Source organism: Marmota monax, unplaced genomic scaffold, assembly GCF_021218885.2.
Source record: "Marmota monax isolate L192 unplaced genomic scaffold, Marmota_monax_Labrador192_F-V1.1 WCK01_AAM20220418_F8-fsc00047, whole genome shotgun sequence".
In the NCBI taxonomy this organism is placed as follows: domain Eukaryota; kingdom Metazoa; phylum Chordata; class Mammalia; order Rodentia; family Sciuridae; genus Marmota; species Marmota monax.
In genome coordinates, this window is record NW_026692072.1 from 13,329,593 (window position 1) to 13,400,565 (window position 70,973).

The 70,973-nt window shown below is 47.3% G+C and overlaps 4 protein-coding genes and 2 pseudogenes across 4 annotated transcripts; 3 read left to right on the forward strand and 3 right to left on the reverse strand.

The window, feature by feature from the left end:
* The first annotated feature begins 4,535 nt into the window (after positions 1-4,535).
* LOC124100005 (olfactory receptor 4B1-like) lies at positions 4,536-5,471 on the forward strand (annotated as a pseudogene).
* Positions 5,472-7,381: 1,910 nt separating this feature from the next.
* Positions 7,382-8,311, reverse strand: LOC124100016 (olfactory receptor 4X2-like). The gene has a single exon (XM_046455330.1). The coding sequence runs from the start codon at positions 8,309-8,311 to the stop codon at positions 7,382-7,384; it is 930 nt and encodes a 309-aa protein (XP_046311286.1).
* Positions 8,312-16,185: 7,874 nt separating this feature from the next.
* Nlrp5 (NLR family pyrin domain containing 5) lies at positions 16,186-39,405 on the reverse strand. Its single transcript, XM_046455338.1, has 11 exons — positions 39,114-39,405; positions 36,066-36,122; positions 31,961-33,533; positions 28,716-28,886; positions 26,795-26,962; positions 24,296-24,466; positions 23,159-23,329; positions 22,066-22,242; positions 20,267-20,437; positions 18,299-18,469; positions 16,186-16,318 (listed from the first exon to the last, which is right to left on the reverse strand). Exons 1-11 carry the CDS (start codon positions 39,403-39,405, stop codon positions 16,186-16,188), a joined length of 3,255 nt encoding a protein of 1,084 aa, XP_046311294.1.
* A 1,749-nt stretch (positions 39,406-41,154) lies between these two features.
* Positions 41,155-51,384, forward strand: LOC124100038 (olfactory receptor 4B1-like; annotated as a pseudogene).
* Positions 51,385-53,601: 2,217 nt separating this feature from the next.
* LOC124100044 (olfactory receptor 4X2-like) lies at positions 53,602-54,531 on the reverse strand. The gene has a single exon (XM_046455355.1). The coding sequence runs from the start codon at positions 54,529-54,531 to the stop codon at positions 53,602-53,604; it is 930 nt and encodes a 309-aa protein (XP_046311311.1).
* A 14,415-nt stretch (positions 54,532-68,946) lies between these two features.
* On the forward strand, positions 68,947-69,885 carry LOC124100052 (olfactory receptor 4B1-like). Its single transcript, XM_046455365.1, has one exon. The coding sequence runs from the start codon at positions 68,947-68,949 to the stop codon at positions 69,883-69,885; it is 939 nt and encodes a 312-aa protein (XP_046311321.1).
* The last annotated feature ends 1,088 nt before the right edge of the window (positions 69,886-70,973 follow it).

The following is a 70,973-nucleotide window of genomic DNA, read 5'->3' on the forward strand; positions in this document are numbered from 1 at the left end:
TCTTGACTTTCCTTCAAGTCTTAGTTTATTTGCAAAGTTTCACTCTAGAGGAAAAAAAAAACATGGGGAAATTGGTCCATTGATTACAGTGTTGGTGTAATAAGTAGTCCAAGGATCTTAGAATTTAGCCACAAACCTTGCACTAAGAAGTAGTGTGTAGATGTTCTCATGAAAAAGGACCTTAAAATCTCTAGTTTTGCTAATTTGTATGCCTCTTGTTTATTTCTAAAATGTTATAAATCCGAATCTTAATCTTGATACAGATCCTCTGAATATTCCTTTGTGGTTTACTTTAGACTTAATCTCCTTTGTTTTCTAACAGTTCCCATGAACATTGTTCATTTTCCTTTGTGAGAAAGGGAGATCTTTGAATTGCAGTAGCACCTACCAAGACAGCCTAATGCTGAGGAAACAGCACTGACTTCTGAGTCAGAAACTTGGCAAATAATAAGTGTATGAAATTGGCAGCCAGTGAATGTATCTGTTACTGCTTTTATGATCAGAGGGAATCAGAGTAAAAAATTTGTGAAAATTCTTTAATCACTATTCTCAGAGTGTCTCAGCTGAGTGTGATCTGGGACTTTGTCCACCGGGGGGTGTTGAATGAGAAATTTGCTGTGGTAACATAGCCCAGGGCACTTTTTTGCTTAAGGACCAGAATTTGCAGGGAACTAATACCCCTGGCTATCCTTGTCTTCTCAGACAAGAACACCTCCTTGAGTAATCTTCTATCTCAGTGGAGTGGCTAGCTTCATGGTGAATTGGAGACTCCTGAGAGGATCTGAGATCCATGTGGTCCAATTTCTTATTCCAAGGCAGAACCACACCAGCTCTTCTGACCCAAAGGTAGATGATGTGATTAGAAATAAGGCACAAAATTTCTAAGCAACCAAAGGATGTGGAGCAACTTAATTATCCTCTTAGAGTCACATGGGTTCATTTGTGCAATGAGGTGGTTAGATGTGATAAATCATGGAGGGGGCGGCTGAGGAATGAATTCAATTAATCTTTTTTTTTATGACTTTAAATACACACAGGATAAATTTTGATGGCTTTCAAAGTCATTTATAATTTTGGAATTTCTCTAAGTACCATTTGGCTATCACCAGGTGGAAACCTGTGCTGGGGTGGAGATTCTCTTAGTTCACTGCAGCATCACTCTGGCAGATCCAGCTCTCCCTTACATTTTCTGTTGCCATAGCTTGTGGTGTATTATTGTGCTCTGCTCCTAAGACTGGCCAGTTGCTTGGTGCAGAGTTGACACTCCATGATGATTTGAGCTTTATATGGTAGCCACCTTTAGTTTCTTGCTTCTAGGTGAGGCAGTACTGTTGGGGAAGGGGAGGCATTTCTCACCAGGTAAATGGAGATATGGTGATTACAAGTAGCAGAAGGGGGAATCAATAGAGAAGACAGGCAACAGAAAAGGAAAGGGTAGTTTTTAAAGAGGAACTTAACAGTAATCCTGTGTTGGCGAGAAAGCCTGGAAAAAATAGACACTACATGATTATACTCTTATCTCTGAGTGATTAGGAGATTGGTTTTTCATGATTACTTTTATTTCCCTTATGAGTTAAAACAGCTGGAGTTCAAACTCAGATAAGAGACAGGAGGTTGGCAGAGTTGAATACATTGCCTACTGCACCTCTCACACCCTGGGCCTCCTTAGACCAGTTCTGAGGAATGTGAAAGGTATTCATTTAGGTACTTCTTTTGTTTGCCTCAGTGCTTCAGAGATCTAGGAACATGGAGCTTTCTGTTCCATGAAATACAGGTCACTTACCTCTGGAAGTCATCTGCTCTGGACTCTCACATGATCCCAGGGAACCATATGATGTATTGTATTAAACCCCTCTAATGCATTAACTGAAATTCTCATCAGGTGGTCCATTATGGCAACCTAGTCTCCATGAAGACTCGGAAATGACTTGTGTGTTTGTAGGAGTTTTGGCCTTTCAAGAGAGAAGTGGAGTGGGCTGGTAAAGTACTGGAGAGGATTCCAAAAGCCAGGTGGAGGAAATTGGGTCTGAGTGCCAGGCAACAGGGAGACAGTGAGCATTGCTGAGCGATGTGAGCCAAGGGAGACTCAGGGAGACTTTCTAACTTCAGTATAAAGAGCAGATTGGGGGTGAACACCATGGACACCTGGAGACAGATGGAGCATGTGATGGTCTGCAGTCATCCTCAACGGGCTCCTGTCCTGCTGGGAGATGGCTGCAGGAAGACAGACACAGGGACTGGTGAGATCATTGGATGTGGCACTGTGTAAATATCGAGGGGGAGGTGGGCATGAGGTGGAGGTGACCTTGGGGCTTCTGGTGGGAGGGCCTGAGAGAACAAGGTGCTGCTATGAGACCCAGTGCAGGAGGGGTTCTGTCTGGTCACCTCTGCTGGGAGGAGCAACAGATTGCACGGCTTAGTCTACCAGCTGCAGCTGGGACCCCTGTCCCAGTGCTGGCCATGGGCTGGAGGAAGGAAGGCAGATCCCTGAATCTCACACTGTGTTGAAGAACCCACAGAGCTTCCTGGTCTCTGATGACCAGAGAAGGTGGAATGAAACACTACCAATGACTTGGAGGTTTTACAATGCCTGTACTAGTCCCAGGGAGGGACTCATAAGTGGATTTGGGAAAGCTTTGCATTGGCCATGGGTCTTGGTGCCATTTTCTAAGGCACTGGAGTGGCTCACCCCTGTGTCCTCTCTCTGAGGTGTGGTGGTTCCTTCCTTTTCTTCTAGATAGCCTGGGTCTGGCCTGGGATTACTCACTCACCAGGTGTGTTTCTTTGGGCAAGATGCTAAACCTGTGTGAGTCTCCCTTTCCCTACTTCTCAATTAGCTACCTCAAAGGGATAAGGAAGAATGAAGTGAGGAGGTGGTGGGGGAAGTGCTTACAGTAGAGCGCACAGTAGACCCTGGGCCCTAGTGGTCGTCTGTGGGTGATGGGATGACAATGAAAATGGTGACCATCAGGCACACAGGTGTCCTAGTTTCCTTCAGGCCACCAGACTGTATTGTAGCCTTCTGGGGCTATTCTGGTGCTTTGCTATTCCCGTCCCTCTGGTACAGTAGGCAAGCACCATCTTGCCCCGTCTCCCATGTGGTTGTTTTTCCTGGGTCCCCTCCTTTTATTCTGAGGAATCCTTGTGTCTTCTCTAGTTCTAGCCAGAAAGCATATTAAGGCTTTGCTCAGTGGTCTTTCTTTTTCTTAGGTTTAGATGGACACAATACCTTTATTTTATTTATTTTTAAATAATGTGTTTCTGAGGACCAGACCCTGTGCCTCATGAGTGCTAGGCAAGTGCTCTACCACTGAGCCACAACCACAGCCCTCTCAGGAGGCTTCCACCTTGTATTTTTCTTCAGATTTTCACTATGGGAGAAACTGAGTGGGGTGCATATGTAATATATTTTTAGGGTAGAAGCACATGTAAGAACAAAAATTCCGGGCAGTAAGATATTTCAAAGTAGCTTTTTAAAATGTTTCAAAAATTTTCAATAATGTTTATTGGTTCTTTTGAGTGTTTCATAACATTAGGATTCATTTTCATATAACTATAAATGCATTGAATACAATTTGCTGTCATTCAGTTCCCAATATTTATCCTTCCCTCCCTTCTACCTCCCCCTGTTCCCTTCCATCTGCTACTTATCTTTCTGCTATTTACTTTTTTAAAAAAAAAATTTTAGTTAATACCGGTGGATTTGCATGATGTGAGATTCACTGTGGTAAACTCACATGTACATAGGAAAGTTAGGCTCACTTTTCTTCTCTTATCCTGACCCGCCTTCTTTCACCACTGAATTCCCTGCATCTGTTCCACTGGTCTTTCTTCTATTTGGATGGATTTTCTCTTTCTTTCTCTTTTCTCCTTTATTTTGGACTAGCTGCTGCCTATCAGAGAAAACTTTCAACCTTTGACTTTCTGAGTCTGGCTTATTTCATTTATCATGATGTTCTCCAGTTCCATCCTACTAGCAAATGCCATAATTAATATCAAATATATATATAAAAATATATATATATATATATCACATTTTCTTTATATATACATATCACATTGTCATTATATCTGTAATCAAAGTAGTTTTAAGAGCAGAGAAAAACTTAAGGGTTTTCTCTGCTTCGTTGTATCAATGTGCCTTTTAATCACATAAAGTTGCTTCCCGAGGAGCCTCGTTTCCTTCTCTTTTCCTATGTCCTGAGTTGTCTAGGTACATGACAGTTACTTAACACAACCTTTGGTTCAGAGAAATTGTTCTCAAAAAAAATCCTCACCTGCTATTCATGAGAAAGTGTGCCAGGGGGTCAAACTTGGACACGGACTCAATCTAAGTAGCAAATGTTCACATATTATATTTGAACTGCTGTTTGATAGTGAGCCATATCTTATTGTCTACTTAGTGCTCAGGTGACAAAATTTTCAATTGGGCAAAACCATAGGGCTTGATAGAATTCAGAGGCTTATGTCCTTACGGCTATGTTTCCTTTGTCACAGGGCTCTTCTTTGAGATCAATCTTCTCCAAATCCAATCCATGACAATTTCAAACAATGTGACTGAATTAATCATCACTGGCCTTTTCCAGGATCTAGAGGTGCAGAGAGTGTGCTTTGTGTTGTTTCTCCCCGTGTACCTGGCCACTGTGGTGGGCAATGGCCTCATTGTTGTGACGGTCAGTGTCAGTAAGAGTCTGCGCTCTCCCATGTACTTCTTCCTTGGCTGCCTGTCCCTGGTGGAGATCTGTTACTCCTCTACTGTGGTCCCTAAATTCATCACTGACTTACTTGCCAAGGTCAAAACCATCTCCCTGAGGGGCTGTCTGGCCCAGATCTTCTTCTTCCACTTTTTTGGGGTCACTGAGACCCTCCTGCTTGTGGTGATGGCTTATGACTGACCGCTACGTGGCCATCTGCAAGCCTCTTCATTACATGAACATTATGAGTTGTCAACTGTGTCACATGCTGGTGGCTGGTTCCTGGCTGGGGGGCTTCATTCACTCCATGATGCAGGTTCTCATCACCATCCCACTGCCCTTCTGCGGTTCCAATGTGATTGACCACTACTTCTATGACCTCCATCCTTTATTCAAGCTAGCCTGCAAGGACACCTTTGTGGAGGGGGTTATTGTGTTGGCCAACAGTGGATTAATCTCCATCTTCTCCCTCACCATCTTGGTGTCCTCCTACATCGTCATCCTGTTCACCCTGAGGAACCGCTCTGCAGAGGGGAGGCGCAAAGCCCTGTCCACCTGCGCCTCTCACATCACGGTGGTCATCTTTGTTTTTGGACCTGCCATCTTCATCTACATGTGGCCCTCATCCACCTTCACTGGGGACAAACTGGTGGCTGTGTTCTCACGGTCATCACCCCCATGCTGAACCCCATCATCTACACACTCAGAAACGCAGAGGTGAAAGTCACCATGAGGAAGCTGTGGGCCAGAAGGGAGAACCCAGGGATGGGAACATGATAGAAAGAAGTATGTCTGATTATTGTGTTTTTGAAATGGACTTTTGTGAAATGGATTTTTAGTGGGGTATTTCAGAATGGCAGCCACAAATATAGGACTTAATGTTACTGCTGCCATAATTCTCCTGTGTAACCTGAATACCCTGCTGTAATGTTTGAGGGATAGAGGTGAGGAATTCTCCCTGAATCTTATGGAACATGATTGGCTTCATGATATCCAACAATATAATGGGTTTGGGTAATTGGAAGGCTCATGTCCTTATGGCTATATTTCCTTTGTCACCAAGTACAAATGCAAACTAGAGAATTTTATAAATGTTTTGTAGGTTAAAATCATTTCCTCACTTTCTTCCTCCCTCTGTAGTAATTTATATGTTTACAGGGGTACAATGTGATGTTTCAATACATGTGGGAAATGTGTAATGATCAGATCAGATCAGATATCAATCACCTAATACAGTTATCATGTGTTTGTGTTGGGAACATTCAAAATTCTCTCCACCAATAATTATAAAATATTAATTACTTCACTGATAGTTTTTTTACTATGCTATCCTAAATTCTGTTTACTTCTATCCTTTTACAGAGGAGATTTTTTAAAAATATTTTTTAAGTTGTTGAGTGTCCTTTATTTATTTATATGTGGTGCTGAGAATTGAATGAATGGTGCCTCATTCATGCCAGACAAGTGTGCTACTGCTGAGCCACAGCCCCAACCACTACAGGGGACATTTTGATAAATGTTTTGTAGATTGAAATCCCTTAACCTTCCTTACTCATTTTCTTTCTTTCTTTTTTACCTATATCATATTTTGATGTGTTGTTGAATTCAGTTTGCTATTACTTTGTTGAATTTTGTGTTTTTTTTTTTTGGCAATACTGGAGATTGAACCCAGGGCCTTCCATATGTTAAGCAAGTTCTCTGCCACTGAGCTCTATCCTCAACCCTTAATTAAATGTAGGTTATTTACCTCATCACTTATTACATTTTTTTCTTGTATGGCTCACAAATGAGTCAATCAAAAACTTACTGGGGATAAGGAAGAACAGTGGAATAAATCTGACCTAACTTTCCCATGTGCATATATATGAATTGTCACAGTGAATCTCACCATAATGTACATCCACAAGACAAAAGTGTAAGTAGCAAAAAGATCAGTAGTGTAGAGGAAAAGAAATAGGGGGAGGGGAGAGGGAAGGGAGGGGGTGTTCTGGGGACTGAATTAGAGCAAATTATATTCCATGCTTCCATAATCATGTCAAATGAATCCTAATGTTATATATAACTAAAAAAACCCCACAAAACAATAAAAGAAAAACTGTGTTGAAGTCTGTCTCTCTCTCTCTCTCCCCCCCCCCCTTTTTTTAGTAGTAAGGGCCAAAACTAAGGCCTCATGTAGGCTAGGCAAGAACTAACTCTACCTCTGAGCTATATCTGAAGACTTTTTGAAAATTTTTTGAATGTGTTTGTCAGGAATATTGGTTTCTAGTTTTACTTTTCTATTGACTCCTTGTCTGGATTTGATATAAGGGTGATGCTGGCCTAGTAGAAAGAATTCTAAAAAGTTCCCTTGTTTTCAATATTTTTGAATAGTCTGAGCAAAGTTACTCTTTTAGAGAGTAAACTCTTCGTAGGAAATGAGTCCAAAAATCAAAAGTTAGTTAAATATTTCTATTCAAGAATATTTAAAAGACTTACTTATAGTACTAAAAATTAGAAGCACATCTGAAAATGGCCAGGTATATTCAGTACATCCATAAGATGAAATATTTTACAGGTGATTAAAAGGACATTTTTTAATATAAACACCAGATAGAGTAACTCTAGGATTAACCTCCTTCTATCCATTGTGCCCCTGTGTTTGAACCCAGCATTGTTCCAAAACCAGGACCAGTACCAAGGCTCAGCCTCTATGTCCCACCTAGTTTCATTGTCCTGGTCCACAGCCTCTTCATGGCCTTCTTCACCTCAGCATTTCTCAGGGAGTAGATGACAGGGTTGAGGAGTGGTGTCACCACTGTGTAGAACACGGCTACCATCTTGTCTGCAGGCAGAGTGGTCGAAGGCCTCAGATAGATGAAGACACAGGGTACAAAGAACAACATGACCACAGTGATGTGTGATCCACAGGTGGAGAGGGCTTTGCGCCTCCCCTCAGAGCTCCGAGTCCTCAGATGAAGCAGGATGACCGCATAGGACACCAAGAGGACCACAAAGCTGATCACAGACAGGGTCCCCCCATTAGCAATAATCAGCAGACCAATGAGGAGAGTGTCTGAGCAGGCCAGTTGGAGCAAGGGGAGCACATCACAGAAATAGTGGTCAATCACATTGGGCCCACAGAAGGGCAGTTGGAAGATGAGAAGGATCTGGGAAAGGGAATGCACAAAAGCTCCCACCCATGTCATTCCCACCAGGACCATGGACACCTGCCGATTCATGATGGTGGTGTAGTTGAGGGGCTTGCAGATGGCCACATAGCGGTCATAGGCCATCACTGTGAGTAGGAAAATCTCAGTGCTTGCAAAGAAGTGCATGAAGAAAAATTGTACCAAGCAGCCCCACAGAGGTATGGTTTTCCTCTCAGCCAGCAGATCTGAGAGGAGTTTGGGGACTGTAGTAGAGGAGTAGCAGATCTCCACGAAGGACAGGTAACTGACGAAGAAGTACATGGGGGATCCCAGACTTCTGCTGGTCATGACAGTGAGCACAATGAGAGAATTCCCCAGGACAATCGCCATGTACAAAAGTAGAAATATTACAAAGCAAATCCTCTGCACCTCCGGGTTGGGAGATAGTCCCAGGAAAATGAATTCAGTCACATTGTGTGTATTGGCCATGAGGTCACCACCAAGAGGCAGCTATTTGGGTGGTGTGACCTGAAATGATAGAGAACAAAAGATTTTTTCATACTGTATCAGCTACATAGAGACACTTGCCTGAGATGCTTGGAACTAGATATTGGAAGATAAGTCTTCTTTATAGAAGAAGGGAAGAACATTCCAAGAATGGAGACAGCAACTGCAGATGTATAGTGGTTTGCTGGATTAAGGTGACTATAACAACAAATAAAGCAGTTTAGAGAGTCTAGAACCAGTGTAAGAAGGACTGTTACAGATTTTGAGTTTTGTTCTATAGAAAATGTCAAATGTAGAAAATGTCATCAAGAATATTTGCAAACTGGAAAGGGAAATAATTTTGTATGCAGAGGTTGGACTAGTGGAAACAGAGCAGAGGAGGGGCAACCTATTAAAAACAAGTCCCCTCATTGGACAATGTGGGGCAGATAGGACAGTGTTTCTCTATGTAATATGTCTCTCTTTTGCCTTTGTATATTCTGAACTATCTTTCACTGCAGCTTTCCTGTATTTCACTTACATTTGCTTGTTGTCTAAATCTGGTTTCCAAAACAGTGTTTTCACCCTGTCCACATGCCCTTCTGAGTCTTCAGAAGAGATGTCCTGTGGTGCACCTGCACTCAGCACCCCCAAGAAGACCACAAGTTTTGTCTGAGTCTTTATTTCTACTTCTCCTCCTATTTCTTGTCCTCTAAACATGGTCTCTGTGTGACCTTATTGTTTTCTAAGGATCTATTCAATTCATGCATGATTCTCCTCATGGGCACTTTTCATTTTCTCAGTGGCCACTCAACCTCTGACTCATCCCTCTCTACCTCCTAGTCTCTCAACATTGTCATCACCAAGATTCTCCACTGGCTGATATGCAGATAGTCCTGCTCCTTTCTGGTCTGTGTCTGAGCTAGCTGAGGTCAATGTACATGAGCCGTGGTGTCACAAAATGAGACTCTAGAGCACCTGATACCGGAGCCAGACGACTAACCCTCATACCACAAAGCTTCCTTTCTCCAGTGATGGAGACAGCGTGGGGTGGTTAAGCACCATCAGGACCCAGAGGAAACTCATAGAGAGAACTTAGTTATACATACAAAGAGAAGTCAAGGTTCATAGTAAGTTCTTAGATCCCTGGGCTATTCTACCAAGCCATTCATGGAAGACAGCTTATGTCTGCTAACAGTCTGGTCTCCTGGGCTCGTATGCATGTGTTTTTCAGATAGTATCTATGTGATATTGCAAATTATTTCTCTCTTTCCTGTACTAGGGATTGAACTCAGGGCTTGGCACATGCTAGCTAAGCATTCTAACACTGACCTACACACTCAGGCTTTTATTTTTTATTTTTAGACAGGATCTCCCTATATTTCCTAGCGAGACCTCCAACTTGGGATTCTTCTGATTCATATTCAGGCTAGCAGCACTGTGTCTACCTAGAGAGTAGTTTAACCTCTTCCTCACTCAGGGCCCAACTAACATGCTGATCATAGCTACCTCAGAGATAGACGCCGTGACTCCCACTCCCAGGTCTGTCCCAGGGTAAGTTCTATTCCTGTCCTCTGTGCTACCTTGGATATTTCTCAGTTAGGAAATCCATACTTTCAGGCCAGAGTCTCTCACAGCCAGTGGCCCCCTTTCCCTTGGATATTTTGGAATCACAGGGCTTCACACTGGATTATATTGTTTTATGTGGCCACCTACCTCCTGCAGCATGGGCCTCCTAAGGGAGAGACTGCATCTTCTCACCACGCCATCTCTACCACATGCTTACTTCTGTGACCACCAACTAATAGCACTCAGTTGAGTGACTGTGGGTGTATGTCTTCCCTGGCCTTCTAAGCACAATATTTGCAATATCATAGGTTTCCAGTAAATTTGAAAGAACAAAGGTCCTCAAGGACCAAGGGCATATCTTCTTCATTCCTCAATCCCAGAGCCTGGCATAGAATGCCCCCAACACCACACAAGAAAACTGTGAAACCCCACATGCCTCAGGGCCCCATTCCTGTGCTTTAAGGAGGAAATCAATCATCACCTACCAAAGAAGCCCATGTTCACAAAACAGAAGTGACACCAGTGTTTCCGTGCCTTTGCTGAGCTCACCACAGTGACCTTTTCCGTTCTGAAGTCAGAGATGCAAATTCCTCCTTGGGCACAGCTCTGGGCTCTGGGAAGCTGCCAGTTAGCCAGTGGAGAAGCATTAGGCCAATCTAGGACCAGAACACCTGCTCGCCAGGAATCTTAAGACGGGGGATCTGCTCCACTTGCAGCTTTAGACTTAGGAAAGTGGGAGACTGAGGCACAGGGTCCCATATGTACCTGAATTTAAAAACAAGAGCCAGGTAGACTCACCTCCCAGGTGCTCCACACAGAACTAAGAACCCTGGCAGCTCAGCCTTAAGTCAGCTGCTTATGGGACACCTGGGGGGAAGGCATGATCAGGTGAGAGGAGGTCTCCAGGGATCTGTACCCTTCCCCCTTCCTAATCAGGCAGAATATCTCAGGGGAAGCAGGACCTGCACAAGCCAAGTAGGAAAAAAATAATTGGGAAATGTGAACAAATTAAATTCCACGAGAATTCACAGAGCACTCACCTACATCACACTGTTCACAAGGCAATGATCCCTCTCCTGCTCATCAGGAGCTTGATCCTGGGGCTTGATATAAAATAACAATACTCAATGTGTGGGTCCAAGGCTTAGGGAAACTGACATAGCACATCTCAAAGCCTGTGGTGTGGAAGAGGAATAGATGGGTGGTTCCCAGCCAGGGGTGATTTACCCCACAGGACACTGGGTAATGTGTGGAGCCATTGGCTGAGGTCCAAGCTGGCTGGTGAGGGAGGGGCTGCTGACAGGAAGCAGGGAGAGCCCAGGGAAGCTGTGACACATCCTACTGTCCAAGACTGTCCATATAGAAGAGTACCCAGCCCAGTGTCCATAGGACTGTCCTGGAGATGCCCTGCTATAGCGGAAGCAGATTTGCTCTGAATTCATAAGCATTGAAACGAGGTGTGGAGAACATGGGGATTCCTTACAGTGCGGTGACCACACCTGTGTGTTGTAAATTTAGTGTGATGGAATGTCTTAGAGATGCCATGAGAGAATTTTGTAATATGAACAGGATTTCTTCAAGCCTCATTCACTAAAATCAACTCAGCCTGAAATCAAAGTGTCTCAAGTGTAAACTAATGACCAAGGAGAAAACTATGAAGAGACAGTTTATGATTTAGGACAATGTTTGACAAGATTGCTTTTCCACCTGTGATAACTGAGTGAACCATTGTCCTCCACAGAGAAAGAAACCTAGGAAAGAAGGTTAGCAGGTACTTACATCAAAGCCAGAAGTATTCATGCAAAACCTCTATGTATTCCACAATATATCCTCATGAAATTGAATTTCTGTCAAATCTGTGAAAGTATTGTCATATTGGAAGTTTCGGCTTTTTAATAAACCTGAGTTAGATTTATTTTAATATGAATCTTTGAGTGTTAGAGGGAAACTACATTGTTAAACTTATTTGTGTTGTTAGACTGTGCCTGCTTACTTAAAATTATACTTTTTGGCTTCAGAGGTTGATTTTATTTCTTATTCTGGTAAAGATTATTAACCCATTGAGTATGGCCTTATTTTTTTTCATTTCAATTAGATCCCAATCCTTTTCCTTTCAGAAATAGGAATATATTTATTCACAACCTTCTTTGTGAAAAGTTATTTGGTGTGTTCAATAAATGAATGGCTATCAGTTCATGCTTTTCTCTTAACAAATGGAAATGTTAAGAACCCACTGTAGCAGAGCTTGTTTACTACAGTAGTTACTGAAATCAATGCCACGTCTTCCTATAAGAGAATCTCTTTTTTTATTGTGGTGTGTTTTCCATTTATGAAATGGAAAACTACTTATTAAATACAAAGAACAACCTCTTGGAGGCCACAACACAGATGACTCTCCAAAACATTACATTGAGAGAATGGAGCCAGATAGAAGAGTGAACATGCTTCATGCTTGCATTCATAGGAGACTAGGAAGAAGCTAAAGAATTCCATGATGATAAAAATTAGATGAGCAGGTGCCGGTTGGCCAGCCAGGGTTAGAGATTACCTGGGAGGAGTCATGAGTAGTTTCTGGGGTGATAGAAATATTTCCTTTTAGTTTGGGGTGTTGGCTTCACAGTGTATAAATTTGTCAAAAATTATTGAATTTATTGGAATGTGAAAATTTATTGGACTCAAGGTCTTGACATTCCATGGAATCACAGAATTTCAGTTGTTTGTGAGGTTTCACAATGTTAGGTGGTAGATTTGGATTTTGTTCAGTCAGTGGGGCATCAGAGTCAATTGCTCACCTACCTCGCTGTGCCCAGGTGCACCTCACCAAAGCCACCTCACCAAAACCCCTGTGGTAGACTCTCCCTCTTCACATCTTATCATATCACATAATCCCATTGTCTTTTGCCAATGCTCACTCTCCCACCTTATTTGCATATAGGGGTGGACCCCTGACTTAGTTCTGGCCAATAAGAATGAAAAAAAAAAAAAGAAATCCTGCAGGAGATGTCTCATAATTATTTCTCAAAATGTGAGCTGGGACTTTACCATCCTACATATGAAGATATGATGCTTGGAGCAGCTGCTGTACTGCATCTTGCAACCCTTACAACAGCCTAGGGAGCCAAGCAGGTGCCAATCCAGTCTGCCATGTTTACAGAATTAAAAATCATCCTGGGAACATTGACCTCCAAACTTCTCCTCGAATCAGCAATACATGATTCTGTGGCTCCAACCAAGGCCAAACAGTTTTTTCCCCATAAAATAAGAGAATAAATATTGAGGGCTTTATGGACTACGCAGTCTCTGTGCCATTCTGCTCTTATAGAGTGGAAACAGACACAGAGAACACGCAAAATATGGGCCTGGCTGTCATCCAATAAAACTGTATTATGAACATAAACATTTGAATTTCATGCTAATGTGTGTCACCAAAACTTCTTTTTTGATTATTTTTTCTCAACCATTAAAAAATTTAAGAGCCTTTCTTAGGTCACAGTGCACACAGGAATAAGCAGTGAGATTGGTTTGACTGAAGCCACTCTTCACTAGGTTGAAGCAAACAGTCCTAGCTACATCACTTCTTTCCCTGAGACCCCAGATAGCCACTGTTTAGAAAGAAGAGAGTCTTTGGAAATTGTTCAGATGTAGATGATAATGGTTCATAATGGCCATCTTGTATTTTGCTGCCCCTGCTCCTGAGACATGTGCCTTCTAATAAACTCCCATCTTGGTCATTAAATAAGACTTCTACTACTGAATTTCATGCATGAGAACCTGGCTAATGGGAGGAAGGCACCCAAGGAAGGAGAGAATCTGTCCTGGGGTTTCCCAAGATCATTCTGGTAAGGAGAACTGGCCACAGCATGGACCTTTGTCTGCAAGTGCCACGATCCTTCTATCTATCACTACATGCTAACCCCAGAGGTGCAGTGAGTACAGCCAAGGTCACACTGCTGAGAGGTGACTGGGTGGGATTGCATTTCATGGGATCCGTCCTCCATTCTAAACACTGTGCAGTGCTGATTACTGCAGAAGAGGGAGAGGGTGTCCCAATGTGACCACACTGGAAACCACTGACAACTGGGACAGGACTTGAAGAACTAGCATGAGGTTAAAGTGGCCCATTTAACCTGCAGGAAAACAGAGGCAGGTGAACTCTGCTCCTTCACAGTTGACTGATCTCAGATCTCACTTTGAGTCACCTGCTCCGGGTGTTCCTGGCTCATGTTTTCACTCCATCCTCGAGTTCTCCTCTAGCCCCTGGAGCTCCTCATGGCAGTTTTCAGCCTCCCGTTTCTCCATGTGCAGATGATGGGGTTCAGCTTGGGAGTGATGACCATGAAGAGCACAGCCACCAGTTTGTCCTCAGTGACTGCAAAGGACAGCTGTCATTAGAGGAAGATGGCAGGCTCAGAAGTCTGCTGGGCATGTAGCTCAGAGGTGGCGTGCTTGCCTAGCATGAGAGAGGCACTGAGTTCATCCAATGGTCACCCCCCACCTGGTCTGCAAGCGGGGTGGTCCTGGCAGGAGCCCGTGTTGTGCAGGAGATGGAGGCATCTCTAGCTCGGAATACTACTTGGTGTCCCCCCTCCCTATTTCCCTGGTCCACCCATGTCCTGCCCCATGCTAGCCTCACTCTCGGCACCCACAGTTGGACTGACTCTCCCAGAAAGAGGCTCAAGTATTCCTGCAAAGCTGCCGGCTGGCTGAGGAAATCGCCAAGAGCAAACAGACTGGGTAGGTGTCCCTGCTGCTCAGAGGGCAGCTATTCCTCAGCCGCATGGCAGAGGGAAGCAGTTGGACCCCCTGAGCTGCTCTCTCAAGACCAACCTGGAAATAATCCAGGTGGGAGAGGTGCTTTTTTAAGCAGGTGGTTCGTGGCCTGCGGGAGAAGGGCGTCTCTGGCTTGAGTGGGCGCTGCTGCTCGCTGGCTCCGCCTTCATAGGCCCCTTGTGCCCAAGTCCTCGTCCAAGAGATGAGCTGGAGGTGGAGTTAGTGTACAGATGCTAAGAACAGAGCCGGGCCCAGAGTCAGGGCCCGGTAAACAGCTCATCTTCCACCATAGGACACCAGTAGCATAAGACGAGTCCAAGGCTACAGCTGGACCTAAAATGTCCCCAGAGTGGTGAGAGGTGGAGGGACTCTTGGGAGGTGGGCCCAGGGAGGTCCTGGTTCATGAGGGTGTCCCTGAGGGGACCCTGGTCCTTTCTCCTGTAGTCATGAGTCTCCTCAAGGGGTACCAAGGTCCCTTCCCCTCTTTCTCACCCTATTCTGAGGTGAGCAGGTCTTGCTCTGCCTGAGCTCCCCCCATGACCAGCTGCCTCACTACATTGGGTCAAGCAGCCAGCCCCAGAGAAGCTTGTCGACTCTCAAGATGCCCAAGCCCACTGGCCAACCTGCCTCATGCCTGGGCCACAGCTGGTCACACACATGCCAAGCCTTGGTAAACCCTCTGCTGCCAGGACACCATCGCCCCCCTGTGTGTGTGTGTGTGTGTGTGTGGGGGGGGTGTCCTTGATTCCTTGATGCTGCAGGCTTCTTTCTCCAGCATCTGGGCCATGCTTGGACTGAAGCCTCCAAAGCTGTGGGCCCAAGCAGCCTCTGCCCTTTGTGAGCCAGTTGCCCTGGGTGTGCTTTGGGGTGGCGAGCTGACCAATACCACTCTTTAGGACAGAAAAGCCATTCTGCAGCCTAATACCCAATAGGGGCCACTCAAGAGCTCTTGGCCTGCCCAACCCATCCAGCGACTTGCCAGGGAAAGTGCCTTCCACGAGCCACACAGTGGCTGCCCTTTGTTTCTGGGGCTCCTTGATGACACACTGCGTGCTGTGAGCCAGCCCACACTGGACCACCCAGTCCTGGAACCCCTGCCTGCAGAGACCATGGTAGATCTGCTCTCGTCACCCCAGGCAGGGGCTCCAGCTTTGGTTGGAGGTCAGAGTGGCAGGTCACTACCCAGATGACCAGCCAGAGCTTCAGAGCCAGCAACAGTGTGATGCCTGTGGGGTCACCTCTCAGGACCCAGGTCCTCCCACCCTGCCCCTACACCCTCACCCCAAGCTGGTGGAGATGCCCACTCGGGTACATTTCCAAATGCTGTGTTTATTTTACTCCCTCTGTGCTCAGTGTGGGACCGACATAGATGCCAAGGTCCTGTGACTTGAAGGTTCCCACATTCAAATGCAGCAACCAAGTTGTGTGGGAAGAGAATCACCACCACCATGGGGAGGGGACAGAGAGCCAGATCATCCTGCAGCCCTGAGGAGCCACTCCTAAAGGTCCAGATGGCTGCAGATGGAGGTCTCCAATCTTTAGCTTTTCCACCAGTACCGGTTGTCCTCGTCAAAGGAGTACCAGCTGCTGTCGATCACCACGTGGGGCCTGAGCCGCTGCACCTCCTCCAGTAGCCATCTTATCTGCACGGGATACTGCTCCTTCCACAGGCTGTGGGCAGAGAGGGCACCCGTTATGTCGAGACCTTGACTCCCCCTTCCTCCAGCCTCCTGGGATCCTGGAGAAGGATCCAGCCTTCCCCGCCACGCCTGAGGGGGACAGTACGCTCCCCACAGAACACGGGTCAGTCCCTTCAGGCAAAGGAGCCCCTGGATATGTCAGAGGCCACCCTGGGCTCCCATCCTGTTCACTGTCACCAGCCCTTCCCAAGGATGTCTGTGCTAGGCCTTATCATGAGGTCTGGAGGAACGGTGATGGACAGGGCAGTCCCCAACTTCACTCCACTCATCTGAGGAGAGAAACAGGTATTTAAGTAGATTTTGTAGAAGGGAAAATGGGCTCAGAAAAGGTCAATCAGCAGAAACCATGTCCGCTTCTCCACCACGTCCACAGTCACACGATCCCCAAAGACTGCTGGACCTAGAATGTCCCCAGAGTGGTGGGAGGTGGAAGGACCCTTGGGAGGTGGGCCCAGGGAGGTCCTGGTTCATGAGGGGGTCCTTGGGCCTGCGGTTCCAGCATTGGGTCAAGCAGCCGGCCCAGGAGAAGCTTGTCGACTCTCAAGATGCCCAAGCCCACTGGCCAACCTGCATCATGCCCGGGCCACAGCTGGTCACACACATGCCAAGCCTTGGTAAGCCCTCTGCTGCCAGGACACCACTGCCCCCCTTTGTGTGTTGGGGGGGGGGTCCTTGATTCCTTGATGCTGCAGGCTCCTTTCTCCAGCGTCAAATCATAGCCCCGCTCACCATCAGGATGAAGGCTTTAGCTTCTACTGATAGTTTCCCTGCCAGACACGGAAACCATGTCTCTGTGCTGTGGCCTTCATGGGAAAGAGATGGTGTTCTTAAAGGATGGGACCCTTGGCCCCTGGGAACTCCCTCAAGTGGCTCTATCCATGCAGCACAGCAGAGTGGGGCAGACTCTTCAGCCTGGCTCTCACTAGTGCCGCCCTCTGGGGCTGGGCCACCTCTGTTTGTCCTGTTCTGGATCTTGCCCAAGCTACTGTGTCACATGCTACCACACCTTAGATACAGAGCTGCTGGAGGCCTTCCTGGATCCTGAAGATCAGATTTTAAAAATCTGGACTGAGGCTCTCCCTGACCATGGGCTTATCGTCCACCATCCTGTCAACCCCAGCTTTTACCACTGCTCCCTCTTCTCATTACCTTCCCTCGACTCTCAGCCAGGAATGATCCCGCCTCACCGTGTGCCCCGAGGGCTCAGATCAAGTGCCTGCTGCTGGGGAGCACTGTGACCTGCGAGTGCCTCCTCAAGTCTACGGCTCTTATATCTCACTCCCTCCTTGGCATTGACCATCTGCAGTGACCCTGAACCTTATATTTTAATTTAACCTTTAATATACTTAAAAATGACTGCTTACTCTCCTCTAAGCGCAGTCCGGGACAGTAAGTACACTTGTGTTGTTGGACACTCCTGTAGAACTTGTGTGTCGTCCCCAGCTGCCCAGTCCCCAGCCACTTCCCCTCGCACCCCGAGGCCAGGCTATGTACTTCACGGGAGAGCACATCAGTGTCCTGGCCCACTCAGTGTAGTGTCCTCAAGGCTCCCCTGCAGGGCCAGGTCAGAACTGTCCTTCAAGGCACCATGTTCCACTGCCTACGTGGATGGCACTGCTCACCCATCACCTGCCTCTTGGCCACTGGGTGCTGCTGCTGCGGCAGAGGTGCCAGTGCCTCAGGTCTTGCTTTTAGCTGCTGAGTAGAGCCATTCTGTTGATTTCTGGGCTTGAATATCAGTAGATTCCCTCCACCCCCTCCCCAGCCCACCTGAAAGCAAGTTCCTGAGATGCTGAACCTCCACCTCCACGTCCCTGTGCTCCCGGCGTCCAGCATGGAGACTGCGGCACAACCAGTACCCACAGCTGGGGACAGAGCTAGCTGCTTCTCACCAGCTAGCCTGCTGCCAGAGAAGTAGGCCTGTGCCCCAGAACACTCGTCAGGGACTCACCCAATTATTCTTAGGTTGCACGTGGGCCGGGAGAAGGCGGAGCACAGCAGGGTCATCCCTGAGGGGTCGAAGTTGTTGCACAGCAGGTTCAGGCTGGTCAGGTAGTGGTTGCAGGACAGGGCGGAGGACAGCACCTCGCAGCAATCAGTGGTCAGTCTGCAGGCTTCCAGCCTGCAGCAGCGGGTGCCCAAGAAAACCCAGGATCAGTGCCGTGTCCTGCACCAACCCGTGGATTTCATCTCAATGTCAAAGAAAAAGTGGGGGTTGCACCCCATCTCTGGCTGGGCAGTTCCAGGAAAGACTCAAAGGTTCCCATTCAGACACATTCCCAAGTGATGCTACTGCCCCTGAGCTCCCTTTGAGGGCTGCTGCGTGACTCAGATCAAGTTGTGGGAAGAAGGATGAAGGCCGAGAGCTGAAGGAGAGCAGCACGGGGGCAGCAGGGACTGCAGAGGTGGCGGCAGTGTCTGCAGGACCCCACATGGCCACAGCTCAGCCACAGGCAGTAGCGAGGGCCAGGCTTTGAGGGTTTACCACACGATAGCGGAAAGCCCTAGAGTAAGGCCCAGTGAGGACGTGGAGCGGCCTAGGTGTCCAGAGGCAGAACACAGAGCCCCCCGGCTTGCTGCAACAGGGACAGACAGGGCAGTGACGCCCCAGGACTGCAGGTGGTGGTGGAGGGCTTTATGTTCATTGTGGATTTTGAGGTTCTAAACTCACATGATAGAGTGTGGGGCTGGGCACAGGGTCATGTCTTAGTTTTGGTTCTGGAGCAGTTAAAGACAGAAAACGCCCGTTAGGGAGGCCAAGGACAGGGCATGGGGGTCAGGGGACAGCAGCACTAGGCGCTGTGCAGGCAGGACCTGGGGTCTCTGCTGCTGGCGATGTTGACTCTGCATTAGGGCTCCCTGGAAGCTCATCCCATGCTTTCCTCACGCGGGTTGCGCGGTGTCTGGAGGGGTGGTGTCATTTAAGCCCCAGGAAGAACAGGTAGGCCCAGAGGTTTACGGGCATGGAGTTGGTTTGAAATAAATGTCACTGGGAAGGGAAAAAAGATTAGCTGGAAAACTGATGCTGGGAAGGTAGGAAGTGATGTCCATGATCCCCAAGTGCCCCTGTCACCAGCCCGCCTGTGCCTGTCACTTCAGAGCCTGTGGTTCCCAGGTCCTGAGGGCAGGCTGGGGTGTGGGGAGCATTTCAGGTAGAGGCCACAGCACCCACGTGACAGGACATGGAGACCCAGATGGCTCTAAAGAAGGCCACGTGGGGTGGGTGGCCCTAGAGGGGGCCATACAGAACATGATGTCGGCGCCTGGGTGGTGTCCAGTGAGTGCAGCGGAGCCCCCAGTGGACCCCCTGGCGGAGCTGGGTGGCCACACCTCCACCTAGCTCCCTAGCTCCCTCCTCACCACGGGGGCAGGTGCTGTGCCTCCCCCTCCCAGCCCCTGGCACCCCATTGATCTCGTCTATGGGGTTGACTATCCTGCTTTTCTCCCATCAATGGGATCAACACGCGTGACCTTGTGTATCTGGTCCCTTTCACATAGTGTGTTTCCAAGGTTCGCACGTGCTGTGGCAGGTACCAACATGGCTGAGCCATGTTCCAAGCATGATCCAGGGGTGTCCTAAAGAGCCCCAGTGACTGACGCCCACTGGAGTTGGGAGCCACTGGGGTGACTGCTCAAGTGCCGCCCTTCCCCTAAATGGCCACACCAGGCCCCCCACCCCCTTTCCCAGCACCTTGGGCTGCTTGGGGGTGCCCAGGGCTTTCTCCTGCAGACCCTGTGCCCATGCCCTGCTGCCCCTCATCTCATCCACAGTAGGGGGCTGGAATTGAAGCCCAGGCCAGTGTTAGCTGTGCCCGTCCAACCTGGCAGGGCTGCTGGCCTCAGTGGGCCTTCCTCCTCCACACAGGGGCCCTCAGGCTTCCTCCCAGCTCTGCCCTCCAAGGCCGTCCCAGGAGCTTACCCGAGTCTCCTCAGCGAGCTGTCAGGCTGCCGCAGTCCCTCGCACAGTGCTGTCACTCCACTGTCCCCCAGGGCATTGGCGGCAAGGTCCAAGCTCTGGAGGTGCTTGTTCCTGGTGACGACACAGGACAGGTTCTTGCAGCAGTCCGCGGTGAGCTGGCAGCTCACCAACCTGCAGAGACCAGAGGCGGCCGACTTTCAGGGACAGTGCCACAGTGGGGCAATGCAGAGACCCCTGCGGGTTTCGTTCACTCCCTGTGGCTCGGAAGGGGGCGGGCTGCTGGCACCAGAGGGCCATCTTGGGGAAAAGTGAGCAGGTCAGAGCTCGAGCCTCTCCTGGAGGGGCCCAGGTCCTTGGGGGTGGGGTGGGGGGAGCAGAACAGAAAAAGGAGAAACCGGCAGAGCCCAGAGGGGAGGGGGCAGCAGGGGCTGCCACAGGCTGGTGGGCCTGGGTCCCAAGGCCACATGGGCAGTGGGGGTGGAGCAGCTGAGGAATGGCTGCAGAGCTCATCTGAGTGACAATGACCGAGGGGGTCCATGCCCACCCAGGCTCGGCATCCCAAACCCAAAATGCTCCAAAAGTCAAACCCAGTACTGATCAGAAGCCACAAATGGCAACACCCGTCTACACCTGTCCTCGTGTGCCAGGTCAGTCAACTCGGGGGCCTGAAGACTATACAAAATCACCTTCAGGCCCCGGGGATGGTGCACGTGAGAGAAGTGATTTGTGTGTAGACTTGGGTCCTTCCCTCACGTCTCCGTCTACAAACATTCCAAACTGTGAGGTAGATCCAAAGTCCAGAACACTCCTGGCTCAAGCATTTTGGACAAGGGACATTCTACTTGCATCTTCAGCTTGGAAACCATAGGTAGAGTGACCCTGGGGTCAGAGAGTCCTCGTGAGGCATGTGGCTCAAGACAGGGAGGGACTCAGCTATGAGGGCTCACATCTGAGGGCCGGGGGCAAGATTGTCATCGTTTGCCCGCTGTCCCTAAGACAAACTGAGGATCCCCTAAGCGCCCAGCAGTTTAGTGCAATCCCAAAGGAAGGGAGTCTCCATTCGACCAAGAGTAAAGTTCTATACCACCCAGAAGTAGGGTTTGAAATTAAAACCAATGAGGAATTCATATTGAGCGGCACCCAGAGGTTTGTTAGCACAATCTCTATCTAACTCCACTTACTAGTGGGAGGGCAGAGATTTCCAAATGGCCCTACTTTCTTGTCTACCAATTCCACCTTTGTAACTGATCGACAATACTATTAAATGTTCATGACTGTTGGGGCTGGGGATGTGGCTCAAGCGGTAGCGCGCTCGCCTGGTATGCGTGCGGCCCAGGTTCAATCCTCAGCACCACATACCAACAAAGATGTTGTGTCTGCCGAAAACTAAAAAATAAGTATTGAAATTCTCTCTCTCTCTCTCTTTAAAAAAAGTGTTTATGACTGAGACACTGGACCTAAGGGAAGTGCCCACCTTTAGGGGATTTTAAAGGTCACATCCACCATTGAGTGGGGTGCTGGGTCATGCTTTAGCATACCCTATCAAGGGCGGAGTATGGGACAAAGCAGAGGTTTCCATCTTTGACACTCTAGTTCCTGCTGGCTCGGTGGCACCCTCTGAGGTTGGATAGAGGAGTGCATTAAGTACCCACCCCCAGGACCTCCAGCGCAGGGCATCTCCCCTTGCACACACTCTGTGACCCCACACTTCACCTTACCACAGGAAACATGAGCTCCTGTGGACCCCGGCACCCCAGGCCTGCAGAGTGCAGGCTGCCCCTGACCCCCGTGGTACTCACTCCAGGTCCTGGAGGTGGCAGCAGGGTTCCTGCAGGACCTCACACAGAAGCTTCAACCCTTTGTCCTTCAAAGGGTTCCTGTTGAGGCTCAGGTGCGTCAGCCCCAGATGTGGGTTGCTCGTGAAGGCCAATGCAAGGAAGCCGCAGCCCACCACGTCCAGGTCGCACTGGTTTAGTCTGTGGGACACAAGGGCAAGGAAGGGTTGGGCCCCCTCCCCTCAGGAAGGGCCACGTCTGATCAGGAGGGCTTTGGGGCTCAGGGTAGTGGCACTAGGCACACGGGGTGCCAGATCCTCCTCTTTACCTCTCCTCGGACCCTGAGGATTATCTTCCCGTGGCTGCGATTCACAAGTGGCCACGACGTAGTTGCCTAGGACTCGAACCTACCATCTTATGATGGAAGTCCATGCGGCATGGGCTTCCTGGGCCAGGGCCTAGCAGGGAATAGGGCCGTGTTCCCCACAGGCTCCAGGAGGAGCTGCTTCTGCCCTTCCCAGACTTCAGGGCCATCCTCCAATGGCTGGTTGATAGCATCACTTGGATGTCCACCTCCTGCTTCTCTGGCACCCCTCTTTTAAGGGCCCCTGTTATTACTGCTGGCCATCCCCGTAATCTACCAGGGGCCTCCCATCTCAAGATCCTCAGTCTCAGCCATGGAGTCCCTTTGCCATGTACGGCAGCACGTTCACAGGCCCCAGGGATGAGGTGTGGCAGCTGGTGGGGGGCGCCATTCCACCTCCAGGGTTTAGCATTCCCCATCCACCTGGGAGCCCTCGGGCCTGGAAGGCTCCTTGTGCTTAAGGTCGTGTTCTTCCTTGGCCTGTGTATTAGGGACTGAATCCAGGGGTGCAGACCACTGAGCCACATCCCCAGCCTTTGTTGGTTTTTTATACTTTGACACAGTGTCTCGCCAAGTTTCTGAGGCATCTATGGGGGTCCCAGGCCCCATCCTGCAGATCCCGGGGACACTTGTCTCGGGTCCCTTTGTGGCAGCACCCTCCATGTTCTGCCCCAGTTCTGTGCTTTGGGAACCACAGGGGCTACGTTAGAAGGCTGTGTGGCCACCCTCGGGCAGCGGGGCAGACAGACTCACATCAGTCTCTGGAGGGCACAGTGGGGAAGCCGGAGGGAGCGGCACAGCAGGTTCAGCCCTTCGCTCCCCAGCTGGTTGTTGGACAGGCACAGGTGCGTCAAGCTGTGGTTGTGGACGAGGATGGAGGCCAGGTCTTGGGAGCCAGCGGCTGTGAGGCCACAGGTGTCCAGCCTTTAGAAGGGAGCCCGGAAAGAAATGAGTTTTTCCCCCAGAGGCCTTCCCTTGTCCCCATGAGGTTTTCCTGTCCCCCTCCATTCCAGCACTGTGAGCCTGTGGGGAGTCCTGTTTGTGTGGCATTAGGCTCCCAGGGCCTCCTGGTTGGAGCTGTTTGAAGGAAGCTCTGCATCTGAAAACCAGAGCAATCCAGAGCCCGACAGCTGCTCTCCCAGGGCTGTGGCTACACTAACTGGGTCAGCATGCCAGGTGCCTGGCACACGGGCCCTCGGTGGACCACGAGAGCTCTTCTGGCCGACTGGCTGGCTTGGCCAGTGGAGGGGGGGCCCCTGGCTCCTATCGAGATCCTCCATCCTTCTCTGGCTTCAAGAGGGTAATTTGTGCTACCGTTCTCAACCTTGGCTGTGACTCTGGACCTAAGGTGATGTGCTCCAGTGACAGCCAGGCCACAGCCTGGAGACCGGTCAGGGGTCGAATCCCTGCTTCCCTGCCTGATAAAGTTGGTGGGCATGCAGCTCTACCTTGCCCACCAACAGGGCAGGGCAGGATGCCCCCCCCAGGCCTGCTAGACCATGCCTGGACCTGTCCCTCCCCTGCCCTTGGGCAGCAGGCAGAGGAATCTCACTGGGATTGTGGCTGATGCTCTGTGGGACCCGTCTGACCCAGTCTGTGCTGGAACCTGGGTGCTCTGTTCTGCCCTTCAGTCACTGGAGACCAATCTCCCCATCTGTGGAGGCACCGCCTCCTTCTGAAAGGCTTCAAGTGGACACGTGGTCGCTTTCTGGGGTGGATTCCTGCTGCTGCCCTCACATGGCTCAGAAGTGGAGGCAGACATTACTTACTGGGTCCTCCTGACACTGGGGCACTCCAAAACGCCATCCTCCCATGTGTCCCCACTTTAGGTTGTAGGGGGACAACCCCATTGTGCAGAGGGCCTCAGCCCTGGTGAGGGGAGCCACTTACACCAGCTCTGTCAGGGTGCACAGTGAGGTCCTCAGGGCTTCACAGAGCGGCTCCAGGCCCTTGTCTGTCACCTCGTTCCTTGCCAGGCTGAGGGATTTTAGGCTGGTGGCTGTAGTGAGCATCTGGGAGATCACTGGGTAGCAGGCTTGGGTCAACCCACAGGAGTCCAGCCTGCAGAGACGGGCGGGATGAAGGCATCGCCCCTCTGCAGGCCTGTTCCTCTGCTCACCTCCCTGGTCCTTGGATGCTGCTCCTGCTGCAGCATCTGAGCACAGGCCTGGCCCCAGGTCCTCGTGAGTTTGGCTCCTCACTCAGGTGTCCTGGGTTTCACTTCTTTGGAGTGAGCTGGACAGACTACCTTATACTGCCCACCTTTCCCACCGAGTTTCCCATAGCAGTGAACACCTGGGGGTGTCCCTGTATGTCTACCTCCTCTGTGAGGTAGAGGCTGGCTTGCCTGGCTCCCCACTGCACTCCAGCAACCATAGGACTGCCTGGCACACAGACAGCACTTGGCATCTGCCAGAAGGCCCAACCTGAGACCTCTGACTGTGTCGGAGGGCAGAATGTACATTTAGCCTGTTGCCCAGCCATCCCACTCGAAGTCCACCTGCCACTCAAGCACCTGCCTGGCAGGCAGCTTACCGTCCTTGGAACTGCCCAGTTTATCCTCTGGAAAACGGGGATGATGCCCCCACGCCAAGCACGTGAGATGTCTGACAGATGCGCAGGTTGTATCCAGCCACAGTAGATGCCAGCCATGCCCACCTGCTTGTCACCTGCTTGGAGTGGGACCACATTGCCCAGCCTGCCTTGCAGCAGGTCCTTTCACAAGACTGAGAGCCAGCTAAGGTGGCGAGGGAACCCTCTGACCCCCTCTAGCAGCCCCTCAGTGCCCATAGAGGGTTGGTATCAGCATGGCTCTGGGTACCAAATACCCCAGATGCAAAAATGGCATAATCCTTGCTTCGGACCACGCAGCCCTCCCATGGGCCCTCATCTGCTGGAGACTTAATACCCAATATGGGGCAAATGCCACAGGAAGCTGCCATGCTGTGTTCCCTGGGAACAGTGGTGGGATAAAGGTCTGCCTGTCCTCACGGACAGTTTCTTTTAACACTTCCAATACTTCCAGGTCAATGAGCCTGTGGGCACGAACCTGTTCCAGTCCTATAAATAGGATGTCAGCTAAGCAAAAGAATCTGACTTACAGGATTCCGAGCTTCACAATGTGGCCCACCTGCTATCCACGTCAGGTCCTGACCAGGGAGCCAGCCAGTCCGCCCTGCATCCTTTCACCAACACTTGGGACATGACATAGGCCACATGTCCATAGGCCTTGGGGATACAGTGGTGAGGGAAATCGAGGTACCCTGCTGTCCTGAGCCACCAGGAGCCAACCCAGTATGCCTTTGGATTGCTGTTGTCCCCACTCCAGGCTCTGAATGGCCTGTCCTGTTCCCCTCCTGTCTGGCAACGTCCCCTATTTTCCTTTTGAACCCCAGCCCTGACTGGTGGAGAAGAGGAGAGGAGGGGCCGGGAAGGAGAGTTGGCGGCTGTCTCTTATGTGTGAGCCACACACTGGGCAGCCCTTCTCGCCCTCAGGACCTCTCTGGCTGGCTGTGTGGCTGCACCATGAAGGTAAAGGGCCCAAGTCACAGGCCCAAGCCCATGTGGCAGTGGCATAGCCCCTGGTCTTCCCTGGCTGCCGGGCATCAGTGATGGAGCCTGAAGCAGGGTCCAGGTTGCCCGTCGGGGAGGCCATGAGTACGGCATTGCTAGACTAGGCTTTCCTGACTAATCTGGTCGTCATTGCTGGAAGCTGGACACACCAAGACACCTCTGGTCAGGTGAGCCTTAAGCCGACTGTGGCACCTGTTGGCACTCGGCCACAGAGGAGCCCATCTAATGGCCCATGCAGGGAAGGACCTCACAGGCTGGTGGAGGAGCCTGTCTCAGGCAATGACACCATGATTCCACCTTATGGCATCCTCAAGTGGCCGAATTAGATGGAGAACACCAGGGGCCACAGGGCTCAGTGGGGAGGCTGCAGGGGGAATGAGACCAGGGAGGGGCGGTGCCAGAAGGCATCCTGGGTACAGGGACGGGCATGGATTTGTGCTGAAAAGGTTACAGGAGGAGCACTCATGTGCCAGGGCCTCCTGCTGTTGACGCTGTGGTGAGGTCATGTAGGACGTGACCACGGGGGGGGGGGGGGGGGGGACCGCCTGGGGGTGCAGCGACCTCCAGTGACAGCTGTTTTTAACCTTTGGAAACTCTGGAGGTTGTTACTGCTGTGTCTGGAACAAAGCCCATCTTCATGATGTCTGAGACAGTTTGTTGCTTTAGCTGTTTTTAACTGTGCCATTCAATGGCACCAAGCACCTGCCTGGGTGGAGACACCCTCAGCACCACCCATCCCAGCGCCCCCATCTTCCCAACTCTGGTTTTGAAACTTTCTGTAATTACTTCAGAATAAAAATCAGACCCGAGGCTCACCTCAGGGCCTCCAGCAGGCAGCTAGGGTGCCGCAGGGCCTCACAGGCCACCTTCACGTCCTCCTCCCGCAGGGCCGTGCTGCCCAGGTCCAGCCGTCTTATGTTCCGGTTGATGATGAGTGTCATCCAGAGGTACTGCAGGCCAGGCGTGACCTCCGCATCTTTAAATCTGCAGAGCAGAGGGGACGTGAGGTGCCAGACACCGACGTGGCTTTGCCTCCTCGCCCTTCTCCTGCGCCAGCTCTTAAGTCGCCATTTGAGTTTTAATTTTAAAACATCATACAGGAACATGGAGAGAGAGCACTGGGCACAGGAAGAGGGGACACAACAGTGCTGGCTGGGGGCAGACTCGGCCTGCTGAGAACGGGGTGGAGCTGGAGACGTGCGGCCCAGTCCAGGGAAAGCCAGCGTGGGTGCACACCTCAGGGATGAGGAGGCATTGGGAAGCAGTATGGGGTTCCTTAGAAAACTGGGAATGGAACCACCATTTGACCCAGCTATCCCTCTCCTCGGTCTATACCCAAAGGACTTAAAATCAGCATACTACAAGGACGCAGCCACATCAATGTTTATAGCAGCCCAATTCACAATAGTTAAACTGTGGAACCAACTTAGATGCCCTTCAGTAGATGAATGGAAAAAGAAACTGTGGTATATATACACAATGGAATATTACTCAGCTTTAAAAGAATAAAATCATGGCATTTGCAGGTAAATGGATGGAGTTGGAGAATATAATGCTAAGTGAAGTAAGCCAGTCCCCCTAAAACCAAAGGCCGAATGGAACTCTCTGGTAAGTGGATGTGGATTCCATAATGGGAGCATGGGGGGGGGGGGCGTGGGAAGAATGGAGGGACTGTGATTGGGCAAAGTGGGGGGAGGGGAGGGGAGGGGCATGGGGGCAGGAAAGATGATGAAATGAGACAGACATCATTACCCTGGGTACATGTATAACTTCACATGTGGTGCGATGCTACATCGTGTATAACCAGAGAAATGAAAAGTTATGCTCCATTTGTGTACAATGAATCAAAATGCATTTTGCTGTCATATAGACCTAATTAGAATAAATAAGTAAAAATAATAAAAAAGGATGTCACTGCAGGAGCATTCAGGGAATGCTAAGGATGACAGCTGTGAGCTAGGGGACCAGTGAGCCGCTGCCCGAATCTCCACCACTGCTGGGTACAGTGATGCCCACAGAGATGCTGCTGGGCAGGGGTGGGGTAGGGTGGAGGAGGTTCCCAGGGAGTAGCACTTAGAGGGACAGCCAGCCCTGGGGAAGTCCAGGTTGCCATGGGGTGTGAGGAGGAGGGATTCCTCCTTATTCTGGAGCCAAACTCCTCAGTCCAGCTGGCGGAAGAAAACTGCTCACAGAGGGAGGGGCAGGGTAGAGGGGGAGGTTAGCAACCGAAAACTTGAACACCCTCATCTTGGTGTTGCATGAATGTCACTTGGTCTTGGACACAAAGTAGGCAGCAGAGCTTCTGAAGTAGACCTGGCGCTTGGTCCTGCTCCAGGAGCCTAGAACAGTGTCCCAGCTCCATGCTACACCTAGAGCTCATTGGGCCCTCCTGGTTGGTGCTATTCTCAGTCCCCATCACCGAGGACAGGCTTCACAGGGTCTGTGGACCATGTGTTTTGTACTCACTGTTGCCTCCAGCTCTACCGTCACCGGAATGAGCTCTCCTCAGGTTCTCCCCTCCTAACCAACTCCTACTCACCCTTCAAAATCCAGAGTAAGGGAACCTGCTTCAACAATCTAGTCGCACAGCACGGTTTCTAGTCACTCCCCACCACCTTCCACAGCACGTATCCCCTCAGCACATCTGTGGGGTTACGGCCGGGTCTCCTCTCAGGACAGGGAGAACTGTGACAGTCCTGGGAAGAGCCTCTCTAGTACTGGGGCTGGGCAGCCTTACATCAGATTCTGTATTTTACAGGTCGGCCATCTTAGCTTGAGGCAGAGTGTCTTCATGGCCCACTTATTCAAGATGCTGTTTCCCAGGTGGAGCTGCTGCAGATTCGGGTGGGTGCCTAGGACAGAGCAAAAGCTTTCCCACCACTCGTCCACGAGGGCCTTCTGCTGCAGCCTGTTGGAGACACAGATGTGAGAGATGCACCTGGATGCCAGCAGCCCTGGGACAACGAGGAGCGAGATGACCAGGTACAGCAAGATGGGCCCCTTTCAGGCCCCCTTCGTGCACTGCAGACTGGCTCTTACCCAGATATGTACATATGGTGCGATGCTACATCGTGTATCACCAGAGAAATGAAAATTTATGCTCCATTTGTGTACAATGAATCAAAATGCATTTTGCTGTCATATAGACCTAATTAGAATAAATAAATAAATAAAAATAATAAAAAAGGAGGTCACTGCAGGAGCATTCAGGGAATGCTAAGGACGACAGTTGTGAGCTAGGGGCATGAGGGTATGTAGGCGCCACCTGCTCTCAAGCCACATTAGTTCTAGGTCCCCCAGTAGATGCTGTGTCCACTGTGAAAACTGTGGCCATCCCACAAGAAATAAAAACAACCACGGCATGACACAGCAATCTCACTTCTGTGCAGCTCCCCCAAAGACCTGAAATCTGAAGAGGTACTGGCACCACAGCCTGGACCTGGGAGCAACCTGATGTCCCTCAGTGGATAAATGGATACAGAAGTGGTCTCTACACACAATGGAATTTTTATTTTGCCTTAAAGAAAATTTCCATTTTCAACAACAGATGAATCCAGGGGATGTTAAGCTGAGCGGAACAAGCAGGTCACAGAAGGACAACTACTGTGTGACTACTTAGGTGAGGGACCCAGGATGGGTCAGCTAGAGCAGGGCCACCAGGGCCTCTGAAGGAAGGTTATGGAGTCACAGCTCTGGGTCCGAGACTCGGTCCCCGAGGCCCGCAGCAGAACTAGCATTAGCCATACTGATTTACACGTGAAACAGCGGTCACCTGTTCATGGTGGCCACCTCACCACTGGGCTGAGGTTTCCAGGATGCTGACTGATCTCACTGGAGTGCTCAAGGAATAAATAAAAAAAGCAAATGACAAACCTGAAAGACAGCATGGGAAATGAGTAACCCAGGCACAGAGGGACGAGCAATGATCTTACGAGGAATCTGAACAAGCCAGTGATCAAGAGCTGGGTAGTGGCTGCTGAAGCCTGGTGGGGCAGGGCAGACACTGGCCAAGGGGCAACAGTTTGGTCAGGAGGAACAGGTTTCAGTGATCACTTGCACAGCATGGTGACCACAGTTACTATTTATCTTAAAATTGCCTAAAGGGTAGTTTTAAGATGTCCTCACTACAAAGAATTGTACCCAGGGGAGAGGATGGGTATGCTACTCTGCTTGATTAAATGCTTTTAGTACCTACATCACATCACATTGTACCCCTTAAACATGCAGCTCTCAACTGAAAACAGAACCGGAAGTGTGTGGAAGTGCCGAGGAGCACACTATGGCGCGATTGTGAAGACTTTGTAAACAGAGCCAGCTCAGGGCATCCTGTAACCTATTCCCAGCTTCTCAACAGGACGGTGCCCGGGCCTATGCTCCCCTGGCTGTGGAAAGGCAGAGCAAGGTGACAGGCCAGGCACCCTTGCTTCTGCCCCAGTGCAAGCTCCTCCAGCAGAGCAAGCTTCAGACCTAATCATTCCCCACCATCAGCCGCTGCCTTGCCAGGGCCTGGGTGTTTTGCAAGCACCGTGATAGCCCCCTGTGTGGGAATTTGCTGTAGTTCTAAGTCCAAGAGGTTGGAGCTACTTCCCCATGTTGTCAACGACACAAAGCTTGTTAAGGGAAGAGGTAAAATTCAAAACCAAGTTTGCCCAGTGTTCTTTGCTGAATTATGCCCGCCCTTGATTAGCTCTGATGGTATTACCACCCAATATCTGTGTGCTAACCAAGTGCCATAGTTCCCAGGTGCTTCAGCTATAATCTCATATAGCTAGATTGGTAAATGCCATTATGTCTGTTTTGCAGATGAGCAAACAGGCTCAGGCAGTTGGGGAACTTTCTTGAGGTCACACTCTGGGAAGTAATATGACCTACTATTTCCTACTACAGCTTAATTCCCTCGTAAGATCAGGAGCCATCTTGTCAAAAGTTATAAAAGGTTCATTTCTGTTTTCTGTAAAATATTAGGATTTCTATTTGGCCTGGCCATATTCTGATGTTTTAAACTTGCTTGGAATGCCTGCCCATGCCTTGAACTCACCCATGCCTGGCTTTCCCTGACCAGATAACAACCCACTCTGAAACCTGAGTGGTGCCTCATAAATTTTGGCTTTACCTGACCAGATAACAACCCTCTATGAAACCCTAATAGTGCCTCATAAATTCTGATGTTGGGATCTAAATTTACTCCGCAAGTGCTGAACCATTTACACCATTAACCTACTACCTTTGTATTTGCTTGTCAAAATTCTGTTATCTGTAAGTTCTCAAGACACGCCCCTTTTGCAACTTTTTGTGCTATAAAACTGCGTTCCTAGAGAGCTGGGATACTGTCTTCTATCCCACGGATTTTGGGAGAGAGAGTCCCAGCTAGTCAGAATTACAAGCTTGCTTTGATTTAAAATTGGAGTCGGTGGTCTTTTCTTTGTGTCATGGTTTAACAAGAGCCACCTTCTTGACTGGGTTTCTATGTGGGTCCTGGGAGGATGGGCAATTGGATAGACAGGCGCAGCACCATTGAGTACACACAGTAAACTCTCCATCCACGTGTGACCATGTAAATATAAGCAAGTTGTAATGGAATAAGATTAAGGGTCCACTTACCTCCTCGAGAAGTCTCAAGGCATTTTAAGAGCGCAATAGGCACATGTGGCTAGTGGGCGCCATATTGGATAAAGTATTGTGGAACACTTCCATCACTGCAGAAAATTCTATTAGCACAGCTCTGGACCCTACACTAGAGGGCAGTGTGTGAGTCAAAAGGATCGAATTGACAGAGAGCTTTGAAAAAATTCCACATGCCCCCGGGTTCCAGACCCAGATCCTCTCCTTCAGCAGTCTTCAGTGGGCCCAGTGTTTTTCAAGAGCTTATGCACAGTGAGCCAGATTTGGGTCCTGTCACTTAGCTTGGGGATCTAGATGATTTGTCCTACAAGGATCTGGAACCATGTCAAACCCCAGAACTGAACTGCGGGAGGCGCTCACCTTGGGGGAGCCACAGGGCACATTTCAGCAAGCTCGCTCCTCACGAAGATGTCTCTGATGTCCACCCGAATCTTCCGCAATTGCTGGCAGCGCTGGAGGCAGAAGGAGGAGGCCACGAGGTCCTCCCTCTGGTTGATGGGAAGCCGCATTTCCTGAAAGCTGCTCAACGCAGAAAGGACAAACTCTTCATCTTGAGTCTCGAAGAGGCAGTGGAAGGAGTCCAGCACATCCCGGGGGGTGGCCGTGGTGGCCTGCGGGGCCAGCAGAGACACCCAGCGCAGGAGTCTCTGCTTCACCCCCAGGGACACCTGGCAGCCCAGCAGGTTCTCTAGCGCCTTTAGTATGTCCTTGTTCATGAGCCCGAATAAGAACCGCTTCACGCCGAGCAGGTGAGAGCCCAAGGCCTGCTGAAGCTCCTTCAGCTCCGGCATGTTCTCGATTAACAGGAGGCAGTGGTCCTGCTCCCTCTCCAGCCCTTCCAGGAGGTAGTAGAGGGCGGCACAGAACTCCTGCAGGCTGGGGTGCAGGAAAATATAAGTGCTCTCCCCGCGGTCCTCCTGGAGGAGGATGTCCATGTGGAACAGGGCGGACAGTGTGTCCACCCTCAGCCCGTGTACCCGCAGGTTGTCCTTGTAGAACACGGAGCGCGTGGTCCATAAGCCCTCGGCTGCCATCCGGCATAAGCCCTTCAGGGTCACCCTCTCCCCCCGATTGAGGCAGCGCAGTGGTACATCTCGGGGCCTGAGCTGGTGGAACAGGAAGGCGGCATACAGGCCCGTGAGGGTCCGGCAGACGGGGGCCGAGCCGCTCCTCAGCCGCAGGGCCATGCTGAGCATCAGGCACACTGTGGAGACCTGGCACTGATCCAGGAGCCGGTGACTGTCCACCACTGAGCGCAAGAGCTGTGTCCGGCAAGGGTCATCTGTGATGTGCTCAAGGAGCAGCCGAGTCCTCCTCTCCACCGACATGCCCCCCACCATCAGGTAAAGGGGGCACTGGACCAGTGACTTGAGCTTCTCCACGCCCATGTCTGTGACAGTGACCAGCAGGGAGGACTCCGGCAGCAGCACCTTCCTCAGCAGACTGCGCATCAGGACTGAGGCCGGCTGCTCTTTGGCCCAGTCTCCACAGAGCTGCTCATCATCCTCCCTGAGCCTGGTGTCCAGGTCATCAAAGTTGTCCACTACAAACAAGAGCTTCTCAGGCTGGGACATAATCTCTGCCACTGGAGCCTGGGAGTCTGGCCACTCTCTGGTGATCAACTTTGCAAAACTGCTCTCCTCCACCCATCGGATCTCCCTGGCCTGGAGAAAGAAGGCGTAGGAGAAGGTGTCCTGGTGGAATGTGCCCTGCGCCCAGCTCAGCATGAGCCTTCGGGCCAAAACCGACTTCCCTGTGCCTGACTTGCCATGCAGGACCACGGTGCGTGCCCGGAAGCCCCTCTGGTCTGTGTGAAAAGCATCAACCAGTGTTTGTATTTCTGGCCAGCCGGCAGTACTCTGCAAGCGGGGGTGTCTGTCTAACTCTGCGGTGAATCTGGTTATCACATGGTCCTTGTAGTCCTGCGAGGCACCTGGGCATGAGGCAGACAGGAGAGAGTGGCAGAAAGACAAAATTGGAACAAAGTGGTTTTTAGTACAAGTGAAACACCAGCAGGGAGAATGTAATTGGCAATAGGGTTATTTTCTATCTTAAGAAAGAATCTGAATGTACTTACCATAAAGAAATGAGAGTTTACAGTGATGGCTACACTAGTTACCCCGAGTTTGTCCCCACCAATGCGTACACGGATCCAAACACACTGTACCTCCACACATATGAGCACAATAACATGCACAAAACATTCCTAGGCCAGAATCAGTGGATCCTGGTGCAGACGGCTCAAGTGCTGGGTCTTTTGCTCCTTCCTCGCAATATGCTGTTGATGGGTTCTGCCCCTTCTCCCCTGAAACTGTGGCTCCCTCAGAAGCTCCAAAAACTCTGCTTGTCCCGACATCTCTGAGACCCCAAGATATGCTGTGCTACGTTTGTTTGCTTACTATCTCTACCCATCCATTCTGCTTGTGGACTTTCCTCCTCATGGGGGTCTTCAGCATTTCTAACAGTGCCTGGGGCCCGTTGAGTAATTTCTGTAGACTCTGAAAGACAGGAGCCTGGGGGAGCTGAGGGCCTTGCACCATGGCATTAACATCTACATGTGCAAGAGAAGTGCAGCCTCAGCTACTGTGGAGACCCCTAGAGGGTCTACAGAAAAGGGGGCATGTCCCTTGGAGTTGGTGCCTGAGTGGAGTCCCAGCTCCATTGCAGTGTCTGTGTGATCCGAGATGTGGATCTCATACTCTGGGCTCCAGTTCCCCACCTCCGAAGTCCTCCTGTGGTTTGGTGAGAGATTTAAGAAGGAGTACTCAACCTTCACTAGCTCAGGCCGGCCGAGCGTGCCAGGTGGTGCCCGTGAACCATACGGTCCTTACCCTGCTGACTTTTATCTCCAAGCTCAAACTCATTCTTTCTTGCATTTTGTACACTTTACAAGAATAGTGCTTTGCCCTTCACCTGGGCCTGTCCAATGCCTTCAGCTGTCTGTTCAAGTACCCAGCAGGTACCTGATAAATACCAAATATCCGTATCTTGGGACCTTCAATTTCCTGGTCCTACCATTATGCTGCCAAAAAACAAAAACAGAAAAACAAAAAACCAAAAAACAAAACAAAAAAAACCCCTCATAGCAAGATTCTCTGCACCAACCTTACGTGATTACTAAAGTACAAAAACCTATGCAGAACTCTTAAAACTTCTACTTCACGGCAATACGAGGGAAAGCCGCTAACAGATCCACACTGCAGCTGTCGGAAGGAGACCTGGAGACTTGAGGAGCCTGGACCCAGGTCCTCCTCACAGGACTGGCTGTGCCAGTGGAGTTAGGGGTTCCAGAGGCAGGAAGACACTACAGTGGACCCAGGCTTCTTTGCTTCCTCCTCAGCCACCCCTTTTCTTCCATGGGTCTAATTGTCAAGAGTGCAAAACTTCTAAGACCTCCCTAGAGCCCAGGCCCCTGAATCCAATTCATCAGCCTCAGAAACCCAGGGACCTCAAAGCATGAAAACCCGCATCATCGTTTACCTCCAGCCCCCAACTCATTCCTTCTCTTAGTTTCCTGTAAGTCATAATCAGAATAAGGCTTATACTGCAAGGTAACTGGAAATAGATATGGATCTCCTTGTTCTGGACATGAATGTATTTTTGGCCTCTTCCATCCTCCATGACAGACTGCTCAGGGACACAGTGGGGACACCAGTACCTCCCTGTGAAGTTGGGACAAGGGTGACGTTGACGATCAAACATGGAGATCACCACCTGGCCCTGGGTGAGTGTCCTAGGCAAGTCCTCAAGGGTGCATTTGAAGTCAACAATCCCGGCAACCAGTACTTTTTCTTATATTGGTGGAACGGAAGGTTAGGAACACACAGTCGGCGCGTTATGTTGTACCCGTGGAATAAGAGCCCAGCTTGACACGATTTCAGAGTCTGGGACTATAGTCATGACTCCCTCATTACCGCCCAATGGCCTCTCCTAACAGCAAGTGTGGGCGGCTATCATTCCTGTTTTCTGAGGCGGCTAGACATCAGGTTCTGCCACCCGAATGTCATGAGCTAGGTCACCAATCACCATCACTGCCTCTGAGCACAGGTGTTCACAGCATCTTTTACCACAGCCCAAAGTGGGCACAACCCAGGTTCCCACCAGCCGGGGAACAGATGGAGACAACGTGGAAGGCCCAGCTGTCAGGCACCAAAGCCAACCAGAGGCTGACCCCTGACAACCTGGATGAACCCTGATGGCTCAAGGTCAAGGAAGCCCACCACCAAGTCCACACTTTTCATTTACATAAAGTGTGGGCATGGGGGTGGGGTGGGTGGGTGTGTTCCTGGGGATAGCCCAGGGCCTGGTGGCAGAGGCCTTGGGGAGTGAGTATCTTGGCCTGGGGCTTGAGACGGGAAGTGTAAAATCTGATGAATGAAGCCCAGTGAACTACCCAGGTGGGCTCCACAGCCCGCTCCTCCACCCAGCTGCCTTCAGCTGCCAAAGGAACTGGGGCTTCCCTCACCTGGTCTGCGTGTCTCTGCAGCTGTCCCACCATCTTGCTGTATAGTTTGCGAAGTTTCTGCAAGAGAAGTGTAAGGCCTGTTTACCAAAAGCCACAAAACAATTGAAAGAGGCCTCAAAGCAACGGTAAGACCACCCTGTGTTCATGGTTGAAGGCGCCTCGTTCGTAGATAATACTCCCAGTATTGATCTATGTAATTTCATGCCATGCATGTCAAAATCCCAGAAGATGGCTTCTTTTACCAAATTGTCAAGCTGGTCCTAAAATTCATATGGAGATCCAAGGGGCACCAAATGGCTCAGAAATCTTGAGGACAAATTGGAGAATCACACCTCCTGATGTCAAAGCTTACCAAGAATCAACAGTGGTTGGGTCTATGTGGTATTGCCACAAAAAAGACACACAGATCCATTGAATAGGACCGTCCAAAATCAAACCCCTGCCTCTGTTCAACTCATTAGAAAGAGCACTTGACAGTTGAGTTTTTAAGAACAGACTTCAACAATTGTTACTGGAATTGGAAATTCCCCAGCCAAGGGATGAAGATAGATCCCCACACCTCATACAATCAACTCAAAATACGACTTGCTCACATCAAGCTAGTGTTCTAGTGCTGAGCTACATCCCCTGCTTGAACTAATTGCTCTCTTAAGAGCTATGACTATAAAACTCTTAAGAAAATACTGACATAAACCATGATCTTGGGCTAGGGAATAGATTTTAGATTGGACACTAAAAGCTCAAGAAAATTTGCCTTCATAAAAATTTAAACCTTTTGTTTTGAAGGACACTATTAAGAGAGTGAAAAGAAAATCTAAACAATGAGAAAATATTTGCCCATCATGTATCTGTTTAGGATCTCGTATCCAAAAAACATAGAGACACATTATAGCCCAATGACAGTTAAATGGATGAAGGCTTTGAATGTACATTTCTCTGAATATGGAGATAGCCAATGAGCACGTGAAAAGATTCTCAACATGATCTGGGGACTGACTGATGTTTACCATATGGAACAAGTGCATCCATCCTTCCACCTCCCACCCCCACCTCCCCCACAAACCTGGTGCTTCTTCTCCACTGGGTCCTTGGGTAGCCTTTAGTAGCTCAGACTTTGAGATCTGAGACATTGAACATGCTAGAACAGAGAAGAGAAAATGGTGTAAGCTGTAGCAACCACCCAAGCCAGGGGCAAGCTCAGGCCTGCCCACGTTACTGAAGGACCTAGAGGAGCCTAGGAGATCAGTTTATCCCACGTGGAGCCCGTGGTGGGCACATGGGGTCAGTCCTCCTATGCCTACAGCACAGTGAGGTGGCAACTAACAGGAAAGGATGCTCTGTGGTTCACCTGCCTGCCGTGTGGCCCTGGTAGGTGGTGTGCTGGGGTGGTACACTGTGGTCACTAAATGCCCACGTTCAGGAGCCATCCTCCAACCCTCTCACTTCTGACCCAGTCAGCCACCCACCTGAGGCCTTGAGTTACACAAATGGGACATCCATAAGCTATGTGGTCCAAGGTGGGTCCAAGGCAGACAGACCCTTGCCTTACCCCAGTGCTTCCTGGGATGAGGCCACGCAGCTCCACCCACCTGGTGTCTCCCTCCAGAAACCCGGGTACCATCCTGACACCATCTTCTCTCAAGTCCTTATATGATTCTGCCTGCTTCAGATCATCTCCCAGTTGTGCTTCTGCATCCTTCTCTACCACCTTGTCCAGGCGCCCTCCATGTCTCTCCTGGCTTCCTTAGAACAGCCTTGGCCTTCCCACAGCTCCTTTGGGTCTCAGCCCTTCAGCAGCAGCACTGTCCCAGCCCCACCCACGGGACACTGCTCAGGAACTGCTCGGGCTTGTCAGCATTTTGGAGAGGCTGTGACCTCACCAGCCCCCTCTCCACATCCAGCCCCGAGCCCTCTCTTCACCAAGGCTTCCTACCACTGCTGCCTCTTGCTCAGAACCTTCTGAACCATGCCCTATCCCTCTTCCTCCAAAGCTTTCTTCTTCTAGAAGTGATCCTAGACTTCATGTCCCCCTGGTCTGCTGTAGAAACCTCTCAAACCTCATTTTGCTATACCATCCATTTTTTAAGATTAAGGCCCATGTGTCTCTGCCATGCTGAAAGCTAAGTCCTTGGTGGTGGACAGAGGACAATTTAAATATATGCTAAACAAGTGTTACCTAAAGTCACTGGGGGGCTCCCCAGAGCAGCCAGGTTGCAGGACTTGAAAGCAGCTCTGCTTCAGCTTCTGCTGGGGGAGCCCATTTCGTGGGGAGGGCTCGAGGACCAGCCTCAGGGCCCACGGACATTTCCATGTGACTGTGACCTACTACAGTGACTCAGTAGAATCAGCTACCCTAGCGTCCCGCAAGGAGTCGCTGAGCCGTGTGCGGGTGAGTGACGGATGACGAGCAGACCCAAGATTCCCACAGTCAGCAGGGGCTGCTTCGGCTGCCCAGTTCTGGAGCTTTTTACAATACGTTCTCCGTCTACAGTTGAAGAGACTTTCTTCTGATAAAGGAGAACTACGTTTTAAAATGATCTTTCTCCTAAAGACCCCCAAATCACTTCTGATCGAAGTCCACTGCTAAGGTAGAGTCGCACGTCTGATCCGAGTCTCCTGCTGAGACTCCAGTGCAACCATCTAGGGGAGGCCAACCCCTCAGTCAGTACCATTAGCTCCGTCCTTCTGCCTGGGGCTGGGGCAGACACGGACATTAGACATTGATGTGCATCGTCACGTGGAGCCTTTGCAAACACACACACATTCTATTGCTAGGAGCTGCAATTCACAGATGTGGAATCCAAGGGTAGAATAGCAGAGACCCACGCAAGCTTGCACCAGTGAGAAGTGTAACCTAACACACTTACCACTCGAATCCTCTTAAACCCAGCCAACTTCCGCCTGGGCGGAGACGCTGTCCACTGCTTCTCCCTGTGCCAAGTTCCAGCCGCTGAGGACATAGTGGCTTCTCACCATTCAGATTCCCATGGCAGAGTGGACCTGGATGACAGTGGCCCCATCCCCATCCTGAACCTGCCCCCGTCTTACCTTTCCTCTCCTCATCCCGCGCTTTCTCTGTGAGCGTGAAGAGGTTCATCTCTTGAAAGATGTTAATGCAGACAGTCCAGGCTAGGTGCCCCACATGGTACTCAAACAGGAGGGCAGCCAGACCCTCAGGGCCGGCGGCATCCACCTCTGCCCAAGGGATGGGGTTCTTGGTCACCTCCGAGTACCTCTCCTTCAGCAGTTTCTTGAAGGTGTGGAACTCTTCCTTGTCCAACTCCTTGAGGCACCACTGCAGCCCGTAGTTGGTCAAGGTGTACAACTGGTCTCCTTCCATCGCTGCGGGGGCCTGAGCCATGGCCTTCGGGGAAGGTGGACTTTCCTGTTATGCAGAGCAAGTGGGACCTGGGGGGAGAGGTCCAGGCTCAGCCCATAGCACTGACTCAGGTGCCTTGGGGGTGGGCAAGGGTCTCCGACCCTCTTGGGAAATATTGGAGACATACAACACACAGATGACAACTCTTCAAAGAGCCAGGATTACAGTTGGGAATGTTGGCACATGCCTGTCATCCCAGGGGCTTGAGAGGCTGAGGCAGGAGGACTGCAGAGTCTAAGCCAGCCTCAGCAATTTAGCAAGACTGTAAGCAACCTATGGAGACCCTGTCTGGGGGGCGGGGGAAAAGGAAGCATCAATGGCCACTGTCCATCCTGTCATCAGGAGTTCTGGGATAGTGTATTGCCAACTCTGCAGTCCCTCAAAAGTGAACCTGGCACAGATAAAGCTCAACATGCCCATCTGAGGCTCCTGGCTCAGGGAAGAGCAGTTGGGTTCCCAGCAGTTGCCACCAGCCTGCCCCACAGTGTCCAATCAGCCAAGGGCCATTGTGTACTTAGCAGGAGTCACACAAATGCGGGAAATAGTCCTGGTAGAAGAATTACTGAAATATCTGAAAAATCTTACGGATAATGGACTTATACCTGGGTAATATAAAAGTTCAAAGAGGCAATCTGAAGTGAGCCAAGGATCTGGGAAGGCACTTCCCCAGGAGGAGGTACAGAGGGCTGAGCAGCGGTCCTCAGGCTAGACTCCCTAGGGTCCCCTGGACTTGCGACAGGTATGGGCAGGATCTCTGCCGCATGCTGCCTTGCCAGCCCTGAAGGGCTGGTCCCGACAGACACTTTGCAGTGTTAGTGGCACCTGGGAGCCATTCTCAATGCTGCTGACCCCTCCTCTTGCTCTGTTGCAACCTCTGAAAAGGGAGAGCAGGATGGGGTGGTGGTTTAGGGCTTGTCTGGTTTTCTACCTGGTGGTAGAAAGTAAAGCCATCCACGGGAAGCAACACATTACCCCTAGACTCTAGCAGGTGGGCCTCTTCTGAGGGCCACCGCGAGGGGTGGGGGATGTCATCCTTGCTTGACACCTGTGCCTACACAGCTCTCTCTGCCTTGACTTGCTGATATGCTAGGATCCTGGCTAGAACATGCCAGCCAGGGAGGTGCCACCAGCCTGCAGCCACGCTGTCTCCACTTGCTTCCACAGACTGGCTGTCTGCTGTGGCTCCCTGATCTAGGAGACCAGCTCCCTCCTGGGGGTTAGTGCCCTCAGTCCTGCCTATCATCCTCCAACTAGGGAGGCTCAGAAGGGGTTTGCCAAGGTCACCTTCACAGGAGGGCTGGAGGATGCTGTGGTACTGGTGTGTCCCTCAGAGCTCACTGGAAACAGACCCATGCTGCTGTGCTGGGAAAGGGCAGCTATGAGGGCCCTGCCCTCCCTCCCGAGTGGCCTGATGTGGCCTCAAGGAGGGGCAGCTACCATCTCAGCCTCCCTTGCCCCTCCACCTCCACCATGGGAGGTTCTGTGCTTCACAGCCTCTGGAATGTGAGCCAAATAACTGTCCCTTGTAGGTTACTTGGTCTCAGTGATAACAGCAGAAAATGGACTCAGAAAATGAAGAAAACAAAGATTATGAAACACATGGAAGAAAACCGGCACAAGGCCTGGAGACCCATGGAGAAAGACCTCCTCAAAACCTCCTTTCCAATGCTGCTCCTGGGGGCTTCCCTGGGGTTCAGGGACAGGTCAGCAATGGGACCCTCCTGGGGTGTGGTGTACCAGCAGGGCAAGGCTCTTTCCCGGATGAGGGTCACGGGGCAGTGCTGCCTGCAGAGGCTGGTGCCTCCAGTGTTCCCTCACGTTCCTGAGTGCGCTCTGCGACAGTGGATTGGCGTTAGCCAGCTTGGTAACCCACAGGAGACTTAGACGCAGGAGGCCCAAGCCTGTAGGGGCGAGGCTGGCGCCCAGGACAGACTCCATGCTCAAGCCCTGCTCTGCAGCTGTCCCAGGCATCCCCAGGCAAGCAGCCACTGCCCCCCGCCCCTGCCCTGTGGGACTCGAGCACCCACTTCCCCAGGCCTATGTGAGGCCCACAGAGTTCACACAGCTGTCAGCAGGTGGATCCCCAGGGACGCCCCTGACCGACCTCCCAGGCAGAGCACAGTGTGCACCTGGGTCTCAGAGCACTTAACCAGGAATAGTCAGGAACCTGAGAATTCACGCCAACATGAGTACTGAGTCAGTTGTGGTGACACTCACAGAGCAGTAAGGTCAGATTGCGGGGTCTCAGTGGACACACTGGCAGTGCCCACAGGAAGAGCCTTCAATGCATCCAGCAAGGTTTTCTAGTGTAAAAGCTGCAGGCAGGCAGACAGACGTAGGGGTGACACACACTTGCCCCACAAGCCGATCTGTTGACCCAGAGGGAACCAGATGGGACGGTAGCCACAGACACTGCTGACCAGTTTTGTCCTCCACCTGCATGTCCTCTGGGTCCCAGTGTTTTATAATTCCATGGTTTACATTACCTTTGGTAGCAAAGCAGATGGGAGAAATGTGGGGTGTAAATGACAAAGGTAAAAACTGACATTCATAGGTGGGTATGTTCATCCTGGAAAGTCCTTGAAAAACTTCTATAAATCATGAAGTCATTGAATTCAGTTAGTAATAGATTATTGGGTAATCCCAGGGACTTGGGATGCTGAGGCAGGAGGGTCACAAGTTCAAGGCCAACCTGGGGCAACTTCGTTAAAAAAAAAAAAGGACCGGAGGTGTGGCTCATTGGTAGAGCACCCCTGGAGTCAATTCCCCAATTCCCAGCATTAAAAGAAAAGGAAGATATGCTCAAGTTTGAAGTATTTGTGTTCATGAATTTCTACTTTACATTTAATCCCCAAATAATCTGTAGATGGAACAGAACATTTCAATCCAACAGGAGAAAAGCCAGATAGGAAGGGGACTGAGTCGAATGAATTTCTAATCCATAAAAACAAAAGTAGCATATCAATATTTACATCTTTGCTGAAAAAGCAAACTGGTGAACATACATTTGAAATATATGAAGAACAGTTTATATAAATCTCTCTTCCGATCCATGGAGAGGATCAACAGCTCAAAGCATTGAAATGAGCAAAGAATTTGAGCAGGTCCAAATACCTGGTCTGGCCTTTTTTTTGGGTGGGGGGTATTGGGGATTGAACCCAGGGGCCTTAACCTCTGAGCCACATCCCAAGCCCTTTTTAATATCTTGGAGACAGGGTCTTGCTGTGTTGCTTGGAGTCTCACTAAGCTGTTGAGGCTGGCTTTGATCTTGTGATCCTCCTGCCTCAGCCTCTGGAGCCATTGGGATGACTGGTGTGCGCCAGGGTGCTTGGCTGGTCTATGGCTTTTGACCCACATGAGACCACCAGTGACAATGTGTTAACCAAGAACCACTGTGATGTGCTGTGCTTGATGTGCCCAGCTGACCTGTCCTGCATGCCTGACTGAACTCACTTCCCTATGGATGAGGGAAGAGGGCCAACCACTGGTGCAAGAGCAAACAAGCGACATCTGCTGAGGGATACCACCCCCCTTAAACCCTGGCATCATCAGACACAGCCTTGCTCAAACAGCAGAACTGGAGGCAGCCTGGAGCCCATCAGTAGCAGGTGGGCTGGCTCAAGCACGCACCCTGCCATCAGCACAGGCCTCAGTGAGGCTGGCACCCACACAGGTGCAGAGGATCAGGGCAAGACGACACCTCATGGGGGTGGGGGGACGGGAGAGACAGCTGCCCTCTCAGTGAGCAATGAGGGGTACCCCTGCTTAGAAATCACGATAGTGGAGGCCAACAGAGGCCAGCTCACCCAGACAACCAGGACCACTTTACCATTGCCCAATTACAACAGAAAACAGCTGTAGAAGGATGTCAGAGACCACCAAAGGTCAAGCCCTGGATGGCTCAGAGCAGAAGCCAGCAGAGAACTAGCATGTTGGCACCTTCCTCGAGGAAGGCAGCAAAGATCGACTGTGATGCGGTAGAGGAGAAGTATGTATTTATCAGTTAAAAAGGTCACATCATAACTGCAGATCAAAATTCCCAAGTTTCCCCCCTCCCTCTCATTCAATGTGAGAACCACCTGAGGCCTGGGTGTTGGAAAATAAAATGCTCTCAACTGCTGGGTTGAGCGGCTAAGCTAGGAAGGAAGGCTGCTCGAGACTGGGCTTCAGCTCTCCTAAACACTTCCACATTCACGCTCCGGAGTGGCACATGCCCCAAGTTCAGGGCTGAAGGGACCCAGCACTGAACCTCAGCGGAGGGGATCAGTGCCCGGGGTCAACATCAGGGAGAGATGAAGTTCCCAGGCAGAGCAGCACACAGAACAGGGCACTTCATCTTCCCTACGGCCTTTCATAGGGGACTCAGACATCTCGATTAGCCTTAGGGAAGCACATCAACATGGAGTGTTATTGTTCTCACGCCAGTGCCAAAGCTCAGCCCGGGGAGTGGAGCAGGTAGCGCTCAGGAAGATTTCATGCACACCTGATCAAGATGCTCCATCCCTCCAGTGCATGGGAGTGTGTGCCCTTAAACCCAGAGAGGAGAGGCTGCCACCAGGGCTCAGAACCCACCGGAGGCCTCAGACCCCTTTTCTCCCTAGAGCCCTCAGCCTGGAGGGCCTGGGGAGCAGGGAGGACGCCATTCCAGTCCCCACAGGTCTGCAGGTTGGAAGGACAGAACAAGGTCAGCTGCCTGCAGGCAGGCCTCCCAGAACTCTGCTGCCCTGCGGCCCAGCTTTGCTAGTAGAACCAGTGGAGACGGGGCTTGATGCCCCGCAGTCCCAGCCTTGAACACTTGCAACCTGTGACCCAGGGGAGCGCACACCTGCCTGCAGCTTATCATAGAGAACGGACCCGCCCCCAGCAATATATGACTTTTCCACCTCCAGGGGTCCAGATAACCTGTCACTAGCGGGTCAATGCCCTGCCCTACCCTCACTTTAGGCTTCAAACCTGGGAGGGGACCCGCCCAAGTGCCTTAAATACACATCTAAAGGAGGACTGTGCAGAAAACCGGGAGAGAACTAGGGCAGACTTGGGGCCATAAAACAAGCTCTCAGCAGTGATGGAGAAGGCACTCACCCGACAGCGCACCTCCGGGATGGGATTAGGGCCAACTCCGTAGCAGGCAAGCCTGGAGGAAAAAGGCGAAGCCACTCCCACGCGGGGATCCTCCTCTGCACGCCTCGCTGCCCATTGGCTGCACGTGCTCAAATGGCCAGCCCAGAGGAAAGGGACTGCTTCCTGCACCTGCTGCTGGTGGGGCGCTTTGGTTCATCTGGCTCATCTGCTTCACCTGCTCAGAACCACGGGCGGCCGGGCGGAGCACATGGGCAGGTGCACGTGTGTTGGATGTCCTTATTTCCACAATCTGGAACCTGCGCTTGGCTCTGAGCAGTGATGGAGAAAGGGGTGGGAAGAGAGGAGAAAGGACAGCTCACCTCTGGGATCAGGGCACTTGGGTATTTTTAAAAAATTTTATTATAAAAAAAATTAAGTGTAGTCATAATATACAGGGTCTGATGTGAGGTTATATATATCCATTGTGGAATGATTGAATTAATATAATTCATATATCGGGCACCTCCAATGCTTATTGTTTGTGCTGACAGGCAATTTTGGAATATGCGGTACATTATTATTACCTATGGTCATCGCAGGTCTCTGTTGTGCAGATCTGTATCTGAAGCTCCCTTTCCTTTTTTCCCCACCCTGTGGCCTCAGGTAACCCTACCCTTCTACTCTCTGCTGCTGTGGGCTCAAATGAGAGATGCTGTGTAGGTGTGACCGTGACTAACCTTTTATTTAGGCCTGGCTTATTTCATTTAGGTACTGTCTTCCAGTTCATCCCTGTTGTTGCAAATAGCAGGATTTCCTTCATTTTGAAGGCTGAATACTATTCCATTATGTATGTATGTGTGTCTGTCTATCTATCTATGTATCTATGTCACACTTCTCTATGCATTCCTCCATGAGGGACACTTAGGTTATTTCTGTATCTTGGCTGTTGTGGATAGTGCTACTGTGGACCTGGGATTGCTGCTGTCTCTCAGACAAACTGATTTTGTAGAGACAGAATTCAGGAAGGTGATTGCCTGGGGTTGAGGGGAGGGGAAAACAGAGATGGTGTTTAATGGGGACAGAGTTTCAGTTTTACACCATGAAAAAGTTCTACAAATGGATTCCACACAAGAAGAATACACTTCACACTACTCACATAAACTCTTAAAAGCAGATTAGATGGTGAATTTTGTGTTGTGTGCATTATCAAAATTAAAAGAAGAAAAGGATTTTATGCTCATTGTAGAAGAAGTTGGAGAAGGTAGAAAGAAATACACTTAAAACTTCATCACCCTGATATTAACCTTTTAACATTTTTAGACAAACTGATTGCTGAATAAATGCAAAGGGTAGTCTTTTATTTCATAGGAAGATTTACAATATGCTTGAAATTGACTTTGTAGATGTATCACAAGTCGTCCTACAACAAATAAATTGCCTGTGTGTTCTCGTCAGGGTGGATTTCTAGAGAAAGGACTTTCAGGTGGGAGGATAGAAGGGTCCTGTATCTTTCTAGGTATGGCGTATTTCCCTATAGGGACCAGCCATTGTGCATCCCCAGCAGCCATGTGTGACAGTGTGTGTTTCCTCAGAGACCCACCAACAGAGTAAAAGGGCAGACGTTTCCTCCTCTATCATATAATTAAGAGATGGGACCTCTGTAAATTTTTTTTTAATTTTTTTATTGTTGGTTGTTCAAAACAGTACAAATTTCTTGATATATCATATTTCACACTTTGATTCAAGTGGGTTATGAACTCCCATTTTTACCCCATATACAGATTGCAGAATTACATCAGTTACACATCCATTGATTTACATATTGCCATACTAGTGTCTGTTGTGTTCTGCTGCCTTTCCTATCCTCTACTATCCCCCCTCCCCTCCCCTCCCCTCCCCTCCCCTCTTCTCTCTCTACCCGCTCTACTGACATTCATTTGTCCCCCTTGTATTATTTTTCCCTTTCCCCTCACTTCCTCTTGTATGTACTTTTGTATAACCCTGAGGGTCTCCTTCCATTTCCATGCAATTTCCCTTCTCTCTCCCTTCTCTGTGAATTTTTAATTTGCACTTCAAGGAGCTCCAGTGTCTTTGAAGGTTGAGGGCCATGGCATTTCTTTGCAAGGAAAAGAAGGAAGGAGCCAAGAGAGCAGCTACTCCCCCTACTCTATTTCATTCATTCATTAATTTCTCTATTCCATTTCAGTATTTCCTCAACATTTAGAAGCTCCTTATAAATTAGACATCGATGTGCAGTTCTCAGCTTGTCATTTGTCCTTTTTATTTTGCCTAATGTATTTTTTTAAATACAAATGCTTTAAAAAACTTTCATAATTTATCTTTTCTCTAATTGCTTTTGAACTTAGAATCTTTATTAAGGATGTTTTCTCCAGTGACAGGTTGTAGAGAAATTGTTCTGTGGGGTGGTGTGAGAACAGACCTGCGCTACACCACTTATTAAAAATCCATTCCACCACCTGACAGAAGCGCCCTCTTTGTCAGACTTGCATGGGATTTAATCCTGTGTCTGGGCTCCTAGACTGTGCAATTGTTCAGTCTGTGCATCTGTCACTACTCTGTTGTAAGGACGAAGCTTTATGGAGTACCCTGATGTCTGGAGGTTTTCCCTCCTCCTTCCTCTTCTTCCCCAGGATTTTCCTAGATATTCGTGTTTATTTGTCAAGTTGCCTTCTATAACGTGCATATCCAGCTCCAGGGTTTGTGCTGGAGAGAAGCGACCCACCTTGGTGCTCAGCCTTCCAAACAGGAGTGTGGTTGTCTTTCCTTGAGGGTTAAGTCTACTTTTAGGTCTTATGAGAATGTACTTTGGCGTTTTTCTCATTTAAGTTTTGATTATTGTTAAGCTTAAAGTAGGCATTTTCTTTTTGCTGTAGTAAGGGGTCTTTTCCATTGTTTATTCTCATTTTCATTTTGAAGTCTGTTGATTATTTTGAAGTCTGTTGATTTTTGCGTGCCTGGCTGATCACCTGCTGTGGTGTTACCCAATTCTCTTTTTGTCAGTAGTGGCTTTCCTATGGAGTCTTTTGGGTTTTCCAGATCTGTAATCAAATCATCTGTGATTGCAGTTTTACCTGTTTCTTTCCAGTTCTTATGCCTTTCTCTACTGGCTTTCTGATTGCCAATTTAAAGTCATTACTTAAACATGAAGTTGTTGCTTAACATTGCTAACAATCTCTGCCATCTCCTGTGGGTGTGGAGCAAGAGCGGTGGGGCGGCCGTGTCTGGTTCCTGACACCCAGTGTCTGTGATGGGCGGCTTCACTGGTGTTCTCCTGCAGAAGTGGTCACTTAAGTGGCCTGTGTTCTTCCCGGCCTCCTGTATTGGGGTGTGAGATCTCTCTGGCAGTGGGAGAAGTGGTCATGTGCTCTGGCAACCCTCTGCTGGCTGGGGTCCTGCAGGAATCTACACCAGGATCAGGAGTTTGCTGCTGGCCCCACCTCCTCTCTGCAGGAGCTGCAGCCTTCTGGGCCAAGATTCCCCAGAGTCCCTTCCTCCAGAGCTCTTGCGCTGCTGTGCTAGGGACCCTGAGCTCCTGTGCCCTGCTTGGCTCCATGGGACACTCCTCAAGTCCACAGAAAGCCTTTCTTGATCCGTGCTTCTGTGTCACCTCAAGAGCCTGGTGGATACCGCCTGCACCTTGACATGCTCTGCACCAATGAGAGTTGATCCTGGCTGTCCAGCTCTATGCACTGTGGACATGGGAACCCCCCTACCTGCCGACACGTAATTCGAAGCCAATAGGGGAGGGTGGTGCCGAAGCTGCTGGGCTGCACTGGGCTGGGAGAACTGAGTCTCCTGGGGAGCAGGGGGAATCACCCTGGGAGACAACGTTTCCTTCCGAGTGTCTATTTAGTGCCTGCTTTTTGCCTAGACTGATGGCACGGAGCTTCCCCCTCCATTTTGCTTTGGGCCTTACATTTGCCTTTCGTTCACATTGAGCTGATTTCTCTACAAGGTGTGAGTTGAGGGTCTCTTTTCTTTTGTTTCCTAGCAGCGTTTCTTGAAGACGCTGCCCCTGCCCCACTCTGTTCTCGACTTCTTTGAGACCTGGTTGTGCACTGTGGCTCTGGGGTCTCTCTTCTGTTCCATCCGTCCTCGGGTCTGGTCCTTTGACTACCACTGCTTTGCGGTGCTCTGAGGCCAGCTACGCTTCCTTCCTTCTCCTCAGGAGGGCTTTGGCTGATCCCCTGTGGTTCCATGTGAATTATAGGATTTTTTTTCTATTTCTATGAAAATGCCATTGAAATTTAATAGGCTTGCTATCTTTTGAATAAATGCTATATTTTAGGTTATTCAATTTTTATTCCCTTTTGAAATTTTGCTGGGCAGTGTTTTGGTTAGAGACCTAGAGGTGGAATTCCAGGAATAACGGAAGAGCCGGGCTGGGCAAGAGATGTCCAGGGGGGCACGTACAAGAGCCACAACTCCTGAGCTTGGCACCAGTCCTCTGTGCCCATTAAGCCAATCTTCTCATCACCAAATGATATTCTCTTTGCAACCTCAGACTTTGCAGCAATTAAATAACATACAATGTGTGTGGCAGGCACCTGTGGACGCAGCTCCTGTGGTGACAGTCTCCATCACTCCATCCTCCTGGGATTCGCTGCTGGCAGGGTGCACTTCTGATGCTCCTTCATCAGCACTGTCCTCCTGCTTCCCCACTGACCTCCACCTGGGGAAGGGCCTGTTGGGGCAGATGTGTTAATGTGCCCAAGGTAGGAACAGGCACTTCAGGATCAGTGAAGAGAGCTGGGAGAACACGTTCCTAGTGGCCCAGCTGCTCTTATATCCTGTCACCTGTCACCCTGGCAGTGGTGGGAAGGGGGAGTCCTTGCTGTGTGATAGTAGAAGCAAATGTGACTGCATTTTGTTTTATGACTTCATCCTGTAAAACAACCATGCCAAGTAGAAGGGTCATGACTGGGGCAAGATGTTCTTTTCCTTTTGCTCTAGAAACCTTTAAGAACACGGAACTACCTAATGGGGCATTGTTTCTGTAACTGGGGTGACTGGGCTAACTGGGATTGGTTAGGCTTCCCTCCGCTTGACTGCACTCTCCCGCTTCTGTAACCTGGCTGGCTTGCATTGGTTGGACCCCCGAACATCCCTTTTGCAGTTTTCAGGCTTCCAAGGAGCACCTTGCAATTGTTGGGGGGCTGATCAGGGGAACAGCTTTATGTTCTGGTCAGCCGCCACCGGTGTGCTTCAATAAAGGCTTGATTCCATTACATGTGAGTGGTCTGGAAGTCAGTTTATGAAACCCCGGGACGAAGCTTTAACTATAACAGCTGTTCTCAACTTAAGTGGGAGATTCTACAACTTTCCCAGTCTTCCTCTTTCATGATCTTCAGCTCCTCCCCCACCCCCCGCTTTATTGTGGTAAAATGTGCAGAACATAAAACTCAGCATTTTTTTAGTACTAGGGATTGAACCCAGGGTGCTCTAGCACTAGCTACATCCTTTTCTTCTGTTGTTATTGAGATAGGGTCTTGCCAAGTTGCTGAGGCTGGCTTTGAACTCAGGATCCTCCTGTCTCAGCTTCCTGAGTTGCTGGGATTACAGGTGTGCAACACTGTGCCCAGCTAAAACCCACCATTTTAAAGTGTGCAGTTCTGTGGCTTGCAGGCTAGACTAACAGTGAAGATAACTTGCAGAATAATGTACATAGCGTGATATTGGTAATGTATTAAAAGCTCAGTGCTGTCACTGACGGACACAGCTGAGCACACAAATGGTGTTGGAAGGCTGTCTACTAATCTCATGACAGGGTTGCCTGTGGGGCTTAGGGACAGGGGAATGGCACAGGCTTGGTTTGCCTTTGCCTGTAGTGTTAGGTAGAAGGAGTGGGTGATTGTATAAAAATGTGGTTTTAGATGCCTTTGTCAAGAGAGTGAAGAAAACAGTCCCTTAGACCCCTAGTAGGACTCTCAGAAGGGCAGTCAAGCTGGCCTAGCCTCTCTAGTGCCTCAATGTGGCCAGCATCTTCCCAAGTCAACCTGCAGAGGCGGCCACAGTGTCTCCAACGCCTGCTCCTGCTTGACATTTACCTGTGACAAATTCCATCTCAGGATGGTGATGGTGAGACCAGCCAATCCCAGCCAGGATCAGCCCCTGCGGCAGGGCCCACTCTCAGTCAGCAGTGAGCACTCAGGCAGCCTCACCTGCTGGGATGGTTTGACCTGCCATAGCAGGTAGCTGCAGCTGCCCTGACAGTTTCCTCCCTGCCCATTTGTCCCCGTCTTTTGCCACCATGGGCATGTACCCATGACTTGCCAGCACCCGCCTGAGGTTGTTATTACATGAATGTTATAAGTCGTCAACTGTGTCACATGCTGGTGGCTGGTTCCTGGCTGGGGGGCTTCATCCACTCCATGATGCAGGTTCCCATCACCATCCCACTGCCCTTCTGTGGTCCCAATGTGATGGACCACTATTTCTGTGACCTCCATCCCTTTTTCAAGCTAGCCTGCAAGGACACCTTTGTGGAGGGGTTCATTGTGTTGCCAACAGTGGATTAATCTCCGTCTTCTCCCTTGTTATCTTGGTGTCCTCCTACATCGTCATCCTGTTCACCCTGAGGAACCGCTCTGCAGAGGGGAGGCACAAAGCCCCGTCCACCTGCGCCTCTCACATCACAGTGGTCATCTTTGTTTTTGGACCTGCCGTCTTCATCTACATTCGGCCCTTGTCCACCTTCACTGGGGACAAACTGGTGGCTGTGTTCTCACGGTCATCACCCCCATGCTGAACCCCATCATCTACACACTCAGAAACGCAGAGGTGAAAGTCGCCATGAGGAAGCTGTGGGCCAGAAGGAGAACCCAGGGATGGGAACATGATAGAAAGTTGTATGCCTGATTATTATGTGTTTAAAATGCATTTTTAGTGGGGTATTTTAGAATGGCAGCAACAAATATCGGACTTAATGTTACTACAGCTTTGATTCTCCTTGGTTACCAGGATACCCTGGTGTAACATTTGAGGAGTAGAGCTGAGGGATTCTTCCTGAATCTTTGGAACATGGTTGGCTCCATGATATCCAATAATACAATGGGTTTGGATAATTGGAAGGCTCAAACCAAGGCAAATGCAAAGTGGAGAATTCTACAAATGTCTTGTAGGTTAAAATCACTTCCTCACTTTCTTCCTCCCTCTGAAGTAATTTATATGTTTATGAGGGTACAATGTGATGTTTCAATACATGTATGAAATGGGTAATGATCAGATCAGATGAGATATCAATCACCTAATACAGTTATCATGTGTTTGTGTTGGGAACATTCAAAATTCTCTCCACCAATTATTATGAAATATTAATTACTGTCACCCATAGTTATTCCACTATGCTATCCCAAAGTACTGTCTACTTGCATCCCTTTACAGAGGACTTTTTGATAAATGTTTTGTAAATTGAAATCATTTATCCTTCCTTCCTCTTTTTCTCCCTTCTGTTTTTCCCTATATCAAATGTTTATGTGTTGTTGAATTCAGTTTGCTGCTATTTTGTTGAAAAAAAGTTTTTTTTTGGTAATACCGGAGATTGAATCGGGGACCTTACATATGTTAAAGCAAGTGCTCACTGTCACAAGCTGTCCGTGGGCTATATTTGAACTGTTGCACATAGTAGCCTCCTGAGGGCATAAGGCTGGCATTGGGAACTCCCTGTGGTACCCCCCACAGGGATTGACCACCTGATGCAGGTGAACTTCCCCGTCAACCTCTGTGGAAGATTCCACACAGCACCTGAGATGGGTGTGACTGCCAAGATGTCCATCAACCTGCTGACTGCAAGAAATCACCAAGCAAGACTCGGCCCTAGAAACCTTATCCCTGCCTTTGATGGACCCCCTTAAATAAACCACCGGAACCTTTTTGTCTTTTGTCTAGTTCCAGAACCCATGTGGACTAGATGTAACAGGGGCTTCATTTTCTGTAAATACTTCTGAGTATTTGTGCTTTGTTATTTACTAATTATTTGAGATTGTAAGGCTTAAGGTGGCTTGGATTATCCAGGGCAGGAAGAAAGACCCCCTAATGAGATGCTGGCCATTGTCCCTCCGATACTTTACCACCAAGCTATATCCCCAACCCTAAATTAAATGTAGTTTATTTACCTCATCATGTTTTAGAATTTTTCTTATATGGCTAATGAAGAAGTCAATCAAAAACTTACTGGGGAAAAGGAAGAACAGTGGAATGAATCTGACCTAACTCTCCTATGTGCACATAGGAATATACTACAGTGAATCTCACCATCATGTACATCCACAAGACAAAAATTATAAGTAGCCAAGAGATCAGTCGAGTAGAAGAAAGGAAATAGGGGGAGGGAAGAGAGGAGGGATAGAAGGAGTTCTGGTTCAAAATTAGAGTAAATTATATTTCATGCTTTCATAATTAGGTTAACATGAATCCTAATGCTATATATAACTAAAAAAAATACAAAATAAGAAAAACTCACTCTGTTGAAGTCTCTCTCTCGTTCTTTCTTTCCTCTCCCTCCCTCCCTCCCTTTCTTTATTTCTTTCTTGCAGTACCAAGGACCAAACCCAAGGCCTCATATAGGTCAGGAAAGAACTAACTCTACCCCTGAGCTATATCTCTTGCCTCCATGAAAAGTGTTGAATGTGTGCTTGTCAGGAATATTGGCCAGTAGTTTTCCTTTTCTACTGACTCGTTGTCTGGATTTGATATAAGGGTGATGCTGGTCTTGGAGAAGGAATCTAAAGAGTTCCCTTCTTTTCAACAGTTTTGAGTAGTCAGAGTAGAGTTACTCTTTAGGAGAGTAAATTCACCATAGAAAATGAGTCCAAAAATCATAAGTTAGTATAAGATTTCTATTCAAGGATATTTAAAGGAGTATTACTTATAGTACTAAAAATTGGAAGCAACTGAAAATGGTAAGGTATATTCAGTACATCCCTAAGAGGAAACACTTTACAAGTGATTAAAAGGACATTTTTATAGGCAGACACCAGATAAGGTAACTCTAGAATTAATCTCCTTCTACTCATTTTGACCGTTGAGTTAGGACTAGCGTCATTAAAATACAAGGCTAGTACCAAGGCTCAGCCTCTATGTCCCACCTAGTTTCATTGTCCTGGTCCACAGCCTCTTCATGGCCTTCTTCACCTCAGCATTTCTCAGGGAGTAGATGACAGGGTTGAGGAGTGGGGTCACCACTGTGTAGAACACGGCTACCATCTTGTCTGCAGGCAGAGTGGTCGAAGGCCTCAGATAGATGAAGACACAGGGTACAAAGAACAACATGACCATGGTGATGTGGGACCCACAGGTGGAGAGGGCTTTGCGCCTCCCCTCAGAGCTCCGAGTCCTCAGATGAAGCAGGATGACCACGTAGGACACCAAGAGGACCACAAAGCTGATCACAGACAGGGTCCCCCCATTAGCAACAATCAGAAGACCAATGAGGAGAGTGTCTGAGCAGGCCAGTTGGAGCAAGGGGAGCACATCACAGAAATAGTGGTCAATCACATTGGGCCCACAGAAGGGCAGTTGGAAGACGAGAAGGATCTGGGAAAGGGAATGCAGAAATGCTCCCACCCATGCCATTCCCACCAGGACCATGCACACCTGCTGGTTCATGATGGTGGTGTAGTTGAGGGGCTTGCAGATGGCCACATAGCGGTCATAGGCCATCACTGTGAGCAGGAAAATCTCAGTGCCTGCAAAGAAGTGCATGAAGAAAAATTGTGCCAAGCAGCCCCACAGAGGTATGGTTTTCCTAACAGTCAGCAGATCTGAGAGGAGTTTTGGGACTATAGTAGAGGAGTAGCAGATCTCTACGAAGGACAGGTAGCTGAGGAAGAAGTACATGGGGGATCCCAGACTTCTGCTGGTCAGGACAGTGAGCACAATGAGGGAATTCCCCAGGACAGTCGCCATGTACAAGAGCAGAAAAATCACAAAGCAAACTCTTTGCACATCCTGATTAGGAGACAGTCCCAGAAAAATGAATTCAGTCACGTTGTATGTATTGGCCATGAGGTCACCACCAACAGGCAGCTATTTGGGTCTGGTGACCTGAAATGATAGAAAACAAAAGACTTCTTCATGAACTGGGTGAGTTACACAGACACTTGCCTGTCTGAGATCTTATGAACTAGATATTGAAAGAAAAGTCCTCTGCGTAGAAGAAGGGAAGAGCATTCCAAGAATGGGGAGAGCAACTGTAGATGCATTGTGTGTGGCTGGATTAAAATGACAACAGCAAATCAAACTGTTCAGAGAGATTGGTGCTAGTGTAAGAAGGGCTGTTACAAATTTTGGGATTTATTCTGCAGAAAATAAAAAGTCATGAAGAATGTTTGTCAAGTGGAAAATAAAATCATTTTGTATGCAGAAGTTGGACTAGTGGAAACAGAGCATGGAGGGGGTAACCTAGTAAAGATACAGCACATCTCCTGGTTGGACAATGTGGGCACACAGGACAGTGTGGCTGGGTCTCTGTAGTACATCTTTCTATTGCCTTGGCTAATTGTATTACCTGTCACTGCATTACACTTATATTTACTTGCTTTGTAAAACTGGTTTCCAAAACACTGTTTTCACCCTGTCCACATGCCCTTCAGAGTCTTCAGAAGAGATGTCCCTGGACTCAGTGCCCCGAAGAGGACCTCAAAGCTTTGTCTGAGGTCCTCTTATTTCTAATCCCCATCCTATTTCTTGTTCTCTAAACACGTCTCTGTGTGACCTTATTGCTTTCTAAGGATCCATTCAATCCACGCATGATTCTCCTCACGGGCACTTTTCATTTCCTCCAACCATTATGTATCCAATGCCACCAAAATTTCTACACCCCTCTCCAGGGCCCACTCAATCTCTGAATCATCCCTCTCTACCTCCTAGTCTCTCAACACCTTGTCATCACCAGGATTCTCCACTGACTGATATGCAGGTAGTCCTTCTCCTTTATGGACTGTGTCTGAGCTAGCTGAGGTCAACATCTATGAACTGTGGTCTCACATAATGAGAGTCCAGAGCACCTGAGACAGGGAGCCCGAGGACTTGCCCTCCTGCCACAAAGCTTCCTTTCTCCAGTGATAGAGACAGGCTGAGGTGGTTAAACACCATCAGGACCCAGAGGAAACTCACAGAGAGAACTTACAACACAGAAACAAAGAGAAGGCAAGGTTCATAGTAAGTTCTTAGATTCCTGGGCTATTCTCCCAAGCCATTCATGGGAGACAGCTTATGTCTGCTAACAGTCTGGTCTCCTGGGGTCATATGCATGTGTTTTTCAGATAGTATCTATGTGATATCTTGAAAGTTATTCTCTTCTTTCCTTCCTAGACTAACCTCCCAGGTGCTATACAAGAGAACTAAGAACCCTGGCATCTCAGCCTTAAATTCATGCTGTTTAAAATGGACACCTGTCCTCCCTTCCTTAGTTCCTTTGTCCCCCCCCCGTCCCCCCACCTATACTGGATTGAACTAAGGGCCCAACACATGCCAGGTAAGGATTCTAACACTGACCTATACCCTCGGTCTTTTATTTTTTATTTTGAGACATGATATCCCTACATTCCCTAGAGAGATGTACAACTAGGGATTCTCCTGATTGAGATTAAGGCTAGCACCACTGCATCCACCTAGAGAGTTATTTAACCTCTTCCACACTCACGGCTCAACTAACATGCAGATCTTACCTACCTCAGAGATAGACGCCATGACTCCCTCTCAGAGTTCCATCCCAGGTAAGTTATTTTCCCTTCCTCTGTGCTGCCTTGGATCAAAGGGCTTCACACTGGAGTATATTGTTTTGTGTGGCCACCTACCTACTGCAGTGTGGGCCTCCTAAAGGAGAGACTGCATCTTCTCACCATGCCATCTCCACCACGTGCTTACTTCTGTGACCACCAACTAATAGCACTCAGTGAGTGCCAGGGGTTGAGTGACCTTGGGTGGGTGTCATGCATGGCCTTCTAAGCACAGTATTTGCTATATCATAGTTTTCCAGTAGATCTTGAAAGAACAAAGGGCTCCAAGGACCAAGACCATATCTTCTCCATTCCCGAATCTCAGAGTGTGGCACAAAGCTACCTTCAACACTCACACAAGAAACTTTGTAAAACATCATATGCCTCAGGGACCCCATTCCTGTGCTTTAAGAGTGAAATCAATCATCACATACCAAAGAAGCCCATGTTCACACAACAAAACTGATACCAGTGTTTCTATTCTTTGCTGAACTCACCACAGTGACCTTTTCTGTTCTGAAGTCAGAGATACACATTCCTCCTTGGGCACAGCTCTGGGCTCTGGGAAGCTGCCAGTTAGCCAGTGGAGAAGCATTAGGCCAATCTAGGACCAGAACACCTGCTCGCTAGGAATCTTAACACGGGGTGATGTGCTCCCCTTGCAGCTTTAGACTTGTGAAAGTGGGAGACTGAGTCACCAGGGTCCCAGATCCACCTGATCTTAAAAACCAAGTAGACTTGCCTCCCAGGTGCTCCACAGAGAACTAAGAACCCTGGCAGCTCAGCCTTCAGTCAAGCTCTTTAAAAAGGACACCTGGGGGGAAGGCATGATCAGGTGAGAGGATGTCTCCAGGGATCTGTACCCTTTCTCCTTCCTAATCAGGCAGAAGGTCTCAGGAGAAGCAGGACCTGCACAAGCCAAGTAGGAAAAAAATAATCAGGAAATGTGAACAAATTAAATTCACCCAGAATTCACAGAGTACTCACCTGCATGGCATTGTCCACAAGGCAATGATCCCTCTCCTGCTCATCAAGAGCTTGATCCTGGGGCTTGATATAAAATGACAGTATTCAAGAGTTTGGGCTGAGACTTAGGGAAACTGAAATAGCACATCTCAAAGCCTGTGGTGTGGAGGAGGAATAGATGGGTGGTTCCCAGCCAGGGGTGATTTACCCCAGAGGACACTGGGTAATGTGTGGAGCCATTGGCTGAGGTCCAAGCTGGCTGGTGAGGGAGGGGCTGCTGACAGGAAGCAGGGAGAGCCCAGGGAAGCTGTGACACATCCTACAGACCAAGACTGTCACATAGAAGAGTACCCAGCCCAGTGTCCAAAGGACTGTCCTGGAGATGTCCAGCTATAGCGGAAGCAGATTTGCTCTGAATTCATAAGTATTGAAATGAGGTGTGGAGAACATGGGGATTCCTTACAGTGCTTTGACCTTACAGTGCTGTGTGTGTGTTGTAAATTTAGGGTGATGGAATGTCTTAGAGATGGCACAGGAGAACTTTGTAAAATGAATGGGCTCTATGTAAGTGTTACTAATGTCAACTTAGACTTGAATCAAAGTGTCCCAAGTGTCAACTAATGACTAAGGAGAAGACTATGATGAAGCATTTTATGATTTAGGATAATGTTTGACAAGATTGCTTTCCTACCTGTAATAACTGAGTTAATCATTGTCCTTCACAAAGAAAGATACCTAGGGTAGAAGTTTAGCAGGTAATTACATCAAAGCCTGGATCATTCATGCAAAACCTCTATATATTCTGCAATACATTCTCATGAAATTGAAATTTCTGCAAAAACCTGCCAACCAAAGTATTGTCATATCGAAAGGTTTGGATTTTTGATAAAACTAAGTGAGATCAATTTTAATATGAATATTTGAGTGTTTGTTATAGGGAAACTACATTTTAAAACTTATTTGTATTGTTAGACTATGCCTGCTTACTTAAAACTACGAATTTTTTTTTTTACTTCAGAGTTTGATTTTATTTCCTATGCTGGTAAAGATTATTAGCCCATTGACTGCTATCTTAGTTTTTCCAGTTCCAATTAGATCCCAAACCTTTTCTTTTCAGAAATAGGAATATATTTATTCATACCTTTCCTTGTGAAAAATTTATTTGGCATGTATAATAAATTAATGACTTTAAGTTCATTTGTTCTTTTTTTAAAAAAATATTTATTTTTTAGTTGTAGTTGGATACAATATTTTATTTATTTATTTTTATGTGGTGCTGAGGTTCGAATCCAGGGCCTCACACATCCTAGGCAAGGGATCTACCACTGAGGCACAACCCCAGCCCATCATTTGTTCATTACACAAATGAAAATGTAAAAACACCCATTGTAGCAGAGTTTATTTACCACAGTCAAATACTGAAATCATTGAAAAGGATACCAATAGGAGAATTTTTTTTTATTGTGGTGATTTTATGAAATGGAATACTACTTACAAATTACCAGGAAGAACAATTTCTTGGAGGCCACAACACAGATGACTCTCCAAAACCTTACACTGAGAGAATGGAGCCAGATAGAAGAGTGTACGTGCTTCATGCTTGCATTCAGAGGAAGATAGGGAGAGGCTAAAGAATTCCATGATGATAGAAATTAGATGAGTGAGTACCAGTTGGCCAGCCAGGGTTAGAGATTACCTGGGAGGAGTCATGAGTAGTTCCTGGAGTGATAGAAATATTTCCTTTTAGTTGGGTTGTTGGCTCCACAGTGTATAAATTTCTCAACAATTATTGATTTTATTGGAATGTGAAAATTTATTGGACTCAAGGTCTTGACATTCCATTGAATCACAGAATTTCAGTTGTTCATGAGGTTCCACGAACATTAAGTGGTAGATTTGGATTTTGTTCAGTCAGTGGGGCATCAGAGTTAAATCCTCATCTACTTCACATGTGCCCACCCTCCATGTAACCACCTCACCAAACCCCCTGTGGTGAACTCTCCTTCCTCACATCTAGCATATCCTGTAATTCCATTCTCTTTTGCCAATGCTCACTTTCCCAGCTTTTTTTTTTTTTTTTTTTTTTTTTTTTTTGCATATAGGGGTAGACCCCTGACCTCGTTTTTGGCCAATAAGAATGAAAAAAATAAAAAAAAGAACTTTTGCTAGAGATTTCTCATAACTATTTTTCAAAATGTGATCTGGGACTTTACCGCCCTACCGATGAAGATATAATGCTTGGAGCAGCTGCTGTACTGCTTCTTGTAACCATGAGGACAGCCTAGAAAGCCAAGCAGGTGTCAACCCAGTCTGCCATCATCACAGAATTAAAATTATCCTGGAACCATTGACCTCCAAACTTCTTGAATCAGCAATACATGATTATGTGGCTTCCACCAAGTCTGGACAATCTTTTCCTATAAAGTGAGACAGTAAGTATTTAGGGTTTTGCAGACTATATAGTCTGTCAGATGCTTGATTTTGCCCATGTAGCATGGAAACAGACACAGATAACATGTAAAGTACAGACATGACTGTCATCCAATAAAACTGTGCTGTGAAGATTAATATTTGAATTTCATGCTAACTTTTATATGTCACGAAACCTTCTTCATCTGGTTATTTTTTTCTCATCTGTTAAAAAATGCATCTCTAGCAATTAGAGAAATGCAAATCAAAACTACTCTAAGATTTCATCTCACTCCTGTCAGAATGGCAGTTGTTAAGAATAAAACAACAATAAGTATTGGTGAGGATGTGGGGGAAAATGCACACTCATACATTGATGGTGGGACTGCAAATTGGTGCAGCCAATATGTAAAGCAGTATGGAGAATCCTTGGAAACTTGGAATGGAACCACCATTTGACCCAGCTATCCTACTCTTTGGTCTATACCTAAAGGACTTAAAACCAGCACACTATAGGGACACAGCCACATCAATGTTTATAGCAGCACAATTTATAGTAGCTAAACTGTGGAACTAACCTAGATGCCCTTCGATAGATGAATGGATAAAAAAATGTGGCATATATCCACAATGGGATATTACTCAGTAATAAAAGAGAATAAAATCAAGACAGTTTCAGGTAAATGGATAAGTTGGAGAATATAATGCTAAGTAAAGTTAGCCAATCCCCAAAAAACAAATGCTGAATGTTTTCTCTGATTTAAGGTTGCTGATTCATAACATTGTTGGGAGGAGCATGGGAGAATTAGATAAACTCTAGATAGGGAAAAGGGAGGGAGGGGAATGGAGGGGGCATGGGGATAGGAAAGACGTTGGAATGGGAAGGTCATCATTACCCTAAGTACGTGTATGAAGACACGAATCGTGTGACTCTACTTTGTGTACAACCAGAGATATGAAAAATTGTGTTCTATATGTGTAATATGAATCATAATGCATTCTTATGTAATATATAACAAATAAAAACATCTAAAAAAACCCCCTGCACCGGCATTAATACTTAATGGTGAATTATGGAGAACTTTCTCCTAAGATTAGAGATAAGACAAATATGTTCTCTTTTACCATTTTTATTGAATATTATTCTTGCTATAACATTTCTATATTTAATTTCTAAATAATTAAATTTCCCAATACCTATTTGTAAACCTAAAAAAAAATGTAAGAGCCTTTCTTATGTCACAGTGCCACAGTGCACACAGGAACAAGAAGTGAGATTGTTTTGACTGAAGCCACTCTTCACCAGGTTGAAACAAACACAGTCCTAGCTACATCACTTCCTTCCTTGAGACCCCAGGTAACTACTGTTTAGAAAGACGAGAGCCTTTCGAAATTGTTCAGATGTAGATGATAATGGTTAATAATGGCCATCTTCCACCCTTCCAGATATTTGCCTTTAAGAATTCCCTTCTTACTCCTGAAATTAACCTACTACCATGGAATTTCAGGCAAGAGAACCAGGCTAATGGGAAGAAGGCACCCAAGGAAGGAGAGAATCTGTCCTGGGGTCTCCCAAGATCATTCTGGTAAGGACAACTGGCCACAGCATGGACCTTTGTCTGCAAGTGCCACGATCCTTCTATCTATCACTACATGCTAACCCCAGAGGTGCAGTGAGTACAGCCAAGGTCACACTGCTGAGAGGTGACTGGGTGGGATTGCATTTCATGGGATCCATCCTCCATTCTAAACACTGTGCAGTGCTGATTACTGCAGAAGAGGGAGAAGGTGTCCCAATGTGACCACACTGGAAACTACTGACCACTAGGACAGGACGTGAAGTCCTAGCATGAGGTTAAAGTGACCCATTTAACCTACAGGAAAACAGAGGCAGGTGAACTCTGCTCCTTCACAGTTGACTGATCTCAGATCTCACTTTGAGTCACCTGCTCCGGGTGTTCCTGGCTCATGTTTTCACTCCATCCTCGAGTTTTCCTCTAGCCCCTGGAGCTCCTCATGGCAGTTTTCAGCCTCCCGTTTCTCCATGTGCAGATGATGGGATTCAGCTTGGGAGTGATGACCATGAAGAGCACAGCCACCAGTTTGTCCTCAGTGACTGCAGAGGACAGCTCTCATTAGAGGAAGATGGCAGGCTCAGAAATCTGCTGGGCATGTAGCTCAGAGGTGGCGTGCTTGCCTAGCATGAGAGAGGCACTGAGTCCAACCCTCAGGATCACAAACAAAACAGAACAAAAACCCAAGATGACTGTGTTAGTTACCTTTCCACTGCTCTGAAAACATTCCTAATGTGAACAGACCTAGGGAGCAAAATTTTATTTTGGCTCATGGTTGTTTGGCCATGTTGCTTTAACCTCTGGTGACATGGGACATCACAGCAGGAGTGCATGATGGAGGAAGCCTGCTCACCCCATGGTAACTGAGAACTAAGAGAGACAGAAGGGGGCCATGTCCCAATGCTCATTTTGAGGTCATAACACCAGTGACCCAAATCCATCCTGTAGGCCTCCCTTCCTGAAGGTTTTGCCATCTCTCAATACTGTGTAGACCATTTGTCAACACTTAAACACATGGGTCTTTGTGTCACATTCCTGCTCTAAATTTTAGTAATGACCATTGTGATGTGAAAAGATCAGGTGAAGAGAGCTGTTCATCCCTCCTCTTCAGAAGTCTTCCTCAAGTTAGCCAGGATGACAGTGTAGCAAGACAGCAGGATGAGGATGGAGAAAACACAGATCAACTCACTGTTGGTCAACATAGTAACCTTGTCAGTAAAGCTCTCAGCCCAGGTAATCTGTTTTAAATTTTTTTTATTTGTTCTTTTTAGTTATACATGGAATATATTTTGAGATATCATACATACATGGGGTATAACTTCACATTCTGTGGTTGTACATGATGTGGAGTTACACTGATCATATATTCATATATGGACATAGGAAGTTATGTCCATTTCATCCTTCACTCTTTCTCATTCCTATCCCCCCCGGTTCCCCCTCTCCTCCCCAATCCAATATGGTGAATCTCCACTTCTCCTCCTGACTTGTGTGTTAGCATCTGCATATCACAGAGAACATTTGGCCTTTGGTTTTTTGGGGATTGGTTTATTTCACTTAGCATGATTGCCCCCAGATCCATCCACCTACCAGTAAATGCCATAATTTTATTCTTCTTTATGGTGACTAATATTCCATTGTGTATATATACCACATTTTCTTTATCCACTCACTTGTTGAAGGACACCTCGGTTGGTTCCATATCTTACCTATTGTGAATTGAGCTGCTATAAACATTCATGGGACTTGTCACTATAGTATGCTGTTTTTAAATCCTTTGTATATATACCAAGGGGTGGGATAACTGGGTCAAATGCTAATTCCATTCCAAGTTTCCTGAGGAATCTCCATACTGCTTTCCATAGTGGTTGCACCAATTTGCAGTCCCACCTGCAATGTATGAGTGTGTCTTTTCCCCCACATTGTTACTAACATTTATTGTTACTTGTATTCTATTTTTTAAAAAAAATTTTTTGGTTTGTAGATGGATACAACACCTTTATTACTTATTTATGTGGTCCTGAGGATCAAACTCAGTGCCTCACACATGTGAAGCAATCGCTCTGTCACTGAGCTACAATCCCAGCCCCCATTATTTGTATTCTTAATAATTGCCATTCTGACTAGAATGAGATGAAATTTCAGTGTAGTCTTAATATTTATGTCTCTAATTGTTAGTGATGTTGAACATTTTTCATATATTTGTTGATTAATTATATTTCTTCTTCTGTGAAGTGTCTGCTCAGGTCCTTTGCTCATTTACTGATTGGGTTATTTGTTTTACTGGTGTTAAGTTTTTTGAGTTCATAACCTTGAGGTTAATGCTTTATCTGAGGTGCAGGTGAAAAGAGTTTCTCCCATTCTGTAGGTTCTCTGTTCATGTTCTTGATTGTTTCCTTTGCTGCAAAGAAGCTTTTTAGTTTGATACTATACCATTTATTGATTCTTGATTTTACTTCTTGCACTTGAGGATTCTTGTTGAGGAATTTGGTTCCTCTGTCAATATTATGGAAAGTTAGGCCTACATTTTCTTCTAGTAGGTTCAGGGTCTCTTGTTTATTCTTTGTGGTTTATAAACACTTATTAGTCAACCATTCAGTCAATATGTACTAAATAACACTTACTATTGGTAATCTAACACTTCAAATGATTCAAATTTATTTACTTTTATTATTAGAAAATAAAGCTCAGAAAATGGTTATTTGCCCACAATCACAGAGAAAACAGTGAATGATCCTGGCACAAGAGGCCCTTTCTTATTATCTTACACAAATTAATTTCTAACAGCTTTCCCTATCATCTTAGTTTATTTTTTGTCATAACTGTGAAAGTTGGTTACCACCTGACTTACACATCAAGTTTTGTTCATTTGTTGTCTGTCTCTCCCTCCATGAAGTCTTGGAGGGGATATGAAGGTTTTAAACTCCATGAATCTAGGAGCCTTTTTTCCCTGAATGGCAAAGACCCAGTACTTAGAAAAATTGGTACTTCATAGGATACATTACTCTCTGTTGAATAAATGGCTGGCTGAATAAGTAAGTAAATGAACAGTGAATGAATGACATCTTTGGGAGGAAATTCTTACCATATTCCATGATCATGACCACTATCATCATTGGGCGGAGAATTACTGAATTTAAACGTGAGTGTTACACATGATCACAGACTGCTAGAGTAGAACGGTGAGTGATGAACTCTGTCATCTCATATGGAAATGGACACACAGGAGAGTGAGAAGGGAAGAGGTGCAAGGGCCTGGGAAAAACTAGAGAGTCAGTCCCTTGCCAAAACACAGCTAGTGCCCTGGTGTCTGTCTCCATAACCACTGCTGTGTTTGTTCACTGTTAGTTCTTGTATTTATTTTCAGTTGACCAGTCTCTGCATGAGAGCGTTCCCATGTGTGTTACTTTCAACTTTCTTCATTGGCTTCCTTGTTTTTAGGTGAAAAAAAAATGATTCTGTTGCTGTCACTAAAGCAATTGAAATAGATTTTGACCTTCCTTCAAGTCACAGTTTATTTGCACATTTTTACTCTAGAGAAAAGAAATTCCATGGGGGAAGTTGGTCCCTTGATTGCAGTGTTAGTGTAATAAGTAGTTTAAGGATCTCAGTAATTCATCACAACCTTTGGACTACAAAGTGGTGTGTAGATGTTCATGTCAAAAAAGACCTTAAAATCTTTGGTTTTGCTGATGTGTATGGCTCTTGTTTATTTCTAAAATGTTACAAATCCAAATCTTGATACAGATCCTTTGAATTTTCCTTTGTGGCTTACCTTAGACTTAATCTTCTTTGTTTTCTGACAGTTCCCATGAACATTGTTCGTTTTTCTTTGTAAGAGAAGGAGATCTTTGAATTGCAGTAGCACCTACCACCTACTCCATTAGAAGACAGCCTAATGCTGGGGAAAGAGCACTTATATTTGAGTTAGAACGTGGCAAGTAACTAGTGTATGAGATTGGCAGCCAGTGAATGTGTCTGTTACCTCATCTATAATCAAAGGGAATTATCTATGAAAATTCTTCCATCACTATTCTCAGAGTGTCTCGGCTGAGTGTGACCTGGTCTTTGTCCACTGGGGGTGTTGAGTGAGTATCTGCTGTGTGGTAACATAGCCCAGGGCACTTTCTTGTTCAAGGACCAGAATTTGCAGGGAGGGAACTAATACCCCTCACTATCCTTGTTTTCTCAGAACATCTCCTTGAGTAATCTCCTATCTCAGTGGAGTGTCTAGCTTCATGCTGAATTGGAGTCTCCTGAGAGGATTGGAGAGCTACCTGGTCCAATTTTTTGTTCCAAGGCAATATAAAACCACACCAGCTCTTCTGACCCAAAGGTAGGTGCTGTGACTAGAAATAAGGCATAAAGTTTCTAAGCAGCCATAGGATGTTGGGCAACTTGAATATGTACTTAGAGTCACAAGAGCTCATTTGTGCAATGAGTTGGTTATATTTGATAAATTATTTTTGTGGGGAACTGAATAATGAATTAAATTGATCATTTTTTTAAAGAGAGAGAGAGAGAGAGAGAGAGAAATTTTTAATATTTATTTTTCAGTTTTCGGCAGACACAACATCTTTGTTTGTATGTGGTGCTGAGGATTGAACCCGGGCCGCATGCATGCCAGGCGAGTGTGCTACCGCTTGAGCCACATCCCCAGCCCAAATTGATCATTTTTATTGCAATTAAATGTACACAGGAAAAAAATTGGGTGACTTTTAAATACCTTTATTATTTTGAATTCTGTAAAGTAGCATTTGGGAATCACCATGTGGGAAACTGTGCTTGGGGTAGAGCTTCCCTTACTGCACCCTAGTGTCAGTCACACTTGCAAGTCAAGCTGTTTTTTATATATTTTTGTGTATCATTTAGCTCTGGTTCAAAGACCAGTCAGTTGCTTGACCCTGGCCACCTTTACTTTCTGAACTTCTAGGTGAGGCAGTATTGGCTGGGGGGGTTGGGTAGGTATTTCTCAACAGGTAAATGGAGATATGGTGGTTACAGGTAGCAGAAAGGGGAATTAAAAGAGAAAAGACAGATGATAGGAAAGGAAGGATAAGTTTCGAGGAAAAGGGTCATCAGTTGTTTCTTTGTTGGAGATAAAGTCTGGAAAAATGAGATGCTCCATAATTATCTTCTTATCTCTGAGTGATTTCTGAGATTGATTTTTTTTTAGTATATTTTCCTTAATTTCTCCACTGAGTCAAAAACAGATCAAGTTTAAACTCAGATAAGAGGGTATGTGTTTGTATGGGTCAAATGAATGAATGTACCTTCGATTGCTAATAAAGGTTGTATTTAATTTTCACAATGTATTATGCATTGATCCAAAGACCTACCATTCAGTGGATATACAGTCTATTATCAAATACTGATTTGCACTTTTCTATGCTGGCCCCTTTTGCTTTGTGCCATGCATTCTGTACATACTGTGTCCTTGCTAATGGAACATGGTATTGTGAAAAAGCACGGGACCTGTGGTTGGGCTGCCTGCTTTCCAATCCTGGCTCCAATACTATGAAGCCTTTGGCAACTTACTTTACTTCTTGGTTTGTCTGTTTTCCTATGTGTAAAAAAGGGGTAATAATAAGTAGACTACTTCATAGATTTCTTGTGAAAAAATGAATGAATAAATGTCTATAGAGTACTTGTAAATTGTGTGGAATATAGTAAGTATTATTGAGATACCAGCTATTACTATCTACCAAAAATGTAAATAATAGATTTAAGAAACTATCAGACATATTTTTGAGTGCAAGAATACTGTATTTCTTGGTAAGTGATATAGAGCAGAAGCTACAATTACAAAACAATTTGTTAATTGCTATGAAAGGTATATGATGATATATCCTTGTTAGCTTTTTGTAGCCATGACCAAAATACTTAACAAGAACAACTTAGGTGAAGACAAGTTGCTTTGTTCATGGCAACTGAGATGGAGGTGTATATATGATACATTCTTTATCCATTCATCTGTTGATGGACACCTGAACTAATCCCATAACTTTGCTATTGTAAATTGTGCATGCGCATCTATTTCTTATAGATTTAGAAAATTTTTATATGTTGGAACTACTGAGTATTTTCATATACATTGAGTATTTTTCCCATTGGATCATTTGTATAATGACCTTTTTTATGCATAAATTTTTGTTGTTTAAAAGTTGTGTGTGTGTGTGTGTGTGTAGTCAAAATCTAGCATTTATGTCCAAGTTCTAAAGGCATTTCTACCATCAAATTATGATCACATTCACCAATTCTACTTGTTATTCTTTAATAATTTAAATTCTCATTCTTAAATGTTTAATTTGGAATTTATTTTTATGGTAGTATATAGTTGGTCATCAAATATACATTTCCCCTAAAGGTTGTACCAATTGATCCTCTATTATCTTTTGAGCATTCTTTCTTAAATCTACTTGGCTATGGCAAATGTTTCATCATGTCAGTTTTTGAGAATTATATAACTATTTCTTTCTCATCCATTATTAAACTTTTTTAAATACAGCCACTAAAACAAAACACAATAAAACAAAAAACAACAATATCTGAAGGACAAACACTTCATTAACTTTTTAGTATGATTATAGCTGTTATTTTTCCTTGTAGATGAACTTTAGCATAACTTTGTTTAATTATAGAAAGAAATTTCATTGGATTATAGTTGAGAATGCATATTTTGGGATTAATTAAAGAAGAATTTAAATTTACAGAGAATTGAAGCAATTTCTTATCTTGTCTTTTACTATTTAAAAACATGATTTCATAAATTATTTTGTGATGACCTGTGTCTTCTCTTGCATTAATATAACATTATTTTATGTTCTTCACTAGAGTTTTAGGATTTTCTCTCTGAGTATTTTACATTTCTAATGCTTTATATTTATAAAAAGTTTCTTACTGTTATACATGCAATATTTTTCAGTTGTGCTTTCTAATCAGTGATTCCATTTGAAGTTTCTCATTATTTTACTCATTATTTATTAATATTATTATTATTGCTCATAAATGGTTTAATCCATTCATGGGTTAATGGATTAACAGACAATTGAGGAAGAATTATAAAAGGAAGTCTTTGGCATGCTTGCTGTGCTCACCATGTGATGCTCTCTACCATGCTATGACTCACAGAGAAGGCCACCACTAAGTGTTGTGTAGAGACCCAGGCCACACTTTTGGACTTCACAGCCTACAGAATTGTGCACTAATTAACCTCTAATTTTTATGATGTTCCCAGTCTAAGGCATCCAGGTATAGCAACAAAAGATGGATTCAGACATTCCCTGGAGCAAACATGAAAGCAACAAGGAACACAGGACCAGAAGTGGATCAGGGGGATTCCCCAAGAGGAAGAGCTATCAAAATGCAAGATAGGTAATAGAAATATAGGCTATTTGCTTCAATGGCTCCCACATTCAGAATATCTTGTAGTGAATGAGAAAGATGTCTGGGCTCAAGGTCAGAAAGATTGGTTCTGAGTCCCAGAATTCACCACTTTTCTCTGTAACCTTGGGAAAATGACTATAGCTCTGAACTTCCACTTAAAATTAGTAAAATTAAATAAATTAAAATAATACAAAGTGTTAGATTGCTAACATTTAATGGTAAATGAGTACTTACTGAACTGATGAGTCTATTATAGATTGGTTTACACTGTCTTATGTGCTTAAATGAGCTGAATCAGAGCTAAAAATCATTGCTCTATTGCAGGCTTTTCACTATCTGATGTCCAGAACACTTGAATTGGATCTATGGCCAGTACAAATAATGTGACTGAGTTAATCATCACTGGCCTTTTCCAGGATCCAGAGGTGCAGAGAGTGTGCTTTGTGTTGTTTCTCCCCGTGTACCTGGCCACCGTGGTGGGCAATGGCCTCATTGTTGTGACAGTCAGTGTCAGTAAGAGTCTGCACTCCCCCATGTACTTCTTCCTTGGCTACCTGTCCCTGGTAGAGATAACATACTCCTCTACGATAGTCCCTAAATTCATCACTGACTTACTTGTTAAGGTCAAAACCATCTCCCTGAAGGGTTGTCTGGCCCAGATCTTCTTTTCCCACTTTTTTGGGGTCACTGAGATCCTTTTGCTTATGGTGATGGCTTATGACCGCTATGTGGCCATCTGCAAGCCTCTTCATTACATGAACATTATGAGTCGTCAACTGTGTCACATGCTGGTGGCTGGTTCCTGGCTGGGGGGCTTCATCCACTCCATAATTCAGGTTCTCATCACCATCCCACTGCCCTTCTGTGGTCCCAATGTGATGGACCACTATTTCTGTGACCTGCAGCCTTTATTCAAGCTAGCCTGCAAGGACACCTTTGTGGAGGGGGTTGTTGTGTTGGCCAACAGTGGATTAATCTCCGTCTTCTCCCTTGTTATCTTGGTGACTTCCTATATCGTCATCCTGTTCAACCTGAGGAACCGCTCTGCAGAGGGGAGGCGCAAAGCCCTGTCCACCTGTGCCTCTCACATCACAGTGGTCATCTTGTTTTTTGGACCTGCCGTCTTCATCTACATGCGGCCCTCGTCCACCTTCACTGTGGACAAACTGGTGGCTGTGTTCTACACGGTCATCACCCCCATGCTGAATCCCATCATCTACACACTCAGAAATGCAGAGGTGAAAGTCGCCATGAGGAAGCTGTGGGCCAGAAGGAGAACCCAGGGATGGGAACACGATAAATAATATGTGTATGATTTTTGTCTTTCTTGGAATGGATTTTAAGTTTTGTATGATTTTCAAAAATGCCAACAACAAATATAAGAACTTCATGTTATTGCTAGGACAATTCTCCTTAGTAACTAGGACTCCCCCATATATTGGTATAATGGTCCAAGGACAGAGGTCAAATATTCTTGCTGAACCTCATGGAACTTGGTGATTCTCTGATATCCAATAATAGAATGGTTTGGGTAATTGGAGGGACAAATCAAATGTAAATGCAAGGATAATATTTTGATGAATGTTTTGTAGGCTAAAATTACTTTGTTGCTTCCTTTTCTTCTTTTATTCTTCCTTCAATAGCAATTTTATATATTTGTGGGGGACAGTGTGACATTTCAATATATGTATACAATGTGTAATGTTCAAATTAGGGTAAAAATATATAGATAAGATCAGACAATTATCATTTCTTGTGTTGGGTAAGCTGTCATTGTCTCCACTTGTTATCCATGAAATTTTCATTAATTGTGTCACCCAAAGCCATTGTACTGTGTGATAGAACTTTAGGAGCTATTTCTTCTATCTACCTGTATTGCTAAAAAGAGCTCATTGCTTGGGCTGGGGTTGTGGCTCAGCAGTAGAGCGCTTGCCTAGCACGTGCGAAGCCCTGGGTTCGATCCTCAGCACCACATAAAAATAAATAAATAAAACAAAGGCATTGTGTCCAACTACAATTCCAAAATAAAAATATTAAAAAAGACATCATTGCTTAAAATCTGTTCCTTTCCTTGTTTCCTCCCTTTTTAATCTCCTTCCTTTCTTTCATTCTCCCTTTGTTCAACATCCTTCATGATAACAACTTGTACTTCACATAAAAGAAGACCATCCACAGGAATTATTATGGCATATTTAGGTATGAAATTATAAATATTTTTTTCTCTTCCAATATGGACAAGAGTATCTTTAAAATTTTCAATTCTTCTTGCTGGCTCTTGGCATCTAATACCATAGCCATGTGATCATGGTCATCAGAAAAGTCCCTAGATTTCTTTTGGCTTGTTGACTCACAAGGTAGAATTGGGACGTCTCACAGTGTCCAGCATTGATAA

Bases quoted from the DNA above. Each gene is read 5' to 3' on its own strand.
- LOC124100016 (XM_046455330.1), bottom strand. From the start codon at position 8,311: ATGGCCAATACACACAATGTGACTGAATTCATTTTCCTGGGACTATCT.
- Nlrp5 (XM_046455338.1), bottom strand. From the start codon at position 39,405: ATGGAAGGAGACCAGTTGTACACCTTGACCAACTACGGGCTGCAGTGG. The intron at 36,123-39,113 runs GTAAGACGGGGG...CTTCTCTTGCAG, and splicing joins GCGGGATGAGGAGAGGAAAG to AAACTTCGCAAACTATACAG. The intron at 23,330-24,295 runs GTAAGTGGCTCC...TCCCTTCTAAAG, and splicing joins TGCACCCTGACAGAGCTGGT to GCTGGACACCTGTGGCCTCA.
- LOC124100044 (XM_046455355.1), bottom strand. From the start codon at position 54,531: ATGGCCAATACATACAACGTGACTGAATTCATTTTTCTGGGACTGTCT.
- LOC124100052 (XM_046455365.1), top strand. From the start codon at position 68,947: ATGGCCAGTACAAATAATGTGACTGAGTTAATCATCACTGGCCTTTTC.